This window comes from Aegilops tauschii, chromosome 5 (genome assembly GCF_002575655.3).
Source record: "Aegilops tauschii subsp. strangulata cultivar AL8/78 chromosome 5, Aet v6.0, whole genome shotgun sequence".
In the NCBI taxonomy this organism is placed as follows: Eukaryota; Viridiplantae; Streptophyta; class Magnoliopsida; order Poales; family Poaceae; genus Aegilops; species Aegilops tauschii.
In genome coordinates this window covers 549805476-549876493 of record NC_053039.3, presented here as the reverse complement: position 1 = coordinate 549876493, position 71018 = coordinate 549805476, and the positions used below count along the sequence as shown (strand labels likewise).

General features: G+C 46.9%; 4 protein-coding genes across 4 annotated transcripts; 1 reads left to right on the top strand and 3 right to left on the bottom strand.

The window, feature by feature from the left end:
* Window positions 1–26229: 26229 nt before the first annotated feature.
* LOC109751724 (uncharacterized) lies at window positions 26230–27627 on the bottom strand. Its single transcript, XM_045228803.2, has 3 exons — window positions 27547–27627; window positions 27300–27446; window positions 26230–26901 (listed from the first exon to the last, which is right to left on the bottom strand). Exons 1-3 carry the CDS (start codon window positions 27625–27627, stop codon window positions 26230–26232), a joined length of 900 nt encoding a protein of 299 aa, XP_045084738.1.
* Window positions 27628–31985: 4358 nt separating this feature from the next.
* Window positions 31986–33203, top strand: LOC109751725 (probable high-affinity nitrate transporter-activating protein 2.2). Its single transcript, XM_020310610.4, has 3 exons — window positions 31986–32715; window positions 32747–32816; window positions 32866–33203. The coding sequence occupies exons 1-3, from the start codon at window positions 32566–32568 to the stop codon at window positions 33201–33203; spliced, it is 558 nt and encodes a 185-aa protein (XP_020166199.1). The 5' UTR covers window positions 31986–32565.
* Window positions 33204–42130: 8927 nt separating this feature from the next.
* LOC109751729 (uncharacterized) lies at window positions 42131–46263 on the bottom strand. The gene is made up of 2 exons (XM_020310615.4): window positions 45455–46263; window positions 42131–42420 (listed from the first exon to the last, which is right to left on the bottom strand). The coding sequence occupies exons 1-2, from the start codon at window positions 46142–46144 to the stop codon at window positions 42352–42354; spliced, it is 759 nt and encodes a 252-aa protein (XP_020166204.1). The 5' UTR covers window positions 46145–46263; the 3' UTR covers window positions 42131–42351.
* Window positions 46264–51056: 4793 nt separating this feature from the next.
* Window positions 51057–55203, bottom strand: LOC109751727 (uncharacterized). Its single transcript, XM_020310613.4, has 6 exons — window positions 54736–55203; window positions 53739–53812; window positions 52580–52729; window positions 52186–52471; window positions 51803–52036; window positions 51057–51647 (listed from the first exon to the last, which is right to left on the bottom strand). Exons 1-6 carry the CDS (start codon window positions 54886–54888, stop codon window positions 51327–51329), a joined length of 1218 nt encoding a protein of 405 aa, XP_020166202.1. The 5' UTR covers window positions 54889–55203; the 3' UTR covers window positions 51057–51326.
* Window positions 55204–71018: the final 15815 nt, after the last annotated feature.

Sequence of the window (71018 nt, the reverse complement as noted above, 5' to 3'; positions counted from 1 at the left end):
GCATACATCCGACCAACAATTTGAACTAACTTCATGAAATTCGATTAAGCCGGGTGGATTTCATTCAAATTCGAATATAATTCACATAAACGGACAATATTTTGACCATTCTACTAAAAAAACTATTAAAAAACACTAAACCCTATATCGGATGAGCACCTCCTAAGCTTGGCAGCCCTGTCTTGCCGCATGGCATCGGCATACGTGTCGTCGTGACTGATGCTCGTGGAGGAGCTACTCCGCCTCCTGTTGCGTGATGCGAAGGGTCGCCTTGGCCACTGCCGAAGGCGCTGGCGGCACCCTGCTGGCGTTGGCGGAGCAGTCGCTAAGCGACCACTCCTCGTCGATCTTAGCAAGCTCGTCGTCAACACGGCGGTGGCGCCTGGTGGCCGTCTCTGCGGTGGTGACGAAGCGGTCGAGCGCCCACACCGCGGCGAGGTCTGTGTCATTACGAACCCATCCCGGCGCCACGTCTGTCTTGGCAAACGCGAGGTGGCGACCTGTTGGAAATATGCCCTAGAGGCAATAATAAATGGTTATTATTATATTTCTTTGTTCATGGTAATTGTCTATTGTTCATGCTATAATTGTGTTATCCGGAAATCGTAATGCATGTGTGAATACATAGACCACAACGTGTCCCTAGTAAGCCTCTAGTTGACTAGCTCGTTGATCAACAGATAGTCATGGTTTCCTGACTATGGACATTGGATGTCATTGATAACGGGATCACATCATTAGGAGAATGATGTGATGGACAAGACCCAATCCTAAGCATAGCTCAAAGATCGTGTAGTTCGTTTGCTAGAGCTTTTCCAATGTCAAGTATCTTCTCCTTAGACCATGAGATCGTGCAACTCCCGGATACCGTAGGAGTACTTTGGGTGTGCCAAACGTCACAACGTAACTGGGTGACTATAAAGGTATGCTACGGGTATCTCCGAAAGTGTCTGTTGGGTTGGCACGGATCGAGACTGGGATTTGTCACTCCGTATGACGGAGAGGTATCTCTGGGCCCACTCGGTAATGCATCATCATAATGAGCTCAATGTGACTAAGGAGTTAGTCACGGGATCATGCATTACGGTACGAGTAAAGAGACTTGCCGGTAACGAGATTGAACAAGGTATTGGGATACCGACGATCGAATCTCGGGCAAGTAACATACCGATTGACAAAGGGAATTGTATACGGGATTGATTGAATCCTCGACATCGTGGTTCATCCGATGAGATCATCGTGGAACATGTGGGAGCCAACATGGGTATCCAGATCCCGCTGTTGGTTATTGACCGGAGAGGCGTCTCGGTCATGTCTGCATGTCTCCCGAACCCGTAGGGTCTACACACTAAAGGTTCGGTGACGCTAGGGTTGTAGAGATATGAGTATGCGGAAACCCGAAAGTTGTTCGGAGTCCCGGATGAGATCCCGGACGTCACGAGGAGTTCCGGAATGGTCCGGAGGTGAAGAATTATATATAGGAAGTCAAGTTTCGGCCACCGGGAAGGTTTCGGGGGTTATCGGTATTGTACCGGGACCACCGGAAGGGTCCCGGGGGTCCACCGGGTGGGGCCACCTATCCCGGAGGGCCCCATGGGCTGAAGTGGGAAGGGAACCAGCCCTTAGTGGGCTGGGGCGCCCCCCATGGGCCTCCCCCCTGCGCCTAGGGTTGGAAACCCTAGGGTGGGGCGCGCCCCACTTCCCTTGGGGGGCAAGTCTCCCCCCTGGCCGCCGCCCCCCATGCAGATGGGTTCCTGGCCGGCGCCCCCCCCCTCCCAGGGGGCCTATATAAAGGGGGGAGGGAGGGCAGCAGGACGACAGCCTTTGGCGCCTCCCTCCTCCCCTGCAACACCTCTCCCTCTCGCAGAAGCTCGGCGAAGCCCTGCCGAGATCCCGCTACATCCACCACCACGCCGTCGTGCTGCTGGATCTCCATCAACCTCTCCTTCCCCCTTGCTGGATCAAGAAGGAGGAGACGTCGCTGCTCCGTACGTGTGTTGAACGCGGAGGTGCCGTCCGTTCGGCACTCGGTCATCGGTGATTTGGATCACGGCGAGTACGACTCCATCAACCTCGTTCATTGGAACGCTTCCGCTCGCGATCTACAAGGGTATGTAGATGCACTCCTTTCCCCTCATTGCTAGTATACTCCATAGATGGATCTTGGTGATGCGTAGGAAATTTTAAAATTCTGCTACGATCCCCAACAGTGGCATCATGAGCCAGGCCTATGCGTAGTTACTATGCATGAGTAGAACACAAAGTAGTTGTGGGCGTAGATGTTGCCAATTCTTCTTGCCGCTACTAGTCTTATCTTGTTTCGGCGGTATTGTGGGATGAAGCGGCCCGGACCGACCTTACACGTACGCTTACGTGAGACAGGTTCCACCGACTGACATGCACTAGTTGCATAAGGTGGCTAGCGGGTGTCTGTCTCTCCCACTTTAGTCGGAACGGATTCGATGAAAAGGGTCCTTATGAAGGGTAAATAGAAATTGGCATATCACGTTGTGGTTTTACGTAGGTAAGAAACGTTCTTGCTAGAAACCTATACAAGCCACGTAAAAACTTGCAACAACAATTAGAGGACGTCTAACTTGTTTTTGCAGCATGTGCTATGTGATGTGATATGGCCAGAAGATGTGATGAATGATATATGTGATGTATGAGATTGATCATATTCTTGTAATAGGAATCACAACTTGCATGTCGATGAGTATGACAACCGGCAGGAGCCATAGGAGTTGTCTTTATTATTTTGTATGACCTGCGTGTCATTGAATAACGCCATGTAAATTACTTTACTCTGTTGCTAAACGCGTTAGCCATAGAAGTAGAAGTAATCGTTGGCGTGACAACTTCATGAAGACACAATGATGGAGATCATGATGATGGAGATCATGGTGTCATGCCGGTGACGAAGATGATCATGGTGCCCCGAAGATGGAGATCAAAGGAGCAAAATGATATTGGCCATATCATGTCACTATTTGATTGCATGTGATGTTTATCATGTTTTGCATCTTATTTGCTTAGAACGACGGTAGTAAGTAAGATGATCCCTTATGATAATTTCAAGAAAGTGTTCCCCCTAACTGTGCACCGTTGCGAAGGTTCGTTGTTTCGAAGCACCACGTGATGATCGGGTGTGATAGATTCTAACGTTCGCATACAACGGGTGTTGACGAGCCTAGCATGTACAGACATGGCCTCGGAACACACTCAATACACTTAGGTTGACTTGACGAGCCTAGCATGTACAGACATGGCCTCGGAACACGGAGGACCGAAAGGTCGAGCATGAGTCGTATAGAAGATACGATCAACATGGAGATGTTAACCGATCTTGACTAGTCCGTCTCACGTGATGATCGGACACGGCCTAGTTAACTCGGATCATGTTTTCACTTAGATGACTAGAGGGATGTCTATCTGAGTGGGAGTTCATTGAATAATTTGATTATATGAACTTAATTATCATGAACTTAGTCTAAAATCTTTACAATATGTCTTGTAGATCAAATGGCCCACGTTGTCCTCAACTTCAACGCGTTCCTAGAGAAAACCAAGCTGAAAGATGATGGCAGCAACTATACGGACTGGGTCCGGAACCTGAGGATCATCCTCATAGCAGCCAAGAAAGATTATGTCTTAGAAGCACCTCTAGGTGAAGCACCAATCCCAGAGAACCAAGACGTTATGAACGCTTGGCAATCACGTGCTGATGATTACTCCCTCGTTCAGTGTGGCATGCTTTACAGCTTAGAACCGGGGCTCCAAAAGCGTTTTGAGAATCATGGAGCATATGAGATGTTCGAAGAGCTGAAAATGGTTTTCCAAGCTCATGCCCGGGTCGAGAGATATGAAGTCTCCGACAAGTTCTTCAGCTGTAAAATGGAGGAGAATAGTTCTGTTAGTGAGCACATACTCAGAATGTCTGGGTTACACAACCGCTTGTCTCAGCTGGGAGTTAATCTCCCGGATGACGCGGTCATTGACAGAATCCTCCAGTCGCTTCCACCAAGCTACAAGAGCTTTGTGATGAACTTCAATATGCAGGGGATGGAAAAGACCATTCCTGAGGTATATTCGATGCTGAAATCAGCGGAGGTGGAGATCAGAAAAGAACATCAAGTGTTGATGGTGAATAAAACCACTAAGTTCAAGAAGGGCAAGGGTAAGAAGAACTTCAAGAAGGACGGCAAGGGAGTTGCCGCTCCCGGTAAGCCAGTTACTGGGAAGAAGCCAAGGAATGGACCCAAGCCTGAGACTGAGTGCTTTTATTGCAAGGGAAGTGGTCACTGGAAGCGGAACTGCCCCAAATACTTAGCGGACAAGAAGGTCGGCAACACCAAAGGTATATGTGATATACATGTAATTGATGTGTACCTTACCAGTACTCGTAGTAGCTCCTGGGTATTTGATACCGGTGCGGTTGCTCATATTTGTAACTCAAAACAGGAACTGCGGAATAAACGGAGACTGGCAAAGGACGAGGTGACGATGCGCGTCGGGAATGGTTCCAAGGTCGATGTGATCGCCGTCGGCACGCTACCTCTGCATCTACCTACGGGATTAGTTTTAAACCTCAATAATTGTTATTTAGTGCCAGCTTTGAGCATGAACATTGTATCTGGATCTCGTTTAATTCGAGATGGCTACTCATTTAAATCCGAGAATAATGGTTGTTCTATTTATATGAGAGATATGTTTTATGGTCATGCCCCGCTGGTCAATGGTTTATTCTTGATGAATCTCGAACGTGATGTTACACATATTCATAGTGTGAATACCAAAAGATGTATAGTTGATAACGATAGTCCCACATACTTGTGGCACTGCCGCCTTGGTCACATTGGTGTCAAGCGCATGAAGAAGCTCCATGCAGATGGACTTTTGGAGTCTCTTGATTACGAATCATTTGACACGTGCGAACCATGCCTCATGGGTAAGATGACCAAGACTCCGTTCTCCGGAACAATGGAGCGAGCAACCAACTTATTGGAAATCATACATACCGATGTGTGCGGTCCAATGAGTGTTGAGGCTCGCGGAGGATATCGTTATGTTCTCACTCTCACTGATGATTTAAGTAGATATGGGTATGTCTACCTAATGAAACACAAGTCTGAAACGTGAAAAGTTCAAGGAATTTCAGAGTGAGATTGAGAATCAACGTGACAGAAAAATAAAATTCTTACGATCAGATCGTGGTGGAGAATATTTAAGTCACGAATTTGGTGCGCACTTAAGGAAATGTGGAATCGTTTCACAACTCACGCCGCCTGGAACACCTCAGCGAAATGGTGTGTCCGAACGTCGTAATCACACTCTATTGGATATGGTGCGATCTATGATGTCTCTTACCGATTTACCGCTCTCATTTTGGGGCTATGCTTTAGAGACTGCCGCATTCACTTTAAATAGGGCTCCGTCGAAATCCGTTGAGACGACACCGTATGAATTATGGTTTGGGAAGAAACCTAAGCTGTCGTTTCTAAAAGTTTGGGGATGCGATGCTTATGTCAAGAAACTTCAACCTGAAAAGCTCGAACCCAAGTCGGAGAAATGCGTCTTCATAGGATACCCTAAGGAAACTATTGGGTATACCTTCTACCTCAGATCCGAAGGCAAGATCTTCGTTGCCAAGAACGGGTCCTTTCTGGACAAAGAGTTTCTCTCGAAGGAAGTAAGTGGGAGGAAAGTGGAACTTGATGAGGTGATAGTCACCCCTTCCGTACCGGAAAGTAGCGCAGCGCGGGAAGATGTTTCTGTGGTGCCTACACCGACTGGGGAGGAAGTTAATGATGATGATCATGAAGCTTCAGATCAAGTTACTACTGAACTTCGTAGGTCCACAAGGACACGTTCCGCACCAGAATGGTACGGCAACCCTGTCCTGGAAATCATGTTGTTAGACAACGGTGAACCTTTGAACTATGAAGAAGCGATGGCGGGCCCGGATTCCGACAAGTGGCTAGAAGCCATGAAATCCGAGATAGGATTGTTGGGGAACGTAGCAGAAATTCAAAATTTTATACGCATCACCAAGATCAATCTATGGAGTAATCTAGCAACGAGGGGAAGGGGAGTGCATCTACATACCATTGTAGATCGCGATGCGGAAGCGTTGCAAGAATGTGGATGGGGGAGTCGTACTCGTAGCGATTCAGATCGCGGTTGATTCCGATCTAAGCACCGAAGAATGGTGCCTCCGCGTTCAACACACGTGCAGCCCGGCGACGTCTCCCACGCCTTGATCCAGCAAGGAGAGAGGGAGAGGTTGGGGAAGACTCCATCCAGCAGCAGCACGACGGCGTGGTGGTGATGGAGGAGCGTGGCTATCCCGCAGGGCTTCGCCAAGCACCGCGGGAGAGGAGGAGGAGGGAGAGGGGTAGGGCTGCGCCGAAAGAGAGACGTTCTCGTGTCTTGGGCAGCCCCAAACCTCAACTATATATAGGGGGGGAGGGGCCTGCGCCCCCTCTAGGGTTCCCACCCCCAAGGGGTGGCGGCCAGCCCTAGATCCCATCTAGGGGGCGGCTAAGGGGAGGAGAGGGGGGCGCCACTAGGGTGGGCCTTAAGGCCCATCTGGACCTAGGGTTTGCCCCCTCCCACTCTCCCATGCGCCTTGGGCCTTGGTGGGGGGCGCACCAGCCCACCTGGGGCTGGTCCCCTCCCACACTTGGCCCACGCAGCCTTCTGGGGCTGGTGGCCCCACTTGGTGGACCCCCGGGACCCTCCCGGTGGTCCCGGTACATTACCGATATCACCCGAAACTTTTCCGGTGACCAAAACAGGACTTCCCATATATAAATCTTTACCTCCGGACCATTCCGGAACTCCTCGTGACGTCCGGGATCTCATCCGGGACTCCGAACAACATTCGGTAGCCACGTACATACTTTCCCTATAACCCTAGCGTCATCGAACCTTAAGTGTGTAGACCCTACGGGTTCGGGAACCATGCAGACATGGCCGAGACGTTCTCCGGCCAATAACCAACAGCGGGATCTGGATACCCATGTTGGCTCCCACATGTTCCACGATGATCTCATCGGATGAACCACGATGTCGGGGATTCAATCAATCCCGTATGCAATTCCCTTTGTCCATCGGTATGTTACTTGCCCGAGATTCGATTGTCGGTATCCCTATACCTTGTTCAATCTCGTTACTGGCAAGTCTCTTTACTCGTTCCGTAACTCACATCATCTCGTGATCAACTCCTTGGTCACATTGTGCACATTATGATGATGTCCTACCGAGTGGGCCCAGAGATACCTCTCCGTTTACACGGAGTGACAAATCCCAGTCTCGATTCGTGCCAACCCAACAGACACTTTCGGAGATACCTGTAGTGCACCTTTATAGCCACCCAGTTACGTTGTGATGTTTGGTACACCCAAAGCATTCCTACGGTATCCGGGAGTTGCACAATCTCATGGTCTAAGGAAATGATACTTGACATTAGAAAAGCTCTGAGCAAACGAACTACACGATCTTGTGCTAGGCTTAGGATTGGGTCTTGTCCATCACATCATTCTCCTAATGATGTGATCCCGTTATCAACGACATCCAATGTCCATGGTCAGGAAACCGTAACCATCTATTGATCAACGAGCTAGTCAACTAGAGGCTTACTAGGGACATGGTGTTGTCTATGTATCCACACATGTATCTGAGTTTCCTATCAATACAATTCTAGCATGGATAATAAACGATTATCATGAACAAGGAAATATAATAATAACCTATTTATTATTGCCTCTAGGGCATATTTCCAACAGTCTCCCACTTGCACTAGAGTCAATAATCTAGTTCACATCGCCATGTGATTAACACTCATAGGTCACATCACCATGTGACCAACACCCAAGAGTTCACTAGAGTCAACAATCTAGTTCACATCACTATGTGATTAACACTCAATGTGTTCTGGTTTGATCATGTTATGCTTGTGAGAGAGGTTATTAGTCAACGGGTCTGAACCTTTCAGATCCGTGTGTGCTTTACGAATATCTATGTCATCTTGTGGATGCTACCACACGCTATTTCGAGCCATTTCAAATAATTGCTCTACTATACGAATCCGGTTTACTACTCAGAGTCATCCGGATTAATGTCAAAGTTCGCATCGACGTAACCCTTTACGACGAACTCCTTTTCACCTCCATAATCGAGAAAATTCCTTAGTCCACTAGATACTAAGGACAAGTCCGACCGCTGTCATGTGATCCTTTCCCGGATCACTATTGTACCCCTTGACCAACTCATGGCAAGGCACACTACATGTGCGGTACACAGCATAGCATACTATAGAGCCTACGTCTAAAGCATAGGGGACGACCTTCGTCCTTTCTCTCTCTTCTGCTGTGGTCAGGTCTTGAGTCTTACTCAATACTCACACCTTGTAACACAGCCAAGAACTCCTTCTTTGCTGATCTATTTTTAACTCTTTCAAAATCATGTCAAGGTGTGCTTTCTTTGAAAGTATCATCAGGCGTCTTGATCTATCTCTATAGATCTTGATGCCCAATATGTAAGCAGCTTTATCCAGGTCTTCCTTTGAAAAACTCCTTTCAAACAACCCTTTATGCTTTCCAGAAATTTTACATCATTTCGGATCAACAATATGTCATTCACATATACTTATCAGAAATGTTGTAGCGCTCCCACTCACTTTATTGTAAATACAAGTTTCTAACAAACTTTGTATAAACCCAAAAACTTTGATCACTCCATCAAAGCGTATATTCTGACTCCGAGATGCTTGCTCTAGTCCTTGGAAGGATCGCTGGAGCTAGCATACCTTTTCGCATCCTTAGGATCGACAAAACCCATCTGATTGTATCACATACAACCTTTCCTTACGAAAACTGGTAAGGAAACTTGTTTTGACATCCATCTTCCAGATTTCATAAATGTAGCTAATGCTAACATGATTCCGACGAACTTAAGCATCGCTACGGATGAGAAAAATCTCATCGTAGTCAACTCCTTGAACTTGTGGAAATACTCTTAGCCACAAGTCGAGCTTCATAGATGGTAACATTACCGTCCACGTCCGTCTTCTTCTTAAAGATCCATTTATCTCGGATTTCATGGCTTCTAACCATTTGTCGGAATATGGGCCCACCATCGCTTCTCCATAGCTTGTAGGTTCAGTATTGTCCAACAACATGATATCTCAGACAGGATCACGTACCACTCTGAAGTAGCACGCATCCTCGTCGTCCTACGAGGTTTGGTAGTGACTTGATCCGAAGTTTCATGATTACTATCATAAGCTTCCACTTCAATTGGTGTAGGTGCCACAGGAACAACTTCCTGTGCCCTGCTACACACTAGTTGAAGTGACGGTTCAATAACCTTATCAAGTCTCCACCATCCTCCCACTCAATTCTTTCGAGAGAAACTTTTCCTCGAGAAAGGACTCGTTTCTAGAAGCAATTACTTTTGCTTCCAGATCTGAAATAGGAGGTACACCCAACTGTTTTGGGTATTCTATGAAGATGCATTTATCCGCTTTGGGTTCGAGCTTATCAGTCTGAAACTTTTCACATAAGCGTCGCAGCCCCAAACTTTTAAGAAACGACAACTTAGGTTTCTCTAAACGGTGTCGTCTCAACGGAATTGCGTGGTGCCCCTTTTAAAGTGAATGCGGTTGTCTCTAATGCCTAACCCATAAACGATAGTGGTAATTCGATAAGAGACATCATGGTATGCACCATATCCAATAGGGTGCAGTTATGATGTTCGGACACACCATCACACTATGGTGTTCCAGGCGGTATTACTTGTGAAACACTTTCCACAATGTCTTAATTGTGTGCCAAACTCGTAACTCAGATACTCATCTCTATGATCATATCACAGACATTTTATCCTCTTGTCACGACGATCTTCAACTTCACTCTGAAATTACTTGAACCTTTCAATAATTCAGACTTGTGTTTCATCAAGTAAATACACTCAGCATCTACTCAAATCATCTGTGAAGTAAGAACATAATGATATCCACTGCATGCCTCAGCACTCATTGGACTGCATACATCAAAATGTATTACTTCCAATAAGTTGCTCTCTTGTTCCATCTTATTGAAAACGAGGCCTTTCAGTCATCTTGCCCATGTGGTAAGATTTGCATGTCTCAAGTGATTCAAAATCAAGTGAGTCCAAACGATCCATCTGCATGGAGTTTCTTCATGCATATATACCAATAGACATGGTTCGCATGTCTCAATCTTTTCAAAAACGAGTGAGTCCAAAGATCCATCTACATGGAGCTTCTTCATGCGTTCTATACCAATATGACTCAAATGGCAGTGCCACAAGTATGTGGAACTATCATTACTATTTTATATCTTTTGGCACGAACATGTGTATCACTACGATCGAGATTCATTTTAGGTGCAAGACCATTGAAGGTATTATTCAAATAAAAGAGTAACCATTATTCTCCTTAAATGAATAACCTTATTGCGATAAACATAATCCAATCATGCTCAACGCAAACACCAAATCTCGATGGTAGAGGGAGCATGCGATGCTTGATCACATCAACCTTGGAAACACTTCCAACACATATCGTCATCTCGCCTTTAGCTAGTCTCCGTTTATTCCGCAGCTTTTATTTCGAGTTACTAACACTTAGCAACCGAACCGGTATCTAATACCCTGGTGCTACTAGGAGTACTAGTAAAGTACACATTCATATAATGTATATCCAATATACTTCTGTCGACCTTGTCTGCCTTCTCATCTACCAAGTATCTAGGGTAGTTCCGCTTCAGTGACCGTTCCCCTCATTACAGAAGCACTTAGTCTCGGGTTTGGGTTCAACCTTGGGATTCTTCACTAGAGCAGCAAATGACTTACTGTTTCATGAAGTATCCCTTTTGCCCTTGCCCTTCTCAAAACTAGTGGTTTTACTAACCATCAACAATTGATGCTCCTTCTTGATTTCTACTTTCGCGGTGTCAAACATCGCGAGTTGCTCAAGGATCATCATGTCTATCCCTGATATGTTATAGTTCATCACGAAGCTCTAATAGCTTGGTGGCAGTGACTATGGAGAACCATTACTATCTCATCTGGAAGATTAACTCCCACTCGATTCAAGTGATTGTAGTACTCAGACAATCTGAGCACATGCTCAACGATTGAGCTTTTCTCCCTTAGTTTGCAGGCTTAAGAAACTTGTCAGAGGTCTCATACCTCTTGACGTGGGCACTAGTCTGAAATCCCAATTTCAGTCTTCGGAACATCTCATATGTTCTGCGACGTTTCAAAAAGTCTTCGGTGCCTCAATTCTAAACCGTTCAACATTACGCACTGAACTATCACATAGTCATCAAAACGTGTATGTCAGATGTTTCGCAACATCTACAGACGACGCTGAGGTTCAGCACACCGAGCGGTGCATTAAGGACATAAGCCTTCTGTGCAGCAATGAGGACAATCCTTAGTTCACGGACCCAGTCCGCATAATTGCTACTATCAACCTTCAACTAAATTTTCTCTAGGAACATATCTTAAACAGTAGAACTAAAGCGTATGACATAATTTGTAAAAACCTTTTGACTATGTTCATGATAAATAAGTTCATCTGATTATTGAACTCCCACTCAGATAGACATCCCTCTAGTCATCTAAGTGATACATGATCCGAGTCAAACTAGGCCGTGTCCGATCATCACGTGAGACGGACTAGTCATCATCGGTGAACATCTCCATGTTGATCATATCTTCTATACGACTCATGCTCGACCTTTCGGTCTCTTGTGTTCCGAGGCCATGTCTGTACATGCTAGGCTCGTCAAGTCAACCTAAGTGTTTTGCATGTGTTCCGAGGCCATGTCTGTACATGCTAGGCTCGTCAACACCCGTTGTATTCGAACGTTAGAATCTATCACACCCGATCATCACGTGGTGCTTCGAAACAACGAACCTTCGCAACGGTGCACAGTTAGGGGGAACACGTCTCTTGAAATTTTAGTGAGGGATCATCTTACTTACTACCGTCGTTCTAAGCAAATAAGATGCATAACATGATAAACATCACATGCAATCAAATAGTGACATGATATGGCCAATATCATTTTGCTCCTTTGATCTCCATCTTCGGGGCACCATGATCATCTTCGTCACCGGCATGACACCATGATCTCCATCATTGTGTCTTCATGAAGTTGTCATGCCAACGATTACTTCTACTTCTATGGCTAACGCGCTTAGCAAGAAAGTAAAGTAACTTACATGGCGTTATTCAATGACACGCGGGTCATACAAAAAATAAAGACAACTCCTATGGCTCCTGTCGGTTGTCATACTCATCGACATGCAAGTCGTGATTCCTATTACAAGAATATGATCAATCTCATACATCACATATATCATTCATCACATCTTCTGGCCATATCACATCACATAGCACATGCTGCAAAAACAAGTTAGACGCCCTCTAATTGTTGTTGCAAGTTTTTACGTGGCTTGTATAGGTTTCTAGCAAAAATGTTTCTTACCTACGTAAAACCACAACGTGATATGCCAATTTCTATTTACCCTTCATAAGGACCCTTTTCATCGAATTCGTTCCGACTAAAGTGGGAGAGACAGACACCCGCTAGCCACCTTATGCAACTAGTGCATGTCAGTCGGTGGAACCTGTCTCACGTAAGCGTACGTGTAAGGTCGGTCCGGGCCGCTTCATCCCACAATGCCGCCGAAACAAGATAAGACTAGTAGCGGCAAGAAGAATTGACAACATCGACGCCCACAACTACTTTGTGTTCTACTCGTGCATAGAAACTACGCATAGACCTAGCTCATGATGCCACTGTTGGGGAACGTAGCAGAAATTCAAAATTTTCTACGCATCACCAAGATCAATCTATGGAGTAATCTAGCAACGAGGAGAGGGGGAGTGCATCTACATACCATTGTAGATCGCGATGCGGAAGTGTTGCAAGAACGCGGATGGGGGAGTCGTACTCATAGCAATTCAGCGCGGTTGATTCCGATCTAAGCACCGAAGAACGGTGCCTCCGCGTTCAACACACGTGCAGCCCGGTGACGTCTCCCACGCCTTGATCCAGCAAGGAGAGAGGGAGAGGTTGGGGAAGACTCCATCCAGCAGCAGCACGACGGCGTGGTGGTGATGGAGGAGCGTGGCTATCCCGCAGGGCTTCGCCAAGCACCGCGGGAGAGGAGGAGGAGGGAGAGGGGTAGGGCTGCGCCGAAAGAGAGACGTTCTCGTGTCTTGGGCAGCCCCAAACCTCAACTATATATAGGGGGGAGGGGCATGCGCCCCCTCTAGGGTTCCCACCCCCAACGGGTGGCGGCCAGCCCTAGATCCCATCTAGGGGGGCGGCCAAGGGGAGGAGAGGGGGGGGGCGCCACTAGGGTGGGCCTTAAGGCCCATCTGGACCTAGGGTTTGCCCCCTCCCACTCTCCCATGCGCCTTGGGCCTTGGTGGGGGGGTGCACCAGCCCACCTGGGGCTGGTCCCCTCCCACACTTGGCCCACGCAGCCTTCTGGGGCTGGTGGCCCCACTTGGTGGACCCCGGGACCCTCCCGGTGGTCCCGGTACATTACCGATATCACCCGAAACTTTTTTGGTGACCAAAACAGGACTTCCCATATATAAATCTTTACCTCCGGACCATTCCGGAACTCCTCGCGATGTCCGGGATCTCATCGGGACTCCGAACAACATTCGGTAACCACGTACATACTTTCCCTATAACCCTAGCGTCATCGAACCTTAAGTGTGTAGACCCTACGGGTTCGGGAACCATGCAGACATGGCCGAGACGCTCTCCGGCCAATAACCAACAGCGGGATCTGGATACCCATGTTGGCTCCCACATGTTCCACGATGATCTCATCGGATGAACCACGATGTCGGGGATTCAATCAATCCCGTATGCAATTCCCTTTGTCTATCGGTATGTTACTTGCCCGAGATTCGATCGTCGGTATCCCTATACCTTGTTCAATCTCGTTACCGGCAAGTCTCTTTACTCGTTCCGTAACTCACATCATCCCGTGATCAACTCCTTGGTCACATTGTGCACATTATGATGATGTCCTACCGAGTGGGCCCAGAGATACCTCTCCGTTTACACGGAGTGACAAATCCCAGTCTCGATTCATGCCAACCCAACAGACACTTTCGGAGATACCTGTAGTGCACCTTTATAGCCACCCAGTTACGTTGTGACGTTTGGTACACCCAAAGCATTCCTACGGTATCCGGGAGTTGCACAATCTCATGGTCTAAGGAAATGATACTTGACATTAGAAAAGCTCTGAGCAAACGAACCACACGATCTTGTGCTAGGCTTAGGATTGGGTCTTGTCCATCACATCATTCTCCTAATGATGTGATCCCGTTATCAACGACATCCAATGTCCATGGTCAGGAAACCGTAACCATCTATTGATCAACGAGCTAGTCAACTAGAGGCTTACTAGGGACATGGTGTTGTCTATGTATCCACACATGTATCTGAGTTTCCTATCAATACAATTCTGGCATGGATAATAAACGATTATCATGAACAAGGAAATATAATAATAACCTATTTATTATTGCCTCTAGGGCATATTTCCAACAAGGATCCATGTATGAAAACGAAGTATGGACTTTGACTGACTTGCCCGATGATCGGCGAGCCATAGAAAATAAATGGATCTTTAAGAAGAAGACAGACGCGGATGGTAATGTGACCATCTATAAGGCTCGACTTGTCGCTAAGGGTTATCGACAAGTTCAAGGGGTTGACTACGATGAGACTTTCTCACCCGTAGCGAAGCTGAAGTCCGTCCGAATCATGTTAGCAATTGCCGCATACTATGATTATGAGATATGGCAGATGGACGTCAAAACGGCATTCCTTAACGGCTTCCTTAAGGAAGAATTGTATATGATGTAGCCGGAAGGTTTTGTCGATCCTAAGAATGCTAACAAAGTATGCAAGCTCCAGCGCTCAATCTATGGGCTGGTGCAAGCATCTCGGAGTTGGAACATTCGCTTTGATGAGATGATCAAAGCGTTTGGGTTTACACAGACTTATGGAGAAGCCTGTGTTTACAAGAAAGTGAGTGGGAGCTCTGTAGCATTTCTCATATTATATGTGGATGACATACTATTGATGGGAAATGATATAGAATTCTTGGAAAGTATAAAGGCCTATTTGAATAAGTGTTTTTCAATGAAGGACCTTGGAGAAGCTGCTTATATATTAGGCATCAAGATCTATAGAGATAGATCAAGACGCCTCATTGGTCTTTCACAGAGTACGTACCTTGACAAGATATTGAAGAAGTTCAATATGGATCAGTCCAAGAAGGGGTTCTTGCCTGTATTGCAAGGTGTGCAATTGAGCACGGCTCAATGCCCGACCACGGCAGAAGATAGAGAAAAGATGAGTGTCATCCCCTATGCCTCGGCCATAGGGTCTATTATGTATGCCATGCTGTGTACCAGACCTGATGTAAACCTTGCCGTAAGTTTGGTAGGAAGGTACCAAAGTAATCCCGGCATGGAACACTGGACAGCGGTCAAGAATATCCTGAAGTACCTGAAGAGGACTAAGGATATGTTTCTCGTTTATGGAGGTGACGAAGAGCTCGTCGTAAAGGGTTATGTCGACGCTAGCTTCGACACAGATCTGGATGACTCGAAGTCACAAACCGGATACGTGTATATTTTGAATGGAGGAGCAGTAAGCTGGTGCAGTTGCAAGCAAAGCGTCGTGGCGGGATCTACATGTGAAGCGGAGTACATGGCAGCCTCGGAGGCAGCACAGGAAGCAGTCTGGATGAAGGAGTTCATTACCGACCTAGGGGTGATTCCCAATGCGTCGGGCCCGATGACTCTCTTCTGTGACAACACTGGAGCTATTGCCCTTGCGAAGGAGCCCAGATTTCACAGGAAGACCAGGCATATCAAGCGTCGCTTCAACTCCATTCGTGAAAGTGTTCAAAATGGAGACATAGATATTTGTAAAGTACATACGGACCTGAATGTAGCAGATCCGTTGACTAAACCTCTCCCTAGAGCAAAACATGATCAACACCAGGACGCAATGGGTGTTCGATTCATCACAATGTAACTAGATTATTGACTCTAGTGCAAGTGGGAGACTGTTGGAAATATGCCCTAGAGGCAATAATAAATGGTTATTATTATATTCCTTTGTTCATGGTAATTGTCTATTGTTCATGCTATAATTGTGTTATCCGGAAATCCTAATGCATGTGTGAATACATAGACCACAACGTGTCCCTAGTAAGCCTCTAGTTGACTAGCTCGTTGATCAACAGATAGTCATGGTTTCCTGACTATGGACATTGGATGTCATTGATAACGGGATCACATCATTAGGAGAATGATGTGATGGACAAGACCCAATCCTAAGCATAGCTCAAAGATCGTGTAGTTCGTTTGCTAGAGCTTTTCCAATGTCAAGTATCTTCTCCTTAGACCATGAGATCGTGCAACTCCCGGATACCGTAGGAGTACTTTGGGTGTGCCAAACGTCACAACGTAACTGGGTGACTAGAAAGGTATGCTACGGGTATCTCCGAAAGTGTCTGTTGGGTTGGCATGGATCGAGACTGGGATTTGTCACTGTTGGGGAACGTAGTAATTTCAAAAAAATTCCTACGCACACGCAAGATCATGGTGATGCATAACAACGAGAGGGGAGAGTGTTGTCCACGTACCCTCGTAGACCGACAGCGGAAGCGTTATCACAACGCGGTTGATGTAGTCGTACGTCTTCACGATTCGACCGATCAAGTACCGAACGTACGGCACCTCCGAGTTCTACACACGTTCAGCTCGATGACGTCCCTCGAACTCCGATCCAGCCGAGTGTTGAGGGAGAGTTTCGTCAGCACGACGGTGTGGTGACGATGATGATGTTCCACCGACGCAGGGCTTCGCCTAAGCTCCGCAACGGTATTATCGAGGTGTAATATGGTGGAGGGGGGCACCGCACACGGCTAAGAGATCTCAAGGATCAATTGTTGTGTCTATGGGGTGCCCCCTGCCCCCGTATATAAAGGAGCAAGGGAGGAGGAGGCCGGCCCTAGGAGGGGGCGCACCAAGTGTGGAGTCCTACTAGGACTCCCTAGTCCTAGTAGGATTCCACCTCCCATATGGAATAGGAAAAGAGGAAGGGAAAAAGAGAAGGAAGGAAGGGGGCGCCCCCCTTCCCTAGTCCAATTCGGACCAGACCAAGGGGAGGGGTGCGGCCACCCTTGAGGCCCTTTTCCTTCTTTCCCGTATGGCCCAATAAGGCCCAATACGTATTCCCGTAACTCTCCGGTACTCCGAAAAATACCCGAACCACTCGGAACCTTTCCGAAGTCCGAATATAGTCGTCCAATATATCGATCTTTACGTCTCGGCCATTTCGAGACTCCTCGTCATGTCCCCGATCTCATCCGGGACTCCGAACTCCTTTGGTACATCAAAACTCAATAAAACTGTCATCGTAACGTTAAGCGTGCGGACCCTACGGGTTCGAGAACTATGTAGACATGACCGAGACACGTCTCCGGTCAATAACCAATAGCGGGACCTGGATGCCCATATTGGCTCCCACATATTCTACAAAGATCTTTATCGATCAGACCGCATAACAACATACGTTGTTCCCTTTGTCACCGGTATGTTACTTGCCCGAGATTTGATCGTCGGTATCTCGATACCTAGTTCAATCTCGTTACCGGCAAGTCTCTTTACTCGTTCCGTAACACATCATCCCGCAACTAACTCATTAGTCACAATGCTTGCAAGGCTTATAGTGATGTGCATTACCGAGTGGGCCCATAGATACCTCTCCGACAATTGGAGTGACAAATCCTAATCTCGAAATACGCCAACCCAACAAGTACCTTTGGAGGCACCTGTAGAGCACCTTTATAATCACCCATTTACGTTGTGACGTTTGGTAGCACACAAAGTGTTCCTCCGGTAAACGGGAGTTGCATAATCTCATAGTCAGAGGAACATGTATAAGTCATGAAGAAAGCACTAGCAACATACTAAACGATCGGGTGCTAAGCTAACTGAATGGGTCAAGTCAATCACGTCATTCTCCTAATGAGGTGATCTCGTTAATCAAATGACAACTTATGTCTATGGCTAGGAAACATAACCATCTTTGATTAATGAGCTAGTCAAGTAGAGGCATACTAGTGACACTCTGTTTGTCTATATATTCACACATGTATTATGTTTCCGGTTAATACAATTCTAGCATGAATAATAAACATTTATCATGATACAAGGAAATAAATAATACTTTATTATTGCCTCTAGGGCATATTTCCTTTAGTCTCCCACTTGTACTAGAGTCAATAATCTAGTTCACATCGCCATGTGATTTAACATCAATAGTTCACATCACCATGTGATTAACACCCATAGTTCACATCGTCATGTGATCAACACGACCGGCATTGCGCCGGTTGTACCTCGCCTGCTGCCGCGCCGTGCGCTCGGCCTCGGACACCATGGCTCGAGAGCCAGAGGCACCGCCGTAACCATCACCTCTCAGGTAGTGGAGGATGCGGCCACTCACCTTGGAGGATGTAATTTGATTGAGCTTTCCGAGAAGATTGCCAATGAGAGAAAATTCCAAGGTTTAGAAAATTATAATCATCTTTCGGTTCTCGGTGAGGGAAACGATCACAACAATTAACCTAATGAACCTCGGGTCCTTCTCTCGCACACTACATATGTCTCGCATTAAGTATGGACAATTAGTACACCTTTATGGGTGTATAGCACCTTAAATAGTGGAAGTTGGAATAAAACTATGGAGGTTATAAACCAGATAATGCATTGCAAAAGATGGTTTGGCTTAAAGTATAATTATTTTTCATGTTGGATAATTGACGCGGGTTGCTAATCAAATCATCACATCTGTGTTTTAGGCCATTATTATTTGGCAGGAGTATCACCGAGTACGCACGGGCATGTTTACTAGTAATAATAAAGCAGCTACTGTTTCTGGTTGTACGTCGTCGGCGTTTTTACAATAAAGCCCTTGTGTTTCTTCAAATTCAACCCGCAGTCCTTTGTCAGGTGTGTTCCTGAGAAAACGCTTCGTTTTTGCAAAAAACCACCTGCATTAGTTGGAATTCAACCCGCAGTACATAATCTTTATTTTATACTGCCTCCTACCCATTCCCAGACTCCATCGCTGGGCACGCGCCACCGCTTCGCACCGCCGTCCACGCCGCAGACGCCAAGGAAGGCGCCGCCGCTTGCCTCAGGCGTTCACGCCGTAGAAGCCAAGGAATCGAGCGAGGGTCCTAGGGGAACGGCGACAAGACTCCTATGGCCGCCGACATGAGGAGAAAGGAGGGTGGTGGCGCTCCTGGCGACGACAGCAAGCGGAGGCGAGGAGGTGGCGGGGTTCTTGGTGGTCGCCGGCGCGGGCGTCGGGCGCGAGGGCGCGGTCAGAGCAGAGGAACGTGGCACCACCGCCGCTTATCCAGTTCCGCTTATCCACCTCTGGGCACGCGACGCCGCTTGCCGCCGGCGTCCGGTGATGCTTCGCGGCGGGCGTCCGCGCCGCCCGAGCCCAGGAATGGGGCGAGCCATTGCGGCGGGCGTGCGTTCGCGCTGCCCGAGACCAAGAATGGGGAATGGGCCGAGGCCGAAAAGGCGGCCGGCGTGCTCGCTTGGGCCGCCGGACCAGGCACGGCAGCACCGGCGGCGCCGTCGTGGGGCTCAAGATGGGCGCGCTGTTCGGGCGGCACAGCGGCAGCAGGGCCCTCCTCGCGGACTACGCGCTGGCGATGACGCTCTTCGGGCACCACCGTGGCCGGCTGAGCCTGGCCATCCACGAGGACACGCGGGCGCCGTCGGCGTTCCTCATGGAGCTGCCCAGGCTGGCGGCCGCGCTGCACAGGGAGATGGCTACGGCGACCGTGAAGCTGGCGCTGGAGAGCGACACCCACATCGCCATTGTTGTGTGGTGGAGCTGCTGCTGCTTCCTATTCGAGAGGTAAGGGAGAAGGTGAGGAGAGGTAGTAGACTGGTGGTAGAAGGGGAGGGACGAGGTGACTCACCGGCGGGGGGTCCTGCAGATACTACTACAGTATGCAGATCGCCGGCGGGATGCTGTGACGGGTTTGAGCTCCTGCGAGAGGCCTCGTCAACGAGGGCGCGACCGCGAGGAGGAGGCAGTCAGACTCAGGTGGTGGAGTTAATTGCACAGAAGTACCACAATTCGGGCATCACATGCAGATTGGTACCACGATTGCTAATTTTTGCATGTTAGTACCACGATTGTTTAAAGTTTTTTCAAATAAGGCTAAAACGCGTATTTATACGTATTGATGCTCGATCCGACAGCTCGGGCCCACCCGTCAGGTGCCACGCTGGCCAATCGGCGCGTGCCCGCGCGCTGACTAGGACGAGCCGGTGCGCTGCTGGCCTCGAACCCGGTCCGGTCGCACCAGCTCGCCCCCGCCGCACCATTCCCCTCCTCACTCGCTCGAACCCTAGTCTATGGCGTCGGCGACTCCGGCAGGCGGCGGCGAGGGCGTCCACGGCGGTGGTGAGATGCCGTTCTGGCCTCCTAGCGGAACGGCTGGCGTCGACGGCGATGGCGGCGACGACTCCAGCTCCGCGTACTCGACCGACGACGAGGAGGAGTCGATGTTACTCAGCATGGAGCAGCGGTTGCGGTTGGCGCAGCAGTGGGTGGCGAACCCTAGCAGCAGCCATCAGTTGACGCATGGACTTGGCGGCGTGCTGTAAGTACCCTTGTCCTCCTCCTGCTCTAGTTTATCCAATTGGGGATTTTTAGGGTTTGTTCATCTTCTTGTTTATCCAGTTGGGGATTAGGGTTTGTCCAACTCAGTGTATTGCACTCTCAAATTAGTTCAATTACAGTAACAATTTGGGATTATGACCTTGTCTTTTTCCTTGATTTTGCTATTGTGCTGAAATAGTAAAGTACATGAATATTAGACTTACAGGTTACTTTAGTAGCATTGTTCTGTGCTGAAATAGCATCTGTAATAGTAGAGTTAATAGTAAATATTAGACTTACAGGTTACTCTAAATTGTTCTGTACTGTACAGTTGCTCTCCAAATTAGGAGTAATTATAATGAATACATGAAATTTAATTTGTTCTGTAGTTTGGATGAAGACATTTGGCAAGTAAGGATCCATTTTGATGCAAGAGAACCATTGGAGATGAAGTTGTGTGGTTCAGATATTACTTATCTGAATTTGGTTGCAGTGATGGAAACCCAAGGATTTAATGCATATGATTGTTTGTTTCACATTGAAAATCCATCTTTAGGAGAGAAAGGGCTGGATTTGGTAGACAGACATGCAGAATTACAGAAGATAAAGAGGAAGATCCAGGACAAATTGGTTCTTGATTTGCTAGTCAGGGCTTGTCCACCCCCTGTTACTGATTTTGAGTTGCAGAAATGTCAAATGCCAGAGTTGTCCACTGTGGTGTACCAAGAGCCTGTTGTTTTCGATCTGAGCGAGCCTCCTATCTTAGCTGTTGATCAGCAAGGAGTAGTTTTTGAGAGTCAATGTAGCAACTCTAGCACACCTCATCCTGCTGGTGTTTACACACAAGAAAGCAAGAATGCAACAGCCAAGTTGAAAGCAGTTTTGGAAGAAGAAGAAGAGGGATATCAAGGATTTGAGGCATATGAGGACAGTGATGCTAATGCCTCTGATGAGGATGCTCAAATTGGAAATGACCATCATTACATGGGTGATGATGAAGATGTAGAGGTGGAAGAGGGAAAGAGACAGAGAGAGCTAGAAGTACAAGAGGAAGAATCAGATGATGAGAAATCAGAAGAGGAAGAAATGCTGCATTATGAGGGTGACACTGAAGTTGAGGAACCATTTGAGTTAGAGGAAGATAGGACTTTTGAAGAAGAAGAAGAAGAAACTATAGTTGAACCTGTGAAGAAGAAGCAGAAGCTACCAGTTAGAAGAGGACCAACAACTAGGTCACATTCTAGTAAGCTACCAGAGGTTGAACCTGATTTCAGACCATCCTCATCAGATGAAGAAGAGAAGGGGTTGTTGAGGGAGAGTGATGATGATGGTTTTGAGCCAGCCTCTTTTGTCCTACCAAAGAAAAGGAAGAGTAGGGCAAAGATAAGGCCTGCTAGGAAGTGGTACAATGAAAAAATGGAGCAACCACATGAGCAACTGTGTATGAAGTTGTGTTTTAGGGATCAGCATCAATTCACAAATGCTTTGTTGAATTTGCACATCACTCAGGCCAGGAATTTTAAGTATCACAGGAATTCAGATCAGAGGATAATTGTTCAGTGTGCAGATAAACATTGCCAGTTCTTTATGGTGGCAGCAGTTATAAAAGGGGAGAAAACCTTTGTAATTAAGAAGATGAGACTAGAGCACACTTGCCCTAGTACCACTGAGACCACCAGGGTTAGTGCTAAGTGGCTAGCACAGAAATATGAGCATCTCTTCAGATCTGATATAACTACTGGTATTCAGACAATAATTGATGCATGCATGGAAAAATATGGTGTAGATGTGCCCAAGTGCATGGCATATAGGGCAAAGAACATAGCTATTGAAGCTGTCTTAGGAGATCACAAGAAGCAATATCCTAGGCTTAAAGACTATGCTCAGACTGTCATGGACACAAACCCTGGGAGTAGAGTAATAGTCACTACTGTTACTCCAGTACCAAATGCAAAAATACCCCACCCAGGCCCAAGATTCCATGCCATGTTCTTTTGCCTGAATGGAGCAAGGGAGGGGTTTCTCAATGGGTGTAGGCCATTCATTGGTTAGTTCCTGAACCTTGTGCACCATTTACATATTGTAGAGTACTCCATATTGTATATCACTTGAATGTATTTAATGTTTGGAAATGTTGATTATGCAGGTGTTGATGGATGCTTCATTAAGCTCACTACAGGAGCTCAACTCCTTGCTGCCACTGGTAGAGATGGCAACAACAACATATATCCACTGGCATTTGGCATAGTTGGACAAGAGGACACACCTAGTTGGTGTTGGTTTCTACACCAACTGAAAATTTGCCTAGGTGGAGAAGTGGGCAAGTTTGGACCTTATACTATAATGTCAGATAGACAAAAGGTATGTGTTTGCACATTTCATTTTGTTTTGCACAAGTGTTAGCAGTAGCTAAGAGTTTCATTGGTGCATATTTATTTACCTTGTAGCTTAGACTTGTTAAATTGTTTGTGTCAGGGGTTATTGAATGCAGTTAATGCTGTCTTTCCAAATTGCAACCAAAGATTCTGCCTTAGGCATTTATATGCAAATTTCCAAAATGCTGGGTTTAGGGGTGAAGATCTTAAGAAGTGCATGGATAATGCTAGCTATGCCTACAATGAACACAAATTTAATATTGCAATGAATGATCTTAGAGCTGAAAGTGAGGAAGCTTGGGAGTGGCTTACTGCAATACCAAAAAAAACATGGGCAAGGCATGCATTTGACACAAACTGCAAGACTGACTTGGTAGTGAACAACTTGTCTGAGGTGTTCAACAAGTACATTCTAGATGTTAGGAGAAAACCTATAAGGACAATGTGTGATGGGATAAAAGATAAGCAGATGATGAGGTGGCATAGGAACAGAGAGAGTGTAAAGGCAGCAAGATGGGATATAACACCTCATTACAGTGAGAAGCTGGAGGTTGAGAAGGAGAGGGCCAGATATTGCAAGCCAATACAGGCAGGGGTCAACTTATGGCAAGTTACAAGTAGGCAGCAAACACGTGCTGTCAACCTGGAACTTGAGACTTGTGGATGCAGGAAGTGGGACCTTAGTGGCATACCTTGCAACCATGCCATCTCTGCAATAAACAAGGCTAAAAGGAAACCAGAGGATTATGTCAGCAAATTCTTCAAGAAAGATTTTTATGCTGCAGCTTATGAACCAATGATCTTTCCTGTGCCTGGTGAGCATGATTGGACAAGGACCCCTGGTCCAGACATAGAACCACCTGCATTCAAAATCAAGAGAGGAAGAAAGAAAGAAAAGAGGATCAAGGGCAAATTTGAAGTACCAAAGCCAAAAGAAACTTCAAGAATGGGGACCATAACATGTGGCAATTGTGGTCTCCAAGGGCATAGGTACACAAACTGTCTTAAACAGTTGAAGCCTGAGCTAGCTTTGAGGAAGAATAAGCATGTGGTAATAATTTTTCACCTTGAAATATACAAATCTTTCCTTTATTTCTTCTACATTTCTTTCTAGCATTATTAACCGTTTTCCTTTTCTTTGTAAGGCTACTCCAAGTAACTCACAGCCAAGAGCTGCTGGTCCTTCTACTACAACAACAAGACAGCCAAGAGCTGCTGCCAGAGGAGCTGCCACAGGAAGAGGAGCTGCCAGAGGAAGAGGAGCTGCTACTTCTACTACACCACCATCATCTGGAAGAGGAAGAGGAGCTGCTACTTCTACTACACCACCATCATCTGGAAGAGGAGCTGCCAGAGGTGCTCCAAGGCCATTCAGTGCCCCCAGGCAATATGCTGCCATTCCTACTGATGGTACACACACTGGATGGATGTCCTACTTCACTGCTAGCAGAGGAAGAGGAAGAGGAGCCAAGTAATTTGAAATGATGTGGTGTTATTTTGGTTGAACTTGATGCTCATGTTGATGTGGTGTTATCATGGTTGAACTTGAGGTGGTTATTGTAATGTTGAACTTGAGGTGGTTATCTTAATGTGGAACTTGAGGTGGTTATTGTAAGAGTTTGTAATGTTGAACTTCAGGTGGAGTACCAGTATTTGCAAAGCAGTAACACATTTTCAGTTACTTGTTTCAAATCAGTACCAATACTGCTGCTATTTGTTGCATGTGAGTACCAATACTGCTGCTATTTGTTGCATGTCAGTACCAATATTGGGGCATCACATAACATGCAGTACCACATTTGGGGATTCTGACATGTGGGACAGGTACCTCTCCTACTATTAAAGTGACAGCACAAGATCTCAGATTTGGGAACGAAACTAGGGTTCACCATTTGGAGCACAGCAAAGGAGAAGAAGGAGAAATCTCAGCGTGGAAGCGCTGACTGGGGCCGGCGGTGGAGAGAGAGAGAGATGTCGTGGTCGTCCAGTGCCGGGTCCGCTCCCGGATTTCATCGAGCTGCAGGGAGGAGGGGGGAGGAGGCGCGCTCGCCGGTGCGCTACCGCGAGCTCCCAATGGCATACGAGCCTCCAGTGATGTGCCACTGCTCACCTCCGAGGAAGGCGCCAAGATGGATCTCCTGGAGCAGGCAGAACCCTGGTAGGAGGTACTATAGCTGCGTGGATGCTATGGTGAGTGTTGTTTTTATGCCTAATTTCCTTCCTTTTTCTTCTGTGCAATAGTATGTGAAATGATATATTTTGGAAATTTGTTTCTGCATCTTAATAGCACGGTGGCTGTGGATTTGTGCAATGGCATGATGATCCATTGCCCACATTCTGGAGTGAGCTCATTGGGGATCTACGTGATGAAGTATGGAGGCTTAAAGGTGCAACTGTTGCCAGAGAGGAAGATCAATTTCCAAGTGAAGATGATGGCACAAGGGAGGCCATGTTTCTGTCTCTGCAAACTCAACTCAGAGAAAAGAATGCAGAGATTGTAGGGATTAGGGCCAAATTTCACAATGTGTTGTTTCTTTTCACTATATTTGTGCTTGGGTTAGTTGCAGGCAAGATATTAAGTTAGTTAGTTGGTTTAGTTGCAGCCAATCTAAATGCAATGTCCTGTCTGGTTTAGTTGCTCTAGTTTAAGCCAAGTTGTAATGGATCAGTGAAGTTATCTTCTGATGCAATGAGATTTAGTCAGTCTTGTTCCTCTTTTATTTTGTATGACATGAGTGGTTTGCTGCAACATTGTCATAATGTATCATCATCAACATATCCTTCTACATAATCATCATATCCATACATAATAAGAAACTGGAGTTCAACTCATTATAGCCATACATAACCATTGTTCACAATACATAGAGGAGTTCAACTTCAAATGCATAGTTCATCCTTTTCTCACAAAAGGATGAATAGCATAACTACTACATACATACACAACCATAGTTCACCATTAGTACAAGCATACAATACACAACCTTAGTTCCTACATGCTAGGTCATTACACAACCATCATTCCCAAAAGGTCAGCAATGCCACTAATCTCATTTTCATCTTCTTCACTTCTCCAAGATGGCATGAATCCCCCTGAACTTCTCCTTCAACTTTTCATTCTGAAACTCTAACTGCCACTTCTCTTCAATATGCTTTTCTTTTCCCTTAAGCAGATCAGCAACCTCAAGCTTCAACTCTAGCTTCTCTTGGGTGAGCTTCTCCTGACACTTTGTTAGCTCTGAATTCTTCAGCTCCAAATTCATACTAGCTTCAGTAAGCACTTGCTTCTCTTTCATTTTGTTCAGCTTCAAGTTCTGAATGACTGTTGCTTGAGCTCTTGTCAGGTTGAGCAGCAGCTCATACTTGAGAGTAAGTTTCTGGGTCTCTTCATCTTTCTTTGCCATCTCACTTGCCATCTGTGCCTTCATATCATCAATCAGTTCTTTTCTTACCTCCTGCTGATATGTAATGGCAGACTGCAGATGTCTGAAATCCACCACCTTATCTTCCTGGAAGTTCATCAGCTCATGCACATCTTGGACTAGCTTGTCATAGTTGGCATCCAGCTTGTTCTTCTCTTCTGTCAGATGGTGGATAGTGAAAGAACTTTCAAGATTGTCATTCACCCTAACAGTTTTGGCATCTTCAACCATTGCCCATAGCTTCAACAATGCATTATGCATTGTTGGGGGCCACTGGTGATCAACCCATTCAACAAAGCCACAATTGCTACCTGCCTGCAAAAACAAGAACAACACCAACACAGTTCAATATGGCTCATGCTTGACCTAAATAAGCTACTCTAATGCCACTATGAACCAAAATGTTGACAGCAAGGAGAGTACTCCAACAAACAGAGTTCAATATGGCTCCAGCAAACAGAGTACTCCAGCAAACAGAAAAAAAAATCACTATGCCTAGGTTAGTTATCATTTTTAAGCTACTCTAGTACCACTATTAACCAAAATTACTATGCCATTGTACTCCAGCAAAATATACTCATGCTTGACCTAAATAAGCTACTCTAATGCCACTATGAACCAAAATGTTGACAGCAAGGAGAGTACTCCAGCAAACAGAGATCAATATGGCACTGACAAAGTAAGAAAAAAATCACTATGCCTACAATCCATACCGGCTGTGCACATGCTAAAAACCGCCTGCCTGTGTCTGTTCCTTCAAAGGCAACAAATCTCTCAGATGCCATGCCGTGCTTCTCACATGGAGACATCACATCCAGCTCAAGCCCCTTGTAATCTAGATCTTCAATGCTGAAAGGGACCTGCAGAAGCTCACACAAAGACAATGGGCAAATCAAAACCTACCAAAATCAACCAAATCAAGAAATCCCAAATCTGTAACCCTAAACTCACTGTACTGACCTCGTTGAGACCGTCTGTGGAGGAAGAATGCATGTACGGGAGGCTAGACTGGTCGTCGCTGCTTTCGTCCTCCAAAACCATGGCGTCGGCGGGGCGGTGCGGCGGCCGGCAGTCGGGACGCAGGCGGCGGCGACGGAGAAACGAGTGAGGGGAGGGGAATGGTGCGGCGGGGGCGAGCTGGTGCGACCGGACCGGGTTCGAGGCCAGCAGCGCACCGGCTCGTCCTAGTCAGCGCGCGGGCACGCGCCGATTGGCCAGCGTGGCACCTGACGGGTGGGCCCGAGCTGTCGGATCGAGCATCAATACGTATAAATACTCGTTTTAGCCTTATTTGAAAAAACTTTAAGCAATCGTGGTACTGACATGCAAAAATTAGCAATCGTGATATCAATCTGCATGTGATGCCCGAATTGTTATTTCTGTGCAATTAACTGCAGGTGGTGGGATGGGATCTGGGGAGGCTCGGGGTGCTCTGCTTGGAAAAGTCTCTCGATGGGAGTGGGCGCCTGTAGACAGCCGCGCGTCAGCGCTAGATACACGCGTCCACGCACCGCTACCACGTCTCCCTTCAACCTTATCTCTTCTTGGCGTCAGTGCTTGTGAGAATATATAGTCGAGTATGTATTGGACACGTAGTAATCCGTAGTCCAGTGCTTGTGCGTTGGTCGTTTTACAACCACAACGTCGCCTGTTGGAATCCCTCCTCTGCTTTTTTTTTTTGCGTAACTATATGCATATACACAACAGAAGTTAAAAAATAAAGCAAGCAGGTGGTCAAAACTAAGGGCTTGTTTGGGACTGCTCCGCTTCATCAAAATCAGTTTCGTTTCAATAAATTCACTTTGGAGCAGTTTCAAGCAGAAGTTGTAGTACTACCAAAGATAATGTTTGGCTTCCATCTAGCTCCAGCTTCAAAAATGGTAAATTTGATGGAAAGGATCTATTTAATTGGTTAAGGGCGGATAAACGAAGGGGTATCCACTTACTGGTGGCAGTGGTGGGTAATTTCCACCCAACTCTAGCTTCTAGAGTTTTTTGAAGCATCCCCTGAGGAGCTTCATAAAAAACTAGGAGCTATACCCCAGATTCTAGTTTTTTGCGGAGCAGCATATCGTGAAGCTACCCCTGTTTGGCTTGTGTTTTTCGGAGCAGAGTTGAATTTTAAAGAGCAGAGCAGTCTCAAACAGGCTTTAAGGGTTGAGTTGAGGATCGAGCCACTGCCCACTGCGCCATGTCTTTGTGAATATTTCAAGATCTGTAGCTATTTGACTTGTTCCGAATATTAGAATTCAAATTTTGTTTAAAATTTCCAATGGTATTTGGTTGGTATTTTGCAGTAACCATGGTAACCGTGTTTCCCGCCCAAATCAGTATTTTTCCGGGATTCGATAGCCAAAACCTTGTGGTGCTCACAGAACTCTCATTAAATCTAAATACACATCATTTTTTTTACCGTTGCAACCATGATCTATTTGCTACCATTGCATTGTATGTTTAATCAATCCTCTCAAATAATACCTCCATTCAGAATTAAAAGGCCGTGTGCCAATTCTCTGGAATCAAGGCATGGTGCAACTTTCAACAGAAATTTTTTCCCGTTGCAACGCACGGGCCTTTTTTCTAGTAATTCTTTAATGAGATAAAGCACATTACCTGTGCGACCCAGCCCTCCCTCTCTTTCATTTTTTAACTTTTCTTTTTTTCTTTTCCTTTATTTTTTTTATAAAAATGACTTCCGTGGGTATTTTTGGATGCCGAGTGAGTGTAATTGTATACACCCAAATACTTTAACATATGTGCAAATTTCAATGCGAAGTTGTGTGCAAGTTTAAATTATTTTAATTTCTTTTTTTAAAGGGTAATATCAATGTCACTAATTCATTGTTTCTTATTAAACTTCACTATTTTAATTTTGTTTTAGTTATTTTATTTTTATTTATTCTTCAAGGGTAATATCAATGCTACTAATTCATTCCTTCCTAGGATTTTTTTCTTCCAAAAAATCCATTATTATATGTTTATTCTTCCATATTTTTTAAAAACATAACTTTTGTGTATATTGTGTGCAAATTTTATTTTGAAGATTTTTTAAAATTTATTTCTTATTAAAGGGTAATACCAATGCCGCTAATTCACTATTTCTTGGAAAACCTCATTATTTTGATTTTGTTTTAGCTTTTATTTTAATTCGTTTATTCTTGAAGGGTAACACCAAAGCCGCTATTTCATTAGTTCTTAAAAAATTCATTATTTTAACTTAATTTAATTAATTTATTTTCAATGGTAAATGCCACTAATTCATTCCTTCTTAGAAAACTTCTTTTTTGTGAAAATCTCACTATTATATGATTATTCTAGCATTTATTACAAAAAAATGCAATTTATGTGTAAATTGCGTGCCAATTTTGTTTTTTTTTTCTTTCATCTTAACCAGTAATTCTTTCTTTCTTAGAAAGATTCATTGTTCTGATTTTATTTTAGTTTTATTTCATTTTGTTTCTTCTTAAAAGTAATGCCATAGCCACTAATTCATCGTTTGTTAAAAAACTTTACTATTTTGATTTCTTTTAGTTTTTGTCACTATTCAATCATTCTTATAGAACTTTCTTTTTGAAAATCTCACTACTATACCCTTGCAACCTTTGGTTAGGGCTAAGAGCCACGCGACCTATGCCTCGGGCCTCTTCGGCATGCTTTTGCAGTTTTTCTGTCAGCTCATCCATCAACAAATTCAACATGGAGAAACATGCATATGGAAATTCGTTGAGCTTTTTTTTCGAGGGATGAAATATGCAACAGCTAGTTGAACACCTTTTGCAAGCTAATTGCAGCTGTGAATAAACAAAAAGAAGGCTGAGGAGATAAGAGCAACTCCAATGGGGCGACCCATTACGTCCGCTTGCGTCCGTTTGGGTCGGCGCGGACAAAAGTGGCGGCCTAACGCGCCGACCCAAACCCAGATCACGTCTGCTTCGCGTCCGCGCCGACGCATTTGCGGCCCAAATTTGCGCCCCAAATGCGTCGGCACGGACAAGGAACGGACGCCACGCGCGCCTTTTCCGTGTCCGCCGCGTCCCCACCTGGCGGCCGTCCAACCACCAGCTGCCCACGCGGTCAGCTTAATTTATGACCACGGGCCCACGCGTTAGTGTCGGCGGTCGTCCTTTTTTAAGCCGACCATGCGGCGGGGCCGTCCTCATCCAAACTCGCCGTCCACACCTAGCAAGCCCTGCTCCCCCGTCGCCGGCAAACCCTAGCCACCACCACCACAACGAGATGGGGCTCTTCTCCGACGCCAGCAGCAGCAAGGCCAAGGGCAAGGCCCCCGCCATCCCTTTTCCCTTGGAGTTCCTCCCGCCTCCGTCGGCGCCGGCTCGCCGGCAGAGGCAGCGCGTGAACGTGCCAGTGCATCAGGCGAAGTGGCACTGGCAGCACCGCGTGCCTCTCCCGTACCCCGACGCCACCCTACCGCACGACTGGCATCTGGATCCGGAGAGGATCCCAGTGCCGGCGGCTCCGCAGACGGCTAGGGCGCACGTGGAGGAGGTGCGGCGCGGGCGGGCGCTGCTGACGCCAGAGCAGCGCCGCGAGGCCGCCTATGCCGCCGACTCGCCCAACTGGGCGAGGTGGTTCGCCTTCGAGCACGAGGAGGCGAGGCGACGGGGCGTGCACGAGGTCGACCGCAGCGTGCCGCCGCCGCCGCTCGTCGTCCGCGAGGAGGACCAGGCGGCCCTTGCGGCCGTCTACCACGAGAGCGAGGAGGACGAGCGGCGCAGGGCGGAGGCGGTGGAGGAAGAGGAGGCTCAGTACGAGGCGGCAATGGCGCAGGCCATGGCCATGGCCCTCTCCACGGCGGGCGACTGCATGCTGCCGCCGGTGGCCCCGTCGTCCCCTCCTCGACGTCGCGTCAAGCCCGAGCCGGAGCCCGAGCCGTCCCCCATCAAGCGCTACTCCTGGACGGGAGTAATGCGCGAGTGGTTCCGCGCGCCGCCGGTCTGGGTGGGGGCGACGCCGGCGCAAGAGGCGGCGTACCTCGAGCACTGGCGGCAGATCCGGGTGGCCGAGGAGCGCCGCGACGGCGAGTACCTCGAGATGCTCGAGCGCGACCTCGAGGAGGAGCATCGCGAGGCCGAGGAGGAGGCGCGCCAGGCCGCGGCTTCACAAGTGGCCGCACAGCCCCCCGCGCCGGCACTGCCCGCGCCAGCATTGCCCGCGCCCGACATGAACGCGCTCTGGAACACGGCGTTCCCCTGGGCCGGTCCGGTACCGACGCTCATCGACCTCACGGACCCCGAGGACGACGACGACGACGCCTAGGGCAGCGCGCCGCCTCGTAGTTTAGGTTGTTTTTATTTTTCTTAAATGCAAATGTGAACGCGTGGACTCTCGCCGGCTGACGGGGGATTTAAAAAACTCAGTGAATTAACTTGGGTCACAGGTATGATTTTGGTTGCATCATTTGGTGTAACTGGTTATTCTTTGCCTTGGGATTAAATTGAATATTGGGCAGTCAAAATTGTGACAGGTGTATGTGGCCGGCTTTAATTTTTAATTAATGTTTTTTAAATATGCATGCTTTTTTTTCTAGCGCCGTCAAAATGGGTCGGGCCAGCGTTAGGCGCACGCGCCGACCCAAACGTGAAAGCGGACGTCTATGTCCGCCTGGCCGACTCAAACGGACAAAAAAGACAAAATCGCCGTCCGTTTGGGTCGGCCGTTGGAGTTGCTAACTGGGCAAATTCGTCGTGCATGCTTGATCAATGGTCGCGTCATGTGAGCTCAGCTGAAATGCTCCCCCTCGTAGTCGGCGGCCACTCAGGACGCCTTTGCCCCGGCTCCTCGACCCCAAGAAGGATGGCAGCTTCAGCTCATGGTCAACGCTCTGGACGTACGTACATATAGTACATGTTAAACCCATCCGTACTCCTCCATCTCTCCCAGTCCCAGCCCCGTCCATCAAACCGCCGCTACCTTCTCTGACCCACGCCAGCTGCGAGTTGGAGCCTAGTTTCGACGGCGATGGCACGGTCAGAGCTGGTCATGGCGTTGCTGGTGGTGGTCCTCGCCGCCGTCTGCTGCGCGTCGGCGGGCGCCGTGGCGTACCTCTCCAAGCTGCCTGTGACCCTCGACGTCACCGCATCCCCCAGTCCCGGCCAAGGTGCCACCATCGTATATGCTTTTTTGTTTTTTGATTCGAAAGATCTCGTACGTATATGCATTGTTTTTGACCCGGATGAAAAAATATTCGAATTCAAAATCAAATCAAAATTTTCGTTTGATAACCGTTCAGTATTTGTCGGTTACCACGGTAACCGGTGAATGCGCCGTTGAGCCAGAGGGAGCACGAGTCGCGCAAGACCCACGAAAACCTCGACAAGGACAAGACCTGCCAGTACAAGGTCACCGAGCAGCCCTACACCGGCGCCGGCGGCAAGGTCGAGTACCGCGTCGCCCTCGACATCCCCACCGCCACCTACTACGTGCGCGCCTACGCGCTCGACGCCTCCGGCACGCAGGTCGCCTACGGCCAGACACTGCGCACCGCTACCTTCAACATCGTCAGTATCAGAGGCATCAACACCTCCATCAAGGTCGCCTCCGGCGTTTTCTCCACCTTCTCTGCCGTCTCCCTCGTCTTCTTCTTCTTCATTCTCTAAACTCGGAAGTCGGAACCATGGTAAGTTGTCTGTCCGTGCGCGACTTCTCCTTGTCCTTTGCAACGTTTGAACTAAAACTACGTCATGTATTTCCGAACGGAGAGAGTACGCACTAGTGTACATTTTTTTCGATAAAGGCACTAGTGTTGGTGTTCCTTTCGGGGACTCTGGTGATTGTTGATGTTGTACCATCGACGGATGCTACCTCCATTCTGCTTTATGGTTTGTAAGGCCAGCGCGTATGGTCTATAACTCTATATCAACAATTCATAACCAACGTAGCAAGAGTTGTACACAAAAAATATATCTGGCTACAACTCTGAAATCTATGGTAAAAATCAGGGGAAAATATTCTCACTTAAACATGCATGTGGCAATCAGAATGTCATATACTAATTTACAACTAAGTTTATTTTCTATTCTCGAGGTGTAGAATGAGTTTGGATTTAAATTGCAATCATTGCCTTTTTTAAAGACCGAAGGCCATATGTTAAATAAAATTAGCCCTTGCAAGAATAAAAAAAATGCAGACAATTCTTTAAAGAAACCAGCATTGTCTTCCTTCTGCAACCAACAGTGGTGTGTCGTGAGCAAAGCTCATTCCTGCCTCTAGACCTTCATCTTGTTGTAAACCAGGAGCTTACAAAAGCAGCGGCTGAGAAGTCACTGGTGTACAACAAAAGACGCTGACGACCCCAAACTAGATAGGCCGACGTGTCGGAGAAGCCGACACCGAGGGGGCCAGAAAATGATCCCAACCCTGACTAGACAAACGAGGGGACACAAACCTCAGGAGTTCCCTAACGGAGCCGCATCTGACTGCTTCATCAGATGAAGAAGGAACTAGAGAAGAAAACATGTTGCAACATCATCCCTTCAGCAGGATGATGCCGCCGTGAACAAGTGCTAATCACGCCAGATCGAGTGACTGGCGATCAACACCATCCTCTGATTCGTTGTCGCCAGTCCAAGGAAGGACATCGACATTGGTAAATCCCAAGAACCATTATTTTCATTGTCACCGCTGCCCACACTTTACCTATGATGACAAAATGGAAGACCTGAACTTTAGTCTCATTCAGTTATGGGATTACTTTCACACTGTATTAGCTCACAGGTTGAGGTTACATATAAAGGGGAGAACCCCAACGGGCTCCCTGGAGGTTAGGCACGACCTGCCTAGGCGTGCGGGACTAGTGCAGCTAGATCCTACAGAATAGGGAGGAGAGGATTACAACGAGTCCATGTCATACATTGTTTATTACAACAGAAAGATATACAAGTATATAACACGCTAACACCCCCCGCAGCCGGAACTCCTTCTGGAAGGATGTTGAGGCTGAAACGAAAATCTTGAAACACGACAGTGGGGAGGCCTTTGGTGAAGACATCAGCAAACTGTGAGCTCGATGGGACATGAAGAACGCGCGCTTCGCCAAGAGCCACTCGATCACGAACGAAGTGCAAATCAATCTCCACGTGCTTTGTCCGTTGGTGCTGCACAGGGTTCGAGGACATGTAGGTGGCGCTGATATTGTCACAATAAACCATGGTGGCACGAGCGGGCGGGCGATGCAGCTCAAAGAGTAGCTGGCGCAACCAACATGACTCTGCGACACAATTGGCAACAGCGCGATACTCGGCCTCGGCGCTGGAGCGAGAAACAGTGGGCTGACGCTTGGATGACCAAGAAACAAGGTTCGATCCAAGGAAGATACAGAAGCCCGAGGTGGACTTGCGAGTATCGGGGCAACCGGCCCAGTCAGCATCGGAGTATGCGACGAGATCATGAGTGGGTGAGTTGTAAAACCGAAGCCCATAGTGGGATGTGCCCTTGAGATACCGCAAGGTGCGTTTGATGAGATTGAGGTGTGAGGAACGGGGGTCATGCATAAACAAGCAGACTTGTTGAACAGCATAGGACACATCTGGCCTCGTCAGCGTGACATATTGGAGGGCCCCAGCGAGGCTGCGATATAGAGTCGGGTCGGAAACAGGAGGACCATCAGTGGCGGACAATTTTGCTTTGGTGTCAATGGGTGTGGCGATGGTGTTGCAGTTGAGCATGTGTGCACGCTCTAATATCTCTAGGATGTATTGCTGCTGGGACAAGAAGAGACCGGTGGAGGAACGGGTGACATTGATCCCAAGAAAATGGTGGAGATCCCCTAAGTCTGTCATGGCAAATTCGGACTTGAGGGAGGAGATGACAGAGTGGAGGGTAGTGGTGGTGTTGGCCGTGAGGATAATGTCATCGACATATAGAAGAAGGTAGGCCACATGAGGACCACGATGATAAATAAAGAGGGATGAGTCACATTTGGAGGCAATAAAACCTAGAGATAGGAGAAAAGACTTGAACCGAAGAAACCAAGTCCTAGGAGCTTGTTTGAGGCCATAAAGCGATTTCTTAAGGAGGCACACATGATTGGGGTGGGTGGCATCGAGGAAACCCGCCGGTTGTGCACAATAGACTGTCTCACCAAGGTTGCCATGAAGGAACGCATTTTTAACATCAAGTTGGTGGATGGGCCAAGAATTGGAGGTGGCAATGCTGAGCACAACACGGATGGTGGCCGGTTTGACAACCGGGCTAAATGTTTCTGTGTAGTCAACACCCTCACGTTGTGTGAACCCACGGACCACCCAACGGGCCTTGTAGCGGGCCAACGTGCCATCCGGATGGAACTTGTGGCGATAGATCCACTTCCCGGTCACCACATTAACACCTGCAGGCCTAGGTACCAAACTCCACGTCTCATTCTTTAACAAGGCATTGTATTCATCAAGCATAGCAGCATACCAATGGGGGTCCTTAATGGCAGACCGGTAAGAGGAGGGTATGGGAGAAATAGTAGGGGTAGAAGTAGAGACAGAAAATAAACGTTTGGGTTGAGCAAAACCAGATTTTGCACGTGTTGTCATTTTATGTGAATTCTGTGGGGGGAAATAGGTACAGCGCGGGGTGGAACACGAGGTGGAACAGGAGTGGAGGGCGCGGAAGTGGAGGTAGATTGCGTGGGGAAGGTGGGAGAGGAGACAGATGCGTCAGGGGTGGAGTTTGAGGCAGATTCGGTGGGGCTGGACGCGACAGAGCCAGCGGACGCGGGTGGGGACCGTGGGAAGGGAGCGTCGTGGTTGGTGGGTGGGGAGAGGGACCCGGGATGAGGAGAGGGAGCGGGCCCGCTGGACGCGTGGGAGGGGGTGGGAGGCTGCGCGGCGGGTGCGGGATCCGATAGCGATCCGCTGGGTCCGGGGGCGGGCGATGGACGAGGTGGGGCGCAGATCCCGGAGCGGATCACGCCAGGGGGCGGGTCAGACGCGGGATCGGCTGTGGGAGACGTCCGTGTGGCCGGTGGGATGGGTGGTTCGTAGGGAAAAACAGTTTCGTCAAATGTAACATGACGAGAGACAATAACTTTGCGTGAAGTGAGATCGAAACAACGATATCCTTTGTGTTCAAGAGGATAGCCGATGAAGACACATCTAGTGGAGCGAGGGGCAAGTTTGTGGGGACTTGTGGCATATAAGTTGGGAAAACACAAGCAACCAAAGACGCGGAGATGATCGTAGCGAGGGTGATGACCGGTGAGAAGAAAGTGAGGTGTGAGGGAGCGGATGGCCGTGGAGGGACGCCGGTTGAGCAGATGCGTAGCGGTGTGAAGGGCTTCGACCCAAAATTGGGGAGGAAGCTTGGCTTGGACAAGGAGGGTGCGAACTATGTCGTTGGTTGTGCGTAGCAGGCGTTCGGCCTTCCCGTTTTGGGGTGAGGTGTGGGGGCAAGAAATGTGAAACGAAATCCCATGATGAGAGAAAAAGGAACGAAGGGCTGTATTGATGAACTCCCCCCGTTGTCATATTGCATACATTTGATAAGAACATGAAATTGAGTGAGAATGTATTGAAAGAAGCGTAGGAGGGTAGGGGAGGTGTCAGATTTTGCACGAAGGGGAAAGGTCCAGGAGTAATGCGTGTAATGATCCAAAACAACAAGATAATATGCGAAACCCGAGAAGCTTGTGACCGGGGATGTCCAAAGATCACAATGCACTAATTGAAATGGAGCAGTGGTTACATTATTTGAGGAAGCGAAGGCCAAACGAGGTTGGCGCCCTAAGTGGCATGCCTCACAAAAGGAGGGAGCAGAGTTATTACAATCGGGAAGAAAATTGCTAATAGTGCTGGCTAACGAAGATTTGCCCGGATGCCCGAGCCGCCGGTGCCAAAGATCGCTTGTGGTGATGGAGAAGGCGCGACCGCCGGTAGATTTATTGCCGAAGAAGGGGTAGAGGTCGCCGGAGCTACTGGACGTCATGAGTACCGTCTGAGTGCGAAGATCCTTCACATAAAAGCCATAGGGAGTAAAGGTTACAGAGACATTGTTATCAATAGTGAATTGGCGGACAGATATGAGATTAGGAACAATGGAAGGAGATGCCAGAACATTATACAGGGAAAATTTGGTGGGGGAAAGGGAAACAGAACCGGTGGCCACAATTGGTAGGTGCTGCCCATTGCCAACTATTATGCTGGAAAAATCATGCTTTGGAAGAGACAGAGACGAGAGGATACCTTGGTTGCCCGTTACGTGAGATGAGGCGCCGGTGTCCATGTACCACTCGTTGGAGGGGAAGCCCGACTGGTTGGCGGCGTGATTGAAGAGGGCGGCATGATCCCAGGAGGGCGCGGGCGGATGGAACTGCAGCTGCCCGGCCGGCGCGGAGTATGGCGGCGAAGGCCCAGAGAGCATGACCGGATAGGCCTGCGAGTGGACACCCGGACGAGGACCGAGCACGCCTGCGGCGTTGGGTGCAGACCAGCCGGGGCGGGGAGACAGCAGCGCCATGCCGTACGGGGCGAAGTAGCCCGTGAATGGGGCGGTGGGCGCCGATGGAGCGCCGCGACCAGACGATTCACCACGCCCGCGGCCACGGCCACGGCCGCGCTCACCGTTGGAGCCACCGCGGGAGCCGCCGCCACGCCCGTGGGCGCCGTCAGGACCGGCGCGATCGCCAGAAGAAGGGCGCGAGCCGCCGCGGTCATCGGAGCCACCGAAACCGCCAGAGCCACCGGGACCACCGTCGCCACCTGATCCGCCGGAGCCGCCATGGGGGATGGAGAGAGCGGCGGCGCCGTCGGTGGCCGTGCGCAGGGAGAGGTGGTACTCTGCCAGCTCGAGGCGCGAGCGAACGACGCCGAAGGGCGGGAGCGAGTTGGTGTCGCCCAGCACGATGCGGATCGTCTCGAAGCGAGGGGCGAGGCCGTGAAGAAGCTGCATGGTGAGGTCGTTGTCGCTGACGGCGGCGCCCACGTCCGCCAGGCCGTCCGCCAGGGCCTTGAGGCGGCGGGCATACTCGACGATGGGGAGATCACCTTGCTGTAGGTTCCGGTACCGGCGAGTGAGGTGGAGGATCTGGGCGCCCTGGTTGGCCAGAAAATAGTCGGCGATGCGCTGCCAGGCGGTGTAGGCGTCAAGAACACCGCCGGAGATGAGCTCCAGAAGAGGATCGGCCAGTGTGAAGGGCATCCACAGGACGAGGCGTTGGTCGACCGCGAGCCAGTCGGCATCGGCGGTACATGGAGGAGGGCGGTCGACGTGATCCTGGACGCGGTACCGAAGGAGGACCATGCGGAAGAAGGTGCGCCACTTGGAAAAGTTGTTTTCGGCTGGATCCAACTTGGACTTGATGTAGTTGGAGATGTGGTCATGGTGGATGTTGAGGGGGGACCGGCCGGAGGAGGGAGCGATGGCGGTGGAGGGGGCAGCGGTGGTGGAGAGAGCAGCGGTGGTGGCAGAGAAAGTAGCCGGAGCAGTGGGGGAGGTCCCAGAGGAGATGGCAGCTGAGGAGGTGGGGCTGGTCGCCGGAGAGGTGGGGGAGCCGAAGATATCTTCGAAGGCCATGGCTAGCGACTGATACCAAGTTATGGGATTACTTTCACACTGTATTAGCTCACATGTTGAGGTTACATATAAAGGGGAGAACCCCAACAGGCTCCCTGGAGGTTAGGCACGACCTGCCTAGGCGTGCGGGACTAGTGCAGCTAGATCCTACAGAATAGGGAGGAGAGGATTACAACGAGTCCATGTCATACAGTGTTTGTTACAACAGAAAGATATACAAGTATACAACACGCTAACACATTCCGCTCAGCCACCCAACCTTGCCCTCCTTCGAAGCTCACATGTCCGGTGGCACCGTGTGCCTCCTTTTGCAGTGGGCGTGGCTCCCCTTCCCGTAGTCGCGGTTTCAGCCTATACATGACTTCCTCTTCTCCGACTCGTGCTCCGATGGCTTGGGACTGCTCAGACTCTGGCCAGGGCGAAATCCCTGCATCCTATGCTGGCAGCGCGTGACATTCCTGGGTGTCGTTCCCTTCTTGGAGGCACCGCCATGGCCGTTATTTGTGCCCTCTTCGAGCATCAGGGGAAACCCTAGGTTCCGGTTATCCGGGTCAGACGACAACGGCATCTCGGTGTCGTTCTCCTTCGTGAAGGCGTCGTCTTGTTTGCTCGCGATGTCCTCGATTCTAGTTTTGGAGATGTTGGTTGTCTAGTTGTTGGTCTGGGCTGCTTCTCAAGGCAGCGAGTGTAGCATTGTTTTCCTTTGTTTGGGTCGTGTTTTCCATGTCTTGTTGCTTTGGGCACCATGTTCACGCCCTTGCGTCCGTGACATGTGTTGTACCACTTTTTGTACTCTCTCTAACTTGTTCTATCAATGAAATGATACACAAGCTTTGCGTATTCGCGAAAACAAACTCGAATACCCTACGAGACAAAATCGTGGGGCTTAGATCCGTGTTTCCCCTATCCTCCCGCCACCACGGGTGGCGGAGAACAAGGGACCCCATGGGTCAAGGGGTGCTAATCAAAGCCTTCTATCGCCTTCTCTCTAGCAAACCCTAGGGAAATGTTTCATTAAAGGGAAACATAGTTGTGTAAAATGTGTCTTGTGATGATAAAAAAACTTCTAAAATGGTTTTTGGTATCTATGTTTGATTTTCTTGGAAAACAGCGAGTGGTTTTGACTTTCCATGACATGAAAAGAATCTGCTGGGGACACAAGGTTGTAAATTTTAATTCTAGTGTTCTTTGTACTACCTTGACAGGTGATGAATAGATCGAAAAATTTCTGACAGAAAAAAAGGTTCGTGTTGGATGCTGGGCGGACATAGAGTATAAACATATGGCCACAAGAGAACAATGCTTAATCTTAAAGCAACCTTAGTTGAACCGAGTGGTTAGCGAATCACGATAAAGAACTTTTGGGACGAAAGATTTCAAAAATAGGGAAATATGAAAATGCGAGACTGAAACTACACGGCAAATTAAAATACCGATGCTTCTATTCCTGCAAAACTTGGAGAAAATATCCTACAAGGTTTCTTACCACACTAGTGGAATAGGCGCGCTGTGCTCGGCTAGAAATTTGGACAGTAGTTTTTTTTTTAAACGGGGGCAAAAGATTTCCCTCATCTCATTAATTAAGAAGAGTTTTGAATTACATGACCGACCGCCCGTAGACGGCCCCAAACCGATAAGCCTACTCTCGCGGCATAAGAGAACTCAAATGTTTGGCCCCTGCCAAACCCTCAAGTCTGACCTTCGCCTTGATTCTAGACGTGATTACATTTGGCATGGAGGACACCTTCCTAAACACTCTTGCACTCCGTTCATTCCAAATCTCCCATGAAACCAACATGACGAGAGATGCGAGGCCCTTTCTCACATTGCCGTTGACGCCTACCATCTGGTGCCACCAATTGACGTTGTCGAAGCTACTCCAGTCGGTGATGTCCGCACCGGTCAAACCCATCCAAGTCTTGATCTCCGTCCAAATGTGTAACGTGTATCGACACCAGAAGATGTTGTGCGCCACCGTCTCCGGCTCCCTCTTGCATAATTGGCATAGGCCACAATTTGGCTATCCTCTCCGTTGAAGCCTGTCCGCCGTCCAAACACGGTCTTGAATGATAAGCCAAACAAAGAATTTGTGCTTTGGCGGCGCCCAATTGTTCCACACCGCCGGCTTCATTTTCGATGCAGTGGAGTCGTCGAGTTGAGCTTTGTAAGCCGACGATGTCGTGTATTCACCGGAAGGCGAAAGCTTCCAAACGATCTCATCATCCACCCCCTCATCAAGGAAGACCTCTCGTAATCCAACCCAAAGCTCATAGTATTCAAGGATGTGCTGAATTGTGAGCCTAGAATTTGTGTTGATGTTGGCAATTCACTTGTTGAGATCCAAAGCCCTATGGATGGTGTCATTCTTGTGTTTGGAAATTGCAAAAACGAAGGGAGCGGTATCTTTTGGTTTGCGACCCACAAGCCAAGGGGAGTGCCAGAAAGAGGCCCTTTGTCCGTTGCCAACAGTGATGGAAGTGCACTCATAAAATATCACCATGTCCTCTTCATCGCATGGGTGCCCAAATCAACCCAAGCTCTTTCCGCGTCCTTCCAAACCAACCAAGGCCATCTGAACCGTAAGGCACGTGCGAATTTGTCCATGTCCAGGATGCCTAGGCCGCCCATGTCCTTGGGCGTACAAACTTTCTCCCATCTTATCTTACATTTGCTCCCAGAAACCTTATCGGTGCCTCCCCATAGAACCCATAGAAAAGCCCGCTGCAGCTTGACGATGGATTCCTTTGGGCACCACAAGCGAAGTGAGGTGGTGGATGGCCTGCGAAGTGATAAGTGACTTTACCCACGTGCTCCTCCCAACCATCGTAATTTGGAGAGTTGCACCCTATATGTTAGTACATCTCTAAGCCGATTGTTATTCAGAAATTCGAAGGCCAGAAAAAACTTGCATAATATCTGCACCCTCTATCTCGTTTATTTCAACAAAAGAAAATGTTAATGCTACAAACATCAAAAAAAGAGTTGCATCATAGCTCCGCCGACAAGGGCAATTTTCACAGCACGCTGGAAGAACAAGTTATGTTTCCATGAAGCAGTTAAATATATACACCCGGTGGTCTTTGGTGGTACAATAAACATTCCAAACTATTTACAAATATGTATTCTGCCCCTTATACAGACCCAGCTCTGCAACTCAATCATAGCTGTTACACACAAATTGTTCGATCATACTCCATCAAGAGCGCCAAAGCTCAACAACAACAACAGAGCCAGAGCTCCATCTTATTAGTAACAATCCTGACTTATGATACTCTGGGTGCCTGGGCTGACATTCACCGAGCAGGACATCAGGCCCTGAAAAAAATGAGTTGTCAGAGTTTCACAGATTTTTTTTCTTTGTCAAAAAGCTGATCCGGTGTGCAGCACGATACCAAAATTCAACATCTATCTCATTAATCGAATCATGTTAGTTTAGGATGCAAACATATCACAAATACAAGAAGACAGCAAACAACAACTCACTCAGACACTGAGTCACAGCAAGAAATTTACTTCTGAATTAAATATTAGTTCCAGGGAAAAATATGTACATTTGAAAATAATAAAATGTTCCCGTTAACAATTGGATATCTCATTTGGCGCCATAATACAGCTCCAATGTTCAGGTTGCCATTCCTGCTTCTCTAATCCATTGAGAAATATAGCTGGCTCAAAGGGATTGAATAAATAAATACAGCAGGCCCTCTAGCATTCTAGTGTTAGTTTCTGGTTGTATGCAGATGCTGCTCGTAGGTTCTTGTTGGCAAAGATTGTACAGTAGGGGATTAGCAAAGAGCTGGCTTTGCTACTTGTGTTGGTCTCAGCTTAAGGCAAGTATGTCTATATATATGTGGCAGTCTGGAAAATTGGTTATCATAACAACTTTTTCATAAGAGTCTACAGAAGGGAAAATGATCAGAGTCTAACTACAACCAAAACCACTAAATTCATACAACACCACTGTGCGGTCGTGCTCACAAGTGTTCTGAAATAAAGAAGTTCTATAGCAAAGAGCATGCCAATGTTTCTTGTGCACCGAGCTTTCAAGCCGGCTTGCAAGCTTCACTGAGGCGGCTCGCCGAGCTTGGGCGGAGGGCGGAGGCTCGGCTTGTTAAACCTCCGAGTCGAGCTTCGAACCAGGAGCTTTCTGTTCACCCCTAAGTAACACAACTCAACCCTTTGGCAGACTCTCATTTTTCCCTTCTCTACTGTTTGCACTTCGCAGGCATTTGAAAGTACTATCACTCATGCACTCATCAATTACTTCCATCTTTGACCCATTCTTTTTCAAATATATTGTCTTTGTACTAGTAAATTTTCTTGAATCAAATATTAGTTCCAGGAAAAATATTTATATTTGAAAATAACAAAATGTTCCCATTAACAATTGGATATCTCATTTGGCGCCATAATACAGCTCCAATGTTCAAGTTGCCATTCCTGCTTCTCTAATCCATTGAGAAATATAGCTGGCTCAAAGGGATGAAATAAATAAATACATCAAACCCTCTAGCATTCTACTGTTAGTTTCTGGTTGTCTGCAGATGCTGCTCGTAGGTTCTTGTTGGCAAAGCATTGTACAGTAGGGGATTAACAACGAGCTGGCTTTGCTGCTTGTGTTGGTCTCGGCTTAAGGCAAGTATGTCTATATATGTGGCAGTCTGAAAATTCTATTGTTTCTGCTCAATTATCATAACAATTTTTTCATAAGAGTCTAGAGGAGAGAAAATTATCAGAGTCTAACTACAACCAAAACCACTATATTTATACAACACCAATGTGCAACTGTTCGTGCTCAAGTGTTCTGAAATAAAGAAGTTTTATAGCAAAGAGCATGTCGAAATGTTTCTTGTGCACCAAGCCTTCAAGCTTCACTGCGCTGGCAACCCGAGCTTGGCCGGCGGACGGAGGCTTAGGCTCGGCTTGTTCAACCTCCAAGCCGAGCCTCGAACCACGAGCTTTCTGTTCACCCCTAATGACACAACTCAACCATTTGGAAGACTCTCATTTTCCCCTGTTCGCACTTCACAGGCATTTGAAACTACTATCACTCATGCACTCATCAATTACTTCCATCTTTGACGCATTCTTTTTCAAATACATTGTCTTTGTACTAGTAACTCGCATGACTAACTTTTTATAGTTAATTTCATGGCATCATATGACAATTAACGGAGGTAATATGTTCTCCTTCATAGTCCTCTTTCCAGGGCCTTACCTATTTCCTGATCTAATTCTCTAAAGAAAAAAAAAAACTGTTGATCAGAAGTAATGGATGTTTCTCTATTTTGAATACGCCAGTTTGGATCCAGCTAGCTCAAAGTTGCATTCATGTAGGAACTGAAATATTTTCTAGGCTAACACTTCGTGTTAAGCTTAACTCTACACTTCCTGATCCTTGGCCGACTTTAAGCCCGCACATTAGGCCTGATGGACCCAATACATTCATACATGATGGTGATGCTGAAGTACAATCATGCACATTTCCTCAAACGTTTAGATCAATGGTTGATGCATGCAACTCAATATGAATTGACATAGTTAGCGCAAGTCTTTGCAACGATCCTATGGAGTTCATCAACCACTATATGTATGTACTGATCAACACTGAGTATATAAGAGCCAATTTTGTTAGGGGTACCTCCACCCCCACCCCCCTGCGCACAAGCGGTGTGATGTACCACCAGATATTTCGTTTAAGACGTGTGTCTCTGAATATTACTAGTTTGGATATAGGAGATCAGCTGCTGCAAGTCAAGCTTACTAGCCTATTCCATATTTCAAAATAGATATAGACGCCCAAGAAATCATATATCACATAGCCACAAACTAATGAACGAAACAACTGCTCTCTAATAAGAAACAACTGCTCTCTAATAATCCTACCAACATAGAAACTACCAAATTAGTTTTAGACCTTACCAGGCCGTAATAAATAATTCATATCACTAATCCTCCCCACTCCTTTTAGATCGAAATTTAGCCAGAACCAATACTCGGTCACCAAAACTGTCCTATGATCACATCAAAGCCATCCAAATATCCAATAATTAGGCAAGTTCATCAATCATGACCCAGTCGCTAAAACTCATTAGAAAAGAAACAGTGTAAGCTAGCCCATTTATATAACCTAATACAGCTTACAAATTCTCTAATCTAATCCACTCAGCCAATATCATGAAGTAGTTCCTAACAATCAATCAAAGACAATGGGCCAAAGAAATTTTTACAAAGCATCCAATCAGTCAACAGTCAAGCACCTTCACGGGAAAGTACTGTAGTTCTTAACAATCAATCAAAGACATTCGGCCAAAGAAAAATTCACAAAGGCATCCAATCAGTCAATTACCTTGACGGGAATGTTGAAATGGAACAGCCTGACGGCGCCGACCACCTCGGTCACTATCTCCAGCGGCACAGACCCGGCGGCGATGTCCCCGATAAGCTCAATCACGTCGTCCAGCACCCTGCCGGCGTCCACCCACACCTCAGAAGAGGCATAGGTAACCCCTCTAGCCGCGAGCTCACCGGATCCGGGGCGCGCAGTGCCGGAGCCGAGCAGACGGCCGCGGTACGAGACGGCGGCAGAGACGGCGCGGTAGCGGAGAGGGAGGAGGAAGCCGGAGTTGCGGACGCGGAGGCTGAGCGCGAGGTTGAAGTCCAGCGCGGGGAAGGGCGGCGGATTGACGCGGAAGCTGTCGAGGCGGATGTCGGCGACGCGGGCGGCGGGGGCGGACGGGTAGAGGAGGAAAGCGAGGCCGGCGAGGAGCGCGAGGGCGAGGAGGAGCGGGAGCGTGCGGGCGGAGAAGCGCCGGATGCAGGGGATGCGCCGCGGGCGGAGGCGGCGGAGGCGGACGAAGATTGGGGGCGGGTTGAGGAGGACGAGCGACGGGGGAGGCGGAGGCGGAGGGGGACCGGGGGCGTAGCCGTAGGCGGCGGCGGGATAGGCGTAGTACGGGTGCGGGGGCTGGGGCTGCCCGAGGAGGGGCTGGGCGAGGTGGCCCGAGGGCTTCTCGCCGTCCGCCGCCGTGGATCCCATCGCCGGCGAAGTGGTTGCGGCTGGGACTGGGAGACGATTGGTAGTGGTAACAACTTCCCCGCAGCTCGTGGCCACGGAGACTTTGCTAGATTCGATTGTTCACCGGAAGAATCAATCACAATTCACACATAATAAACGTGAGACCCGTCTAGTGGGCGCTCACGCGCCAGGTAGACCTTCGAAGCGGCCGGTGGAAAAGGAAAGTATGTGGTCCTCGTACATAAAAGAGAGTTGACAATTTAGTTAGCTTTTTAATTTTTGTTTCTTAAAAAAGTCATAACTTTTGAACCAAACATTGAAATTAAGATCCGCTCTCATCATTGAAATCCTCGCGGTGTGCTCTCGAAACAAGATCCCATATGGATATGTTTTGACAAACTTTTTTTGTGCAATTTTAATCCCGTTTTGTGCAACTGGCTAGTTGTTGATGTGCAACTACCTAATAGTCGATGTGCAACTTTTTATCTATCCATGAATGTGCAGTTTTCAATGTCGACACCTCGCCTCAAACTACCCCAATATCAAGTGAGATGTGCAATTTCGTATGCTGCCTCATCCAACTGCTTAGTAGTCGATGTGCAACTTTTCTCCTCTAGTCGGAAGTGCAATCTTTACTATTTGCTACCTCGGTCAACTGCCAAGCAGTGGATGTGCAATTTCGGAAACTGTCCAGCCAACTACCTAACGGTTGATGTGCATGTATAACCTTCCCCGTACCCGTGGATGTGTAGTTTTCATTGCTAGCACCCCTTCCCACCCACCTCAACTAGTGAGATGTGCATCTTGAGGGTCTCACCTGTAGACAACTTTTCTGCACCCTCATGGTCTATGGATGTGCATTTTTTCACCATTCAACAAATCCATGTCAGTGAGATGTGCAACTTTATTTGTTGCCCTGGCCAACTGCCTAGCAGATTCTGTGCAATTACTTCTATTGCCCCTGCCAACTACTCCCAATGATCGTGTCCAACTGAAAACAACTATGTGTGCAACTAGAACTACTATAGATGCCAACAAAAAATGATCGCCGTGTGTGCAACTTTTCAATGATCGTATCCAACTGAAAACAACTATGTGTACAACTAGAACTACTATAGATGCCAACAAAAAATGATCATCACGTGTGTAACTTCCGAATGACCGTATCTAACTGAGAACAATTATTTGCGTAATATCTAGAAGTACTATAGATGCCAACAAAAAATGATCGCCGTGTGTGCAACTTCCCAATTATCGTATCCAACTGAGAACAAATATGTGTGCAATTAGAACTACTATAGATGCCAACAAAAATGATCATCGTGTGTGTAACTTCCTAATAATCGTGTCCAACTGAAAATAACTATGTGTGCAATTAAAACTATTATAGATGCCAACAAAAATTGATTGCCATGTGTGCAATTTTTCAGTGATAGGATCCAACTAAGAATAGCTGTATGTGCAACTACAGCTACTATAGTAATGATCGTCTCCGACGAAAACAACTACGTGTGCAACAAGAATTACTATAAATGCCAAAAAAATGAACGCCCTGTGTATTCAGTTCAATATATTCCGTTCCACTTTCATCACCGTAGGAAAAAGGTTCAGTGTTGTGCAACTTTCTAATTGTCGTATCCAATTGAGAACTGCTATGTGTGCAACTATAACTATTGCGGATGCCAACTAAGAATGTGAAATATATCTGAAAAAGTGATACATACATTCAGTAGAAACAGAGGGCAAAAATACAAAGGAACGAAACAGATAAAATTGCTGCTTACGAATCAATTGCTGCTTCTTCTGCTTCTACACGGAGATATATCGGCTGTGAGGATCAAGCAACTGCTTTGCTTTGCATGCTATAACCCCGAAGGGCATCCTTGTTGTTCAATAGCCGTCGGCAGTCGTTGTTGCAACAGCAGTCACATCGCGGGCGCGCGATAGTTGGTGTTGAGTTGAGCGAGGATGCAGCCCGAGAGCCACGCAGGTCTCCGCCGGCGAGCACCTTAACCCCACACGGCTAGCCCTTCTCCTTCTTCTCTCGCTGCTATTGCCATCCAGCTCCTGTAGCCTGCACGCGCATGGCTCCTTTGAGCCAACCCCGCGGAATCGGATCTCAGCCTCAAGGGATCTGATCCAACTGGATGGGGATGTCATGGTGGCCACCGACAACGGCGCCGCCACGCTCGAGAGGGGGGTCGACGGCGGCCGGCACGAGTTGTTGCGGAGGCGGCCTGCGTGAGCTGTGGTGGAAGGCAACCGACATGAGCGCCGGCGGCGGCGGCCGACGCGAGGGGGATGGGAGAAAGGATGTGGACACAAGTGGGTTGAGACAAACGCCAGCCGTTTCACACCTTGTCGAGAGCGCCCGACAAAATAACACCTGGACGATGCACGCAGCTGTTTGAGACTATACACACTGAGAGTAACGTAGGTAGTGATATTATAAATATCTAGATAAAATAGATGACGTAGCAAATAATAAATGAAAAAAGAGAGGGAAATAGTAACATAGCTAGTTACTCCCCACTATACGCATGTTACTAGTCTATGTTACTACCCATTGTGGCTAGTCTGAGGCGGGATCGTATCGTCCTGAGCCGGGCGCTCGGGATGACGAAAAAGTGCGCGTGCATTAAAAAGAATTTAGAAATAAACGTCGCCTTCAACATGTCCCACAAGACAATTTAACCTCTTCTAAAGACATTCACATTCACATCTAAGAAAAACAATTATAGCTGATTAATGAAAAGAAGGTTGTAGCTTAGGGATTGGACAAGCGTCGCTTTTATCAAGAGTGAACTCATATGTGGCAGCTATATTGCTCAAACCAAGTACTCCCTCTGTAAACTAATATAAGAGCGTTTAGATCATTAAGTAGTGATCTAAACACTACCAAGTACCCCTTTGTAAACTAATATAAGAGCATTTAGATCACTAAAATAGTGATCTAAACATTCTTATATTAATTTACGGAGGGAGTACCTTCTCATTGTTTTCATCATGAATGACAATGCTTGAGTGAGAATTAATATCTTCAATGAATTGAACGAATATGTCTTTCTCTCCAACCATATGATTCCTACATCACTATTGAAGACTCATTGATTTCCACTGAAACCGTGGTCCTACAATAAAAATCACGCCTTGGTTTTAGGTGTCTATTTTTAATGGGTCCTCTCATGTTAGTAACATGAACCTTAGGAACTCAAATGGTCCAAGGTAAATAATAACACCAATCACCGACGTATTGAGCAAATACATTTCCATCATTGCACTTACGAAGCACAAAGGATGGGTCCATGGTGAGGCCAGACTTGTCATGGGTCATCTAGATCTAGTAGCTATATTGCCCACGACCCTCTCCTTCTCAACATTTTCCTTTTGCTCACTTAGCACAATTATAGTATTTGACTTTTGTTGACTTTGCCTAGTGACGCGGGAATGAGGAATGGACGAAGACTTGGGCCCGAGAGAGGAAGGACCGGAAGAGGGACAGAAAGGTCTCGGGAGTCGATTCTGCCTATCGACTCGCTTCTTAGGACAATGCTCCCCCGAGAACAGCCAAGGAGGATAGTAAGCAGATGTAACCCAAGGGTCTGTCATATATAAGGCGGACCCTAGGAAAGATCCACTTTCCAAAGCCCTACTCACAATCGACAAGTAGAGTGGGTTGTGATCTCCAAAATAGATCTCCTCGATGATCCTCTAGATCTCTGGTGACCGCTATACAATACCAAGGGAAGGAGTAAACTCTTACCTCCTCCCCGGGGGGTTCGAACATGTGTAAACTCGTTGTGTCTTCGCCCGAACCACTCGGTAAGATGGTGTCCATCCCTACAAAACAAACAGTCATCTCCCGATGGCACTGTTGCACAGAACCGACACCTAGACAAACCCTTCCTTTTGGAAAGTCTCCTTTTGGTTGCCCAAAAGCTCATCAAGTTTTTCCTTGCTTTGAATGCAAGAAAACTAAACCTTTCTCAAGCCGAGCCTTGATCCTAGTTGAAGAGAGTAGCGGGCTTGTTGGTGACAAGTCTTGCGAGATCAGCAACACCAACAACCTTGTCTTGGGTTGAATCATAATCGGAGGTGTACTCTTCTCCAATGAGTGCTCTTACCTTCGTATCACTCTGGTAGGGCTTGCCGTCATACAAGAAGAAGAAAAGGTGACTTATATGAAATAAAATCTGTCAAAGCCTTTTTTATCTTTAGTGCGATATAAATCTGTCAAAGCTCTCTCTTTTCTGTCATTGGGGCACTTTCCAAATTGAGGTCAACTCAACCTAATGCACACCATTCTAGAATAGAGAGCGAGCTACATATCTGCTACTGTACTACAATTCGGACCTCGATGTAATTTTGATTATGTATTTATGTTTGGAGTGTTTTGTACTTCCGATGAACCTTTTATAAGGTGGACTACTCACGCCTCATTGGGAAGTAGCTTGAGAATAATGCTGATAACTTTTGAGAGCTTGTTGTTAGGTTCCTCGACTGATTCCCAGATTGAAGATGATTATATGGATGATAAAGTGGTGCAACCAAAGGAGCAGAGCTCTGTTCAAAGTAACCATAACGTGGAAGCAGTTGGTGCAAATGATAGCACTGCTGTAACACCAATAATCCGGATGATTTAGCCATCCTTTGAACGTGTGACCATAAATCATTTTGTATTTGTATATGTATATAGTGTTTTGGAGCTATAGGCGGAAAGCTGTATTCAATCACCCAGTTTCTCAAAGTATTTGTATAGCAAACCAAAGTGTTCCCAGTTCAAAGTTCTTTCCTTGCACCGCTACTGACGCTCGCCTTTAGCAAGGCAACCGCTCATACATGTCTAGCTTCAGCAAACCATATCTTGTCATATCTATGAAGCACAAGAAAGAAACCCAGCACCAATCAAAAAGGACAGTGAACGCACCAAAACTGCTATCAGAAAACTATTAGTATGGTATTCATAGTCTCATGTCACAGCAGTTCACCTTGAGCTCACAACATTGTACACGGTTAGTCAAGAGTAGGGCGAGAGAGGCCGTGGGACAGCTGTGGTGCAGGCATGAATAAACCCCCCTTCTTCAATGGGGAAAGACTGGAGCAGGAAGTAGTACACACACATTTTTACAGCGTTATCTATGACAAAATGGAAGGTCACAATTTCCCCCAATTGCTACCGAGACACATTGGCTGTCGCACCTGGTCATTGTTTTCTTACATCAGAGATTGCAGGAACCTTGGCGGGGTAGCTAGACAAGTCCACGTCGAGCAGGTCCGAGAGGTCGTACATTCCTCCAGGCGGGTCCACTTTGTTCCTGATCGGAGTGGTCATTGATTCGTCCTGGTCTACCTGGTTGGATGACACGCTTGAGGTCACTGGACTATTTGAGGGCGGCATCACGGTGATGCCAGCCAACTCCACATCCCGGACACTTGGCACGGCGCTCCCTGAAGGAAACTTTGTCGGTGCACTCTCTCCCTCATTGTGGTTGTACAGCACATATTCGTTGTAGGTAGGAGCAAACTGCATGAGAATGAAGCCGATTAGACCAAGATACAGGCAAGGCACAGTAAACAAGAATGTAGTTTCCTTCAGCAAACAAGAATGGAGCCGATTTGATCGAGAAGTTAGACAGTGAGCGCCAGATACAGGGAATAGGCGTCTAAGATCCTGGTTACCTGGTGAACAGTGTCATGGTAGAAATCGTTGAATTTCAAAGCATGAAGAAGGCTTTCCCTGAAACCACCCGAAGGGCGAGCATTTGCACCTGCATACTCCTTGTAGGGAAAGGCAAATAGGTGCCCAATGGCAGCTATGAGCATCTCAACGCACAGCACATAGTTCTGGAGATCAGCAGCCTTTTCAGCATTCTTGATAAATCGAGACTTTGCAGCAAGGAAAACCAGGACACCCTACAATGCAAAAAATTCAAATTATTGCATGGACAGAACCTACTATGACATCACAATTCCTTAACATGACCATATGTGAGGAGAAAAACAGTTGGCACCCTATCATACTATCAAAGAGGGGAAAACATGGGTTGATGTTTTATATGTACCTGCCAGTATGTGAGAAACACGACTGATTTGATTATAATGAACTTTGGGACGGGATTATATGGCCGAAGTAGATCTCTGCATGCCGCATAGAACAATGCAAGAGCATATAACGCCATCGAGTATGAGATTGTGTAAATGATAGTGATGTATAAATAGGATTGGTTGACACTGAAGTTTCCATCTTCATATTTTCCTTTAGCATAAAGTATGAAGGTAATAACCACCAAGATAGGCTTAAGAATAACAAACTGCAAACAGCCTTGTTTGCATCTCCGTATAAAACGCCTGTTTAAGTGACATAAAAGATCAGTTAGACTTCATGAAGGATGTTAGAACATGCCAATGTATAATTGTTATGGTAGCCACTTATTATGCAGGAGGAGACATACGCACCCGTCTAGAGGAATAGCTGGGAAACAGCAAGTCATCAGAAACCACGATGGTTTCAGGGTTCGGCCATTCAAACTCACCACCACAGCACCAGGTCCTCCCACCCATGCCAAGCAGAGTGAAAAGAAATTGTAGATGACCCAAGCATCATAGCTGAAACATTATGGTTAAGGGAAATTTAGCATAGGATGGATATACACTCATGCAGTTCTTAGTTCAGGTACTTGTGAAAGACTATCATAGACAAGAAACAAACAGGCAAAACAGCACATGGGCAACAATCAGTAAGATAAAATGCCACCTAAAGTTGGGATTATAATATGCTAACTCAGGCTAACCTGTTAAAGTGCATAGCCAGCACAGACAAGGAAAAGAAGAGAAGAATTATGAAATGGCCAGCATTTCATAAATTAAACACAACTACCTCTTTGGTCATTAGTCATTACACACTCAAGAGTTGTTGAAATCACATGGGCAGCATGAATTTAGGCCATGGCAAAGTGGAAGCACATATTATCATTTTATAACCTAGGATTATTAATTTACAATTTTACACCAGAGAGCAAATTTTACACTAAAAAAGATCATCACACACTCCTGGCTGGTTATTCTCTATCATGCTATACTTCGTAGGAAGTATTCTCTATCATGCTATACTTCGTAGGAAGATAATTAAAGCTAATGGATGCATGAATCCTCTAAAACACCACATACGGATCTGTGATGCATACGCCTATGGGAGTATGGTTGCAGTTGTGCACAAGGTATATAACGGATCCTACTATGTTCACTAGTTATGATCAGTGCTTAGCTCATGAGCAGTCAGCAGAATGTTGATATTGATAGCATATCCAGTTGGATTTGGACAATAGCTCGAGCCTACGGAAGTGCTTATGAATGTCACACGACATTACAAACTTATAATCTTGTGTACAGATCACATATTGCAGACCATAAATTTAACATGGTAGCAGAAAAAAGGAATGTTTGTACATATGCCATTAAAGAGAGCAAAAAAAGCTTCCACTTGTCCCCCCCTACAATTAGACCTCTAAGACCATAGAAACACCAACAGGCTGAAACCATAATCTCACATTCAGCCCATTGATTCACATAATGGTAATGGTACCAAAGAAGTTTGAACTGCAAGACAGCGACTTACATTTCTCGGATAGAGGTAAAATATATTGCATTGTCTGGTAGGATAAGGGAAATAAATGACATCACTGCATAGACCTGCAAAACAACGTGTCTTCAGAGCTCATACGATGGAGTGTTACCAACATAAAAGGGACTACAGATAAACAAACAAATACAATTAGATACGAGGGTGAAATGTAAATGTGTGGCTGATGAATAACGATCTGCTAACAAACAGTCAAAATGCTCAAACAGTTGTTCCACAGCTGCATGGAAATTAGAGGATATTTCACATGGGAACGATGTTACGGCAGAAGGAAATGCGCTTAGAGAACCCCTTGAAGAACCGAACGTTTCCGTTTCTATCAGACCCCTGGCACTCAGATGAAGTAATTTGCTTATTCATGACAAATGACAACAGCAAAAGCTGAAAACCCATGATGATCAGCTCTCTCCAATAGGACTAGCTTGCACATCAAGGATAAAATTGCAGGACACTCCTACTGCTCCCAAGCTTCATAATGAGCTCGGACGGCAGGAGCATGTTGGTCAGGGAGCACTCTAAATCCAGATATTCCAACCACAGCCTCACTACCACCGCGAATTCGACTCACAACCCAACTTGGGCACCCATCAAAACCTAAGATCGCCAACAGATCCCAACTGCAGATCAACAAGGAAACCATGCTCTACCTAATGCGAGTAGTACAACACATTGGGGTTAGGGATTCAGGGGAGCAAGCAGCCTCCCGGGAAACGCATCAATTAGCTCCTTAACTAGCTGTAAAATAAACACTGCATTTGTGCTGTGATATTGTCCACCAACCCGCCCCTCTTGCATCCCTAATTTGGATTCAATCATAGGTCAGTCCGAAGCACGATCTCGTCACGAATCCGCGGGGGCGGGCTCGCGGCCTGGTCGAATTCAGCCCCAGGAAAATAATAGAAAGAAAAAAAAAACAGGCGGCGGCAGCGACAGATCTGGCGCGCGTGGAAAAGGGGGAAGGTGGGGAGCGTACCGGGACCATGAAGATGATGCGGACGATGAAGCGCTGGAAGATGGGCTCGGCGTAGTGGAGCAGGTGGCGGTAGATGTGGCCGAGCGTGATGACGGTGGCCGCCGCGGCGCACAGCAGCGCCGCCGCCGTGTACGCCACCGCCGCCCAATCCATCGCGGCGAGGCCCCCACCACCACCGGACCGCGTCGGCGGCGAGCGAGACGCGAGGCGCGGCGGCCGCTCTGTCGCTCGCGAGCGCCCGCGCGCGGCGTCTGGTCCGGGTTTGGTCGGGGGCCGGGGCCGGGTGGTTAGGCTTTTTGGGCGTGCGAGGGAGGGAGGGAGGGAGGAAGGAGAAAGGGTTTTCTTTTTCTGAGAGGAGGAAAAGGAGAGAGAAAGGGGTTAACAGTGCGAGCCGAGCCGAGCCGAGCCGAGGTGTTGATGAGCATCCATCGGCATACGCGTATTGCCGGTTGCTGCTTGAATTTTTGCGTTGTTTCTGGGGATTTGGTTTGACTTTTATAAATCTGGGGATTTGAACGGGGGCACGATGCTTCCCAAGCCTTTCCTTTCCTTGCAAGTCTCCTCTGAATTTTTTTCCTTCCTGGTGGTTTCTCTCTCACGTGATGCTGCTACCTTTGCCTTGCCTGCCTGCCTGCCTGCATAGTCGTTGCGGTTTTTCACGACTTTTTGCTTGATCTTGAATGGATCCATTTACTTTCAAGAATCCATGTGATGTGTGCCACCTTACGATCACTGGAACGAGTCGAAGACCCCACATATTACATGTAGAATCGCAGCTGCTGTCAGCGCCCCTTCCTTATGTGAGCCAAGCAAACATTGTTGTACTAGATAGTCTGAAAGTCGTCGTGATAAGGCCCCATGAGACTAGCGTACAACAACCCGCCTGATGAAGAGAAACATAGATTGGAATGGTCCAACCTTCAGACACGTGAAGGTAGACGCACGAAACCTGGATCCACTGAATACAAACACCGACCGAATCCCATCATATCCACTGGAGACACACCTCCACACGTCATCCGATGACACTAGACGCACTGCCGGGACAGGGCTTGATGAGAAGAACCTTATTCCATTTTTAGGGAGCCGCCCCCGTCTTGCCTTCCTAAAAAGGACACAAACCCTAAAAAATCTTTAAAAAACACCTAAAACAGAGCAAGAGCCTTCGCCAGTAAAGGTCGGGGTCCACCGCGCTAAGGCCACAGGAGGCGAGGCACCGGCGGTGGCGCCGACGGGAGGCAAGAAACCATCATCACCCTTTGTGGGGAGAACGAAAACGTTTTGCGATAGTGACCTTACTTCCTCCGTCTCTTAAAAGAAGGTGATTTTGTCTCAAGTCAAATCGTGCAGAGTTTGACCAAATTGATGTAAAACAACTGTCAACAACCAATTATGGATGATTTTTTTCTGCAAACTTGATCGTTCACTAGACCGTTTAACTTGGAGGAAAATTGGCAGGGTTTTTTTTCTTCTTCAGAGACTGTGGGAGTATATCGCAGCCTGAAATTAAGTGTGGCAGCAGCTACTGATAAGTGATAACTGACTGATCTGGCATATTTGTTAGGGACGATCTTGCATATTGTTGTTTACGCTAGCAAGCTAGCATCTGCATGCGTGATTGTTTCTGTTAACGAGTTAGCATCCGCCCTGCATTGTTGCGGCTGTCTGGAATCAAAAAATGCCAGTTTTTGTGCGGTTCAATAAGACAGCTTATCCCTTCTTTCTATGGAATAATAATGGAACAGCTTATCAATCATAACGAACAACATTCCAGCGGGCTGGCGCCTAAAATGGACACACTGTCGTCGCTCATTGGGTTTGGACGGTCTGCAGGTGTATGCAGGGCATTGGGCATATGATTATTCTCTTCTCTTTGGAGAAACCACCGGATGATGCCCATGACGCGTTGGTTGCGTGGAGGGTGGAGCCAGCTTGACGATCGGCGATAACTACCGTCGACTTGTTCTCCTCGGTCCTTACCACCGTGCTTACGGCTTACCTACCGGCTACCGATCTAGTATTTGCAACCTGCTACTTGATCTGCAGCCTATTTACCAGCAGGACACGGCTAGAGTCCACCCATGTGCCTGCTCATGACGTTGATGTGCAAGTTAAGTAAAGCCCGGCGAAAACTGGACAGTGCTGCAGCTGACAGTTGTGTCAACGTCCCAATATTGCTTCGGTGTGGTAGCTATCCGTTTTAGCAAGTCAGCATTCCGTTGATTGGTTTTGTTAACTCCTAGGCGTCTGCATGCTGCGGCGCCAACGGAACACTAGCCCCCTCCTCTCCATGCGCGCAGGGGCACGCCCATGGAGGACGCGCGTGGTAAGAGCAACTCCAACGGGCCGATCAAAACGGACGACGATTTTTTTTTTTTTTCATTTGGGTTGGCCGCCCGCCCGGCGTCCGTCCTTTTTTAGATTTGAATCGACAGTGTGTCCAACGTGCAAACCCATTTCATATCCTACGCAACCTTTAAAAAAGGCACGCGGCCATAGATCATGCCAGCGGCCATGTCTAATGTCGGCACCATGCCAGTGCCGGATACAATGCCGGCTTCAAAATAACACCACACAGTTCATGCTGGCGCACTCGCCAGCGGCCGGCACACATGCCAGCACACAAAAAGGGGTGGGACTTGAGTTTGACCACGCCATCGCGGCCCCGTGATCATGCCAGCACACCTGCCGGCATACAAAAAAAGGATGGCGCTCGCCGCCATAGATCACTCGTCGTCGAACTTGAGCATGTCGGCCTGCATCTTCTCGAACCACGGCCTCTTCCTTGGCGACACGGTGTTGAGATCCACCTTCATGATCTCCAGCCCGGTCATCATGCTCGTGAGAGCCACTTCTTCCGCCTTGGTCTTGGCATTGGCGGCCTCGATCTCTAGCATCTTGGCTTGCTTCTCCGCCTCCATCTAAAGCATCTTGGCTTGCTTCTCCGCGTTCATCTCAAGCCTCCTTCTTTGGATCTTCATGAAGGTGTTCATTTGCTCTTCTTTATAACGCCGGCGCTCCTCCTTCCTTGAGTCCTTCTTACTCATCATGCCCTCCATGCTTGTGATCAAGGCGTTCGACGCCACATCCGCTTGTCCTCCTTCTTGGAGTTGGTCTTCCCCCGCGGTCGTGCCTTCTCGCCGTCCCCAACCTCCTCCACGGCTTGCTCCCCCCCACGCGACTCGAGGGTGGCATATTGCGCCTTGAACTTTTCCTCGTCTTTGATGACCCTAAAGCAATGGGAGAGGTCGAAGCACTTGTCATTGTGTTGGACCTTGAATGCCTCCAAAGTTTGAAATGCCTACAAATGTATTTCATGCAAGCATATTGACAAATGGTATGCAAATGAACACGCAAGCATAAACGGAATGACACAAAAGAGGGCGGCTTGCTAGCACACCATGTCTTGCATGCCGATGTCGCTCACTGGGCGGGCCATGACGCTCCCAAGAGTGGCACAAAACTTGTTGCACTCTTGTTGGATCACCCTTCATCGCTTCGAAATGGACACCCACCCGCGCATGCTTACTATTTGGTACAGCGGAAACTTCTTGCGCTCATGGAACTCGCTATGGACAAAAATCCAAAAGGTTGATGCCTTTTGTTCGGCACCCGTCTTGGGGTCTTGCCCAATGTCTCTCCAACACGTCGGTTGGCATGTGCCGCGCGCGTTTCCTCGTGCCTCTGGATGTCGAGCCACCGGCCACCGGTGTGGCGTTGAGGTCGATGGGCGCGGGCACGGGCATGGAAGGCGCCACCACGCTCACCTCGGGCGAGCACTCCCCGGAGAGGCGGGAGGCCTGCGGGTGGACGTGGAAGCCGGGCATCAGGGTGCAAGCCGATGCGCGGGGCGAGTCGGGCAGCACCATCTGAGGGAACGCGGATGAGCCAGTGCTGGCCGCGCCCACGGCAGCATTGACGAGGCCGTGCTGGCTAGGGTTTTAGCTATGTTGACCGCATGTATGATCAAGGTTTCTGCTACATGCCCCATCTTCGATGGCACAGACTATCCCAAGTGGAAGGCTATGATGCGGAAGCGTCTCCTATCCATGAACAGTGAGTTGTGGACCGTCACTGAGATGGGATTGACTGACCTCTGCAAGATAGCCAATGTTGATGACATTCACAAGTATACTCAGCTGGATATACGGGCAAGGGTCGTCATCTGCTCCAGTTTGTCCAGAGATGAGTTTAGGCGCATTATGCATCTTTGCAATGCGAAGCTCATCTGGGACCGGATCTCTGATGTCTATGAAGGGCATCGTACCTGTCAGGATCCCTGGTTCATTGAGTTCAAGGAGACACTCAAAATGATGACTTTCGAACATGATTCATCTTCTTCAGCATCGTGCCTCATGGCCAAGGGCACCAAGGTACTCAACCGTTCTTCATCTTTCTCAAGTGAAGATGAATCTGATGAAAACATGACTCTAGCTATTCCAAACTTGCTAATATTGCCACAAGGAAGCAAACTGGTATGGAAAGGATTCAAAACCTACTAGACAAAAGTGATGAGCTGTTGAACGATGAAATGGAACGCACTCAAACTCTAACTGACGACCTTGAACGTCTTCAGTCAAAGTATGACGAACTTGAAAGTCGTCATGTGGCCCTCTCAGCCGCACATGAGAAGTTGTCCTATGTATTTCTTTAAAGGAAGCAAGAACTCAAGAAACTGAGAGCATCTCATGATGATCTTTTGAAAGACAACGATTTGTTACTCGCTCAATAGTTCAGCACCGCTCGGGAAAAATTTGCTGCTCCATGCTTAAAATGTCTTGAACGTGCTAATGCAAATTCTTCAGCTGAATGTTCAAATGCTTCAACTGCTGCTATATCTTCAAATGTCTATGTGGTTTCAATCCCCTCATCTGAGGAGACCACAAGTGTTACTGACGAAAATGCAGGTCTGAAGGAATTGTACACCACAGGTCACCCCGGGCATAAAACCGTAGACCAAAGACCGAACCCAAAAAGACCAAACTAGAAAAGACCGAATGAAATATGGTCTGTGCAAATAGAAGACCGAACTAATTATGGTCTGTTCGGTGTTGCTGTCTTCGGGACCGAATAGCCCGTATAGACTGAATTAAAAAGAGCCTGTGCGCAAAAGGCAATGCCATGTTTATCTACGGCCCATCCGGCCAGCCCAATGGTCACACACGACTACACGAGCACGTCCTCACCCACGATTCACACAGGAACCAGCCGAGCCGGCAGCTGATCCACTCGCGTACCTCTTCTTCTCTCCCACTACGAACCCTAGCCGCAGCTCATCACCCGCCATTGTAGTTCGCCCGATGCCCCATGAGACGTGAGTCCCCGACGCGCAGCGAGGCGTGCTACACGCCCCTGACCGATGAAGGCCGGTGCCCTGCACTGCCATCCCCGACCCCTCGTTGCAGGGCCGGCCCTAGAATTATGAAGGCCCTAGTGCAAATGAGGTATTAGAGGGTAACATAAATACTTTCACCCGTATATACTACATATCATGAAAATTATTATAAAAATATAAAAATCAAAAATACAATTTATTAGCAAATAAAGTCTTACTACACCATATATATGTGATTACATTAAATAATGATTATAAGATACATGTACTTAGCCATAAACAACTTATCGAATAAATACGATGTGGAGAAGTGCAGGGGGGGCAAATGCCCCCGTCCACGGATGGGAGAGTATCTGGTGCTACCAAGGTTTAAATGCTACCGTGATACGGGCATTTGGACCGTCGGATTCTTAGATCGGACGGCATTCGTGAGATGTTGGATCTGTTGGACCTATGCGCAATTTTTGGACTCCTCATAGGCTTTTTTTGCAAATGTTGCAGAGTTGTTGAGAGCCGTCTGATATGAGAATCCGACGGCCCAGAAGCTTGTATCATGGTAGCACCTAAACCTTGGTAGCACTGGATATTTTCCCGTCCACGGATAACAGTTTTGAATATATGTTCCGCAAACCACATTTTTTCTAGTTTTATTTAGGTATGTATATATAGTGGGCCCTTATTTGAGATGGGCCCTAGGCTGCCGCACCTTTTGCCATGGCCTAGGGCCGGCCCTGCCTCGTTGGTCGCTCCACTGCCCGCGATGCAGTCGTCCGCTGCCAGTGCTCCACCTCCCGATGGCCTGTTCAACAGCTGCAGTCCTCTTCCATGTTGTTCGCATGCTCGCTGCCTACTAACCTCCTTATGTTCTTCACATCGCAGTTAAAGGTAAGCAAGCCACTTCACGCATCTATGAACACCCTTGATTCCCATGAAAATAAGCACTGCTGCAGGTATTTTGTAGGCAACACATACCCTTGTTTTTTGTCAAATGTTAGCACCTGGAGACAACAAATTGAACTCTGTACTGTTCTTAACTAGAGGAAGAAAATGAGCTGCACATTGCCCTTGCTTTGTGTCCCATGAAAAACAGTTTTAGTTGCCCTGGACATTATTTACATGGAAGCAAATGTGTTCAAACATTTAGATCTCAACAAATTATGGCCTTTTAAACTGTTGATGCCGGTTGATCCGATCTCAAATATCCTTCTTGTAGTGAAATTAATAAAGTGTGCATGACCTCTTGATAACAATAACGCCCAACATGTCTTATTATGTTTATGTGGCTCGTTCTTTTTTGCTGTTTATTAATGTCAAATTGTATTACTGCTATCTGCTCTATGTGCATCTAATAACGAGTAACTTTCTCTTTTTTTAGATGTTATCTTTAGCTGAATTTGAATCCGAACATCATGATGAGGAGTTGAATGAGAGAGATGATGCTTATCTGTAGGCAGATGCAGATTCAAGAGTAGCTATTGTAGTCATTTGGGTTGTTCTGCAGACATGGACCCTCTTATTGCTATCTGGTCTATGTATCAACATTGAATCGGCCTTGCAAATGGAAGATTTGTTTTCTATTTATTTTTGCACTTTGGCTTTTGTCCACGCATGTTAAATCCCGAGTACATAATTCCTATATGTACACAGTGCTTGTTTCCTGAAACTAGATATATACATGTGTATATCATTTGTATAAAACATGTATCTGTAAATCTCTTTGTTATTTCTAGGCATTATTGGAGCAGATCTTAACCAAAGCACAGGATTATGTTCTATTTTCGTCATCTTGTAGTAATATGGAAATTTGTACTGGGTACTGATTGCATTTGGCATCAACCAAACACACTTCTTACTTTGTGTTAAATATGAATCTTGTTACTTTCGGTCAAATGTAAAAATGTATTGGTACTGGAATATGAGTTCTAACAATTAATTTGGTCTGTTTGGTCGGGACCGAAGACTGAATAGTAAAGACCAAAGACCGAATAGTGAATAACCGAAAAGACCGAAACTATTTTGGTCTTCAATTATGGAAGACCGAAAAGACCGAACCGAACAAATCGAAAAGACCGAATGCCCGGGCTGACCTGTCACACCCCTCGAACACTACAAACATGTAACCTTCCCCTCTGGTTCGTCTGTCCGATAATTGCTTGGAGCCGGGAAAATATTTTCGGATACCCGCTCCGTCTGTAACGCGTAGCACTGCATTAGGTCACCCCTAGCACAACGTATTGCCATGTCATGCTTTGTGATGCATTTGATTGCTCTATTATTTATTGTGTTCCCCCTCTATTACTTCTTTTCCGGTAAACCCCGAGACCCCTGTTGATCCGGTGATCGACTACTTCACCGTCGAGGGTCCGTATCTGTCTACAGAGCTCCCAGGCAAGCAAAACCCCCTTGATCATTCCTCTATCGCCCATTCCTTCTCTCTCATGCTTGCATTAGATTTTGCTACCGTTGTTCGTCTGTACCTATTCTGATTCATAGCCTGGTTTTGTAACCTTCTATTGTTACCTACATGTTTATCCTATATGTTTAGTATAGGTTGGTTAGTGATCCACCAATCACCAATCACCCCTCACCTTGTCCCTATTGCCCCTGCTTTATGATCGATGACTCGATCAATGTGATCGATGTCTAGAGCCCGACACATCACCTCACACCTCCTTAGTTGTACTATAGCCTCTATGCATCCATGTGAGTAGTTCCTATCAATCTTGTGAAGTTCGTTGACAAAAATTTTGTGGCCAAAACTTTCAGAAATTTATTCATAGGAATAAGATGAGTATCTTCAGGAAGTTTTCCTCCAAGAAGAATGCTAAGGGAGTTATTGGGGAATCATCGGACAATGACCTCAACACTCCTAGAACGGTAGAGGTGCGGCCGTGCGAATGGCCACATAATGCCTTCATGGATGAGGTCTTGTTCCATCAAGAGTTTGCCCAATTCGTTGCAAATGTCGGGTTGACTGACTTCCTCGCAGATGAGTGTGACCAACATCACCTCCTCACAAATTCCTTTGTGCAAATTATTTATTTCTTAAATAGGAACAATCCTCCTGAGGTGCGGTTCAATTTATATTGTGAAACCCATCAGATACCGCTCACTGACTTTTGTGACATATGCTTGATTTCCTCTGAAGGGGAATTAAGAGAGCCTAGACCGACAGAGTTTGATGAAAGAGGCGTGTCGAAAGCTACCGCCACTAGTTTACACTTTTCTTCTGTGTATTACTTTTGCTCTATTCAATGCGAAGTGTTTAACTGGGAGAAGGCCGGTGCGCTTAGTGCTCCTGACCTCGCCATTTTACGCCATGCACTACACAATGATCACACCTTTAGCCTAGGGGCTATTATTGCATGTTGTCTGCACCTCAACAGAACTAAGGGCAAAATTCATGGTGGTATTTATGCCACTCGTCTAGCGAGTCATTTTAACGTTCAGATACGCCAGCATGATTATCCTTTGCCCCAAGTTTATCTAGATCACCAGGCAATGGAGGATCACCAGTATACTGATACCGCTGATTCTTTTCATACCATTCATTACAACTTGGTTTTTAGTGTGAAAACCCGTGACGTTATCCCGTTGCCTGCACCTGCTTTGTTTGATTCTATTGCCAGGGGCGCATACAGGGTCATGCCAGAGGACATTATTGCCTACCGGAACAACCAGGCAGCGGCAGAGGAGGAGCCTCAGGATTGGGACGCTCAGGTGCCGCTGCCACATCACTTCTACATGGGATCGGAAGGCTACTACGGGTGGTGTTTACCAAGCTAGGCCAAAAGCCTAAGCTTGTGGGAGTACGTATTTCCACCGACATTATATTCATGTTCACACATTTAATTCCAGTTATCGGTGTCCACACTTTTTCATTGTATTATCCATGCTAGATTTATTTTCTCGCTTTCTTCTTGTGTGTTTGAAAAACTTTGAGAAAATCCCAAAATATTTCTTCCTTCTTTTCGGTTTTCTTCCTAGGTTAATTTAGTTCTAGTATTAAAAGAAAAACCCAAAAAGATTTCTCGATTCTTCTTTTGCTTGTTGGGTGCTTTCCCATGTAAATAGTTCTTTTCATTTCTGTTTTTCCTTCTTTAGTTTGCTTTCTTCCAGAAAAACTGAAAACTCCAAAAAAAATCAGTGTCTATCTCTGAATTTCTTTTCCTTTTGTTTTGTTGAGTTGTACCAAGGGGAAGACCACGATGAAAATGTTGAGTGGCTCTCATATGCATTATTGTTGATCTAATATAGAGCCCATATTATTTTGTCTTTTCCTCTGAATAAAATGTTGCAGATTCCAGCTTAGTCCATGGCACTCTCGCACTATTATTATTTTCATATCGTTCAGTCGTGCAAGTGAAAGGCAATAATGACGAGATTTGATGAAGTGACTGTGGCAGGGAAAAGCGGGTATGAAATCAACTTGTTTTTGTTTTTGTAAATATGTTGTAACTCATTATCCATGAGTCAGCATATTATGATCTAACATGTTTGCAATGACAATTAGAGATTATAGTTGCTCATGTCATGCTTAAGTAGCTTGGGGTGGATAATGATTTATCTTGGGTGTGAACATGCATTAGAGTGATTGTGATGTAGTATAATGATATGGTATCCTCCTCTAAATGTTTCAAGTGGCTTGACTTGGCACATGTTCACACATGTAGTTGAATCAAAACCAACATAGCCTCCACGATATTTATGTTCATGGTGTTTATATCCTACTGATGCTAGTATTCAATGTCGATTATTCATAATGCATGTTCATGATCGTCTTCGCTCTCTAGCCTTCGCTGTACTAAGTGGAAATACTGCTTGTGCATCAAAATCCTTAAACCGCCTGTACAGGAAGGGTGCACCTCCCAAGATTATATTTATCTCTGATTTAAGCTTTGAGCTCTGGCACCTCTGCAAATCCCTGCTTCCCTCTGCAATGGGTCTATCTATTTACTTTTATGTTGAGTCATCACCTTCTCAAACAAGCGCCAGACCTGAGAGCACTATTGTCATCCTCATGCATTGTGTTTAGTTAATGTTGAATGCATCATGACTGGATCTCCTCTACCATGAATTACAATGTTTTGTCGCAGCTTGAACTTTGGAGGTGCTCTGCATTTTTGTTTTGCGGTCTCAAGAAAGGGCTGGCGAGATACCAATGTTGTCATATTATATCATGATTGTTTTGACAAAGTTTTGGCATTTGAGATATCTTATTATTGCTCGCTAGTTGATTATGCCATTCATATGAGCTAATATAATTTCTAAGAGTTATTGTTTGCATGGTTAGTCATGATATTTTCTGAAAACCTGGGTGCTATTTAAGCATAAATATGTAAATAAGAACAAAAGAGTTCATAAAAGTTTTTCTTTATCACTTTCAGTTTGTCAACTGAATTGCTTGACGACAAGCAATGGGTTAAGCTTGGGGGAGTTGATACGTCTCCATTTTTTCCTAATGGTTTTGCTCTTGTTTTGGACTCTAATTTGTATGATTTGAATGAAACTAACTCGGACTGACGATGTTTTCAGCAGAACTACCATTGTGTTGTTTTTGTGCAGAAATAGAAGTTCTTGGATTTGGACGAAACTTTCTGGAGAATTATTTTGCAATATATAAAAAATACTGGAACCAAGACCCACTAGAGGGGGGGCTGGCTGCCTACAAGTCACGAGGGCACGCCACCCCCCTCTGGCGCGCTCTGGTGGGCGATGGGGCCCTCGAGGCCCCGCTGACCCTAATTCCAACACTATAAATCATATTTTTCTAGAAAAAAATAGGAGAGGAAGTTTCATCACGTTTTACGATATGGAGCCTCCGCCACCTCCTGTTCTTCATCGGGAGGCTAGATCCGGAGCCCGTTTGGGGCTCCGGAGAGGGGGATCTTCAGTCTTCGTCATCACCAACCGTCCTTCATCATCAATTCTAAGATGCTCCACACCGGGAGTGAGTAATTCCTTCGTAGGCTCGCTGGTCGGTGAGGAGTTGGATGAGATTCATCATGTAATCGATTTAGTTTTGTTAGGTCATGATCCCTAGTATCCACTATGTTCTGAGATTCATGTTGCTATGACTTTGCTATGCTTAATGCTTGTCACTACAGCCCGAGTGCCATGATTTCATATCTGAACCGTTTATAGTTTCACCATTATATCTATGTTCTAGATCCGATCTTGCAAGTCATATGAACCTATTACCTGTTATGATCCGTAAACCCCAGGGTGACAGTAATTGGTATACTTTCTAATGATGACCGTAGTTTGAGGAGTCACTACTGCAGGATGCTGCTAACGCGACACTACGATCAGAGACCCTTCGACGAAACTGTGTGCGATGCCACAATCGCAAACGGTGGTGTAAAAAACCCATCAAAAAAGGAGCAAAACGTTTGCGATGACGGATGCATCAAACACGGTTCAGATTTTAGTTGCGTGTGCGACTCAGGGCATACGGTTCAGTTCAATTAAACGTTTTCGATGAGGAGGAACAAAAGAAACGGGCAGCCAGATGAAGGTGTGTGCGATGTACAACATACGGTTCACTCGGATGAACTGTTTGTGATTAGGCAACACAAAAGAAACGGCCAGCCAAATCAAGGTGTGTGTGATGTACGACATGCGGTTCACCCGGATGAACTGTTTGCGTTGAGACAAGAGAACAAAAACGGTTCAATATAACAAATACCATAAATATTGCAAGGTTCAAATTCAAAGATTACAACGCCCAAATTCAAACATTGCAAGCTGCGTCATTTCTAAAAAGGGATCAGCCGCTGACAAGTCATGTATGGGTTTGACACAATAACTTCCAATTGCTTTGCCATATGCTCTACTAATACGAAGTTTGGCATTTTTGGAGGCACTTCCATTCCACAGTACCAGCCGGCTCTGATAATCAAACCATTGATCTTTCCTAATTAAATGCGTGTTCAACCTCAGTACCCTCAGCACCTTTGCTCTGGCAAGAAAGAACTGGCGACTGTAATCTCCGATGGGGTCCCTCGGTAGGAGTTCAAAGTAATATTTGAGAGATGCAGATCCAGGCATTCGATGTGATTGCCGTTATAAACATCATCCACCTCTGGGCCTAATATGCACTGCAAAAGAAGAGAACGTGTTAGTGCCTACATGCAGTTTTGAACACTGCTACACGCCCATTTGGTTTGCACGATTTGTAAAATGCACCAACGTGCCATCTTTGATCTGGCATGATTAACATGGGCATTTGATTACAATCTACTCCCTCCGTCCCATAATGTAAGACATTTTTTGACACTACACTAGTGTTAAAAAATGTCTTACATTATGGGACGGAGGGAGTAGAAACATGTAGCCTTCTTCACAAGAGGTTGGATTGTATGAAAAATTCCCTAAGAAAACTAGTACAGATGAATCCAAAGGAGAAATGCTTATGGACGATTGTAACCATATGAATGAAGCAACCAATATGGGGTGGGGGTGTATGTCTTAAAATCCTCCAAAATTCCTTCTGAAATCGTAGTACATTGTCATTGTAAACTTGGGGAAAGGTGCAAAAAATTGAACTCCCTTATGGTTAACATTTAACAGGAAAGGAACATCACCTCGATATACAGCTTCTTCAGGCACTGAAAGCATCTCAGGTAACTGACAACTTGGTCTAGGTTGGGGCCGACAGATTCTAGTGCCAAGACCTTCACTGTGCCTAGAGTCTGGGTGAAGCTTCGCTGGATGACAGACGAACATACATCTTCAAAACTAGAAATAACGTTGATATCAAGAAGGAGAGGTATATAAGGCGACTGTTGTACCTAAAAGTTGAAGACAGACAAGTAGCCCACCACTTCCAATTTCGGCGCAGAAATGGCACTGATTCTTGTTGGACCTTGTTGACGAACTACAAGTAATCTCTCAAGTGAAGGTGTGTCCTGGATGACCATATTGTGGTCCACCTTTTGTGATCTCTCGTTGCAGCACCAACAACACACATAAATAGTCTAGAGAGTCCTGGAGGTGATGTCCAAGGTACTCGACCAATTCATCGCCTGAAGACGAAGGAACTCGAGTGCGGTACAGCCGCGGAGCAGGCGCTCCATGCCATCCTTTGGGATGCGGACGACGACGAGCTCGAGGTGCTTCAGTCGTGGTAGAAAAAGAGCGGGCGCGTCATTAAGGGGGGGGATGGCAGTTCGTGAACTTGGCGAGGCGCAGTGTGGGCGCGAAGCGGAGCGCGGGCATTGGCAGCAAGCGCATTTGCCCATCATTATAACTTAGCTTCCCGAGCTGATCTATGGCGCGGGATCGGAACCACTTGTCAAGCTTGGCTTGGTCCTTGCCATTGGAATGGAACTTGCGCGTGATAAGGCCTTTGATTGGGCCATCGTGACTGCCGAGGATCTGGGAGAACGCATCCAAGCTTTGGCGATAGCCATGGCAGAGCTTGTGGGCGTCGAGGAGGTCGACAGGGGTGCGGAGCCATAGGGTGCGCCACCGCCGGGAAAGGGTGGCTGTCCTTGCCCGATATTTGATTGGTAGGAGGGATATGATGACTATCAACATATCATCGGGGAGGTTGTTGATGAAGTCTAGGCCTGCTGGAGTCGCTTGCGGTTCTTTCTCGACCCGCCTCCGCTTGTTGGCAGCCTCGTTCTCCACCTCGTCGGTGGGGACGAAAACCTCTGTCTCCATATTCACGTCGTGCTCCAATGCTTCAGCAACCCCGGCGTCGCCACTCCCTCCGATGGGGCGTTTTGGCGGCATCCTCGTACACTGACGGTTTTGAGGACTCAGAGCGGCGTCGAGGATGCGGGAGGAGAGAGAGGAATTGTGTGTGTGGCGAGGATAAGGGGGGGGGGGTGCGGCCGCTCGGCGGTGCCATTAATATAGACCAGTGGGAGCGAGGCGGGCGATGGTCCAAGGCTGTCTCGCTTCCCGGTGAGAACGACTGCTTAATCTCTAGTATGAATGAAATCTATGCTTAATTACTGAATTTTAGTTAAAAAATAGATAGTGCTATTGTTTTTAGCTGCATATTTTGACAAATCGCAGTGTCTCTTGGCTTAGCGCCAAAGTCTGGCTTTAATTTGCATACCGTAATCTGAACCGTTTGCGTTGAAAAGATGCACAGATCCTGCGTTGAACAGCTTGTACGCTTCCCGGTGAGCCTGCGCACCGGACTGCGCTCGCACGCCTCCCGTTCAGTCAAGCAGCTGTCCACACGGCACCTCCTATAGCCATTAAAACCAAGACACATGGCGTCACGTGAATGGTTAAACGAACGCACACGGTTTGAATTATACAAACGTTTGAGATATTAAAGTGGCAGCTATTTTTTTCAAAATGCCTTTGTTGGCTGTCATTATTTGAGTGCGCCTTCTCTCAAAATGGACACGAAAAATACCACAACATGTCGGGTGCCCTTCCATGATAGCATGCCAAGTTTCATGAATTTCAGACGAGTTTTAGATTTACTAGAATTTAAAAACAAAGTATCTCAACGTTTTGCCGGCAATCAACGGTGCCCTGGTGTTTGAAATTCATTCCCATTTCTTGCACGCACCCAAGGACACAGATTTGATTTTTCAACCAATTTATATGCACTGGAGCATGTGCATGTAGTTCAAATTTGAATTATGCACATAAATGCATTGAAAACTCAGTTAATGCATAAAAATGTCCAAACGAACCCCAAGAAATCACAAAAATTGACACAACACTCCTGTTGTTCTATCTTGACACGAGAATTTTTTTGAAAGCAATAAGAGGCAATGGATATCGATTCGTCCCCAAAGGTGGGACGTTCCCTACCGAAACCATCATGCTTGTTGTGAGAAGCTCTGGTTTGTGAGAAGCATATACCCGAACCTGCCCCGAATGGGACAAATTTTTTACCACGGCATGTTGATGCCGCTCCATGATAGCATGCCAAGTTTCATGAATTTCAGACGAGTTTTGGATTTACTAGAATTTAAAACCACGCATCTCAATGTTTTGCCGGCAATCTACAGCGCCCTGGTGTTTGAATTTCATTCCCATCTCTTGCATGGGACCTAGAAATTCACCCAAGGACACACATGTGATTTTTCAACCAACTTTGGTGCATTGGAGCATGTGCTTGTAGTTCAAATTTGAATTATGTACATAAAATGCCTATAAAACCTAGTTAATGTATAAAAAAGGCCAAACGAACCCCGAAAAATTCCAAGATTAAACACAACACTCCTGTTGTTCTATGTTGACACTAGAAATTTTTTGAAAGCAATAAGAGGCAACAGATATCGTCCCGTCCCCAAAGGTCGTACGTTCCCTATTGAAACCATCATGCTTGTTGTGAGAAGCTCTGGTTTGTGAGAAGCTTATACCCAAACCTGTCCCAAATGGGACAAAACTTTCACCACGGCATGTTGATGCCGCTCCATGATAGCATGCCAAGTTTCATGAATTTAAGACGAGTTTTGGATTTACCAGAATTTAAAAACCAGGTATCTCAACGTTTTGCCGGCAATCAACAGTGCCCTGGTGTTTGAAATCCATTTCCGTCTCTTGCATGGGACCTAAGCATGCACCCAAGGACACACATGTGATTTTTAACCAATTTATATGCACTGGAGCATGTGCATGTAGTTCAAATTTGAATTATGCACATAAAATGCCTAGAAAACTCAGTTAATGCATAAAAATGTCCAAACGAACCCCGAAAAATCCCAAAAATTGACACAACACTCTTGTTGTTCTATGTTGACACGAGAAATTTTTTGAAAGCAATAAGAGGCAATGGATATCGTTTTGTCCCCAAAGGTGGGACATACGTTCCCTACCGAAACCATCAGGCTTGTTTGTGAGAAGCTCTGGTTTGTGAGAAGCATATACCCAAACCTGCCCCAAATGGGACAATTTTTTTACCATGGCATGTTTATGCCGCTCCATGATAGTGATGACCCACAAGTATAGGGGTTCTATCGTAGTC

What these genes read in the sequence shown, in the direction of transcription:
- LOC109751724 (XM_045228803.2), bottom strand. Translation starts at nt 27,627, where the DNA reads ATGGTTTTGGAGGACGAAAGCAGCGACGACCAGTCTAGCCTCCCGTAC. An exon ending in CCACAGACGGTCTCAACGAG is followed by an intron (nt 27,447 to 27,546) that starts GTCAGTACAGTG and finishes GAGCTTCTGCAG; the next exon opens with GTCCCTTTCAGCATTGAAGA. An exon ending in TTTTAGCATGTGCACAGCCG is followed by an intron (nt 26,902 to 27,299) that starts GTATGGATTGTA and finishes TTGTTTTTGCAG; the next exon opens with GCAGGTAGCAATTGTGGCTT.
- LOC109751725 (XM_020310610.4), top strand. Translation starts at nt 32,566, where the DNA reads ATGGCACGGTCAGAGCTGGTCATGGCGTTGCTGGTGGTGGTCCTCGCC. An exon ending in CCGGCCAAGGTGCCACCATC is followed by an intron (nt 32,716 to 32,746) that starts GTATATGCTTTT and finishes TTGATTCGAAAG; the next exon opens with ATCTCGTACGTATATGCATT. An exon ending in TTCAAAATCAAATCAAAATT is followed by an intron (nt 32,817 to 32,865) that starts TTCGTTTGATAA and finishes GGTAACCGGTGA; the next exon opens with ATGCGCCGTTGAGCCAGAGG.
- LOC109751729 (XM_020310615.4), bottom strand. Translation starts at nt 46,144, where the DNA reads ATGGGATCCACGGCGGCGGACGGCGAGAAGCCCTCGGGCCACCTCGCC. An exon ending in ATTTCAACATTCCCGTCAAG is followed by an intron (nt 42,421 to 45,454) that starts GTAATTGACTGA and finishes CATTTTTTTCAG; the next exon opens with GGCCTGATGTCCTGCTCGGT.
- LOC109751727 (XM_020310613.4), bottom strand. Translation starts at nt 54,888, where the DNA reads ATGGATTGGGCGGCGGTGGCGTACACGGCGGCGGCGCTGCTGTGCGCC. An exon ending in CCAGCTATTCCTCTAGACGG is followed by an intron (nt 52,472 to 52,579) that starts GTGCGTATGTCT and finishes TCACTTAAACAG; the next exon opens with GCGTTTTATACGGAGATGCA. An exon ending in ACCATGACACTGTTCACCAG is followed by an intron (nt 51,648 to 51,802) that starts GTAACCAGGATC and finishes ATTCTCATGCAG; the next exon opens with TTTGCTCCTACCTACAACGA.